Source organism: Bolinopsis microptera, chromosome 6 (genome assembly GCF_026151205.1).
Source record: "Bolinopsis microptera isolate Bmic1 chromosome 6, MBARI_Bmic_1.0, whole genome shotgun sequence".
In the NCBI taxonomy this organism is placed as follows: Eukaryota; Metazoa; Ctenophora; class Tentaculata; order Lobata; family Bolinopsidae; genus Bolinopsis; species Bolinopsis microptera.
Genome location: NC_087077.1, coordinates 11898067 through 11959014, shown reverse-complemented (window position 1 = coordinate 11959014; position 60948 = coordinate 11898067). Strand labels below are relative to the sequence as shown.

The following is a 60948-nucleotide window of genomic DNA, read 5'->3' as shown; positions in this document are numbered from 1 at the left end:
TCCGACGCTTTCAACATAAGAGCAACGATCTGGAAGGGTTGACATACAACATAGTCAATCAACAAGTAAGTTTAATATAAATGTGTTAGCTTCTTTAATTTTCCGAGTTTTGATCCCGAGCGCAGTTATTTCTATTTTATTTTCTCATTCACTATTGTGTTGACAGATGTTCATCGTTTAAATTTCTTCGAAGTAGCGCATGCTTGTATCACCCGTTAATAAAATATTTGTTCCGAATATTAAAACTGTATAGACACGCGCGCCTCGGTAGGTTTCATATAATAAAGTTTTACATACATATTTATTCTATTAAGTCAATTACCATGATAACTTTAATTAAAATTTTAACCAATAAACAATATAAATATATTGCAATGCATATAAAATATTTTATTGAAATTGTCAATCCTTTCAGATTTTTACTATGCAAAACGACAACGTCTTCCAAAAATTAAGTTAGGGTCAATCATTGCAACTATTTCTTTTGGTGACATTACAGTAAAATTGATTTATTATAATGTCACATGACATCATGCTGGCAAGTGAATTGCTTTATTCAGAGCCCTTGTGCTTGCAGTAGCGCGCGCCCACCTTCCCGAAACAAACGCGCCCGCAGCGGCGTGAAAGCACATGGTTAGGTGAAACAAGTGAGTCATGAGCGATACTATTTTTTAAAAATGTAATACAAATTGCACAAATTTGATTTCAACAAAATCTTTGACGGATGTTACTCGTCTAAATTTCTTCGAACGGCAAGTGCTACGAAGTAGCGCGCGCCGGGTCAGACCATTAACAATGGTCAACAAAATCTTAAAATAAATTATTCAATTGGGGTTTCAACAATTTGGGGTTTCAAACAAACAATTATTTCAATGTTCAAACAGTTCTTGACGGATGTTACTCGTCTAAATTTCTTCGAAGTAGCGCGCGCCGCTTTCAGCTTTCTTCTCGATGTTGTAGCGCGATGCGTTACTTTGCCGCGCCGCGCACTTAATAAGGCTTCTCACAGCGCCGATCTCCTGGCTAGATCGGCGAAATGCGCTACTGTGCCGCGCCGAGCTGCCATGAATTGACATCGTCAATTAATTCTCGATGGCAAGTGCTACGCCGGGCCAGACCATTAAAAATGGTCAAAAACAGTTCCCGAAACGAAAAAGCAGACATTTGATTTTTGTTTCGGCAACTGAATCGTCGATGCGCCGGCAAATATTTGTTGTCGAGTAGTGTTTAATACTCATATTAACATGATTATTGATTTAATTTAGGAATTGTATATAAATATCTTTGACTAAGTTTAATTGTCAATGAGAATGCACCCCAGCACTTGGTGCGCGTGACGGCTTTGATGTTAGCGGGTACAAGTTAGGCCGGCAACTGCCGAAAAGATGCCGCGCGCGTTCAGCTAACGGCTTTTCGTTTTGGATTTTACAAAGCAACTTTTAATGATTATTAATGGAATTATCGGATATTAATAATTCAATATGTATTGATTCTTCTGTGGAAAATAAAAATTGTATTTTATTTAAAATTGTATTTTACTTAATGATCCCACGACACAACTTAAAACATAACAATGAATAAGTCATAGTCAGTTGAAAGTCTGATAGCATATGTTCCGTTTGATTTGACCAAACTAATGCCTTTCATTGCTTTATAAACATATAACGGTCAAAATGTTTACATTTTAACATTTACAAATGATTTTAACTTAAATTATTTCAGCTTGAATGATTTGAAACTTTTACAAATAGTACATTATACAATACAGCAAAGAGAATTAAAAATATACGACATTATTATCATGAGGCATTTGTAGGGTAAAAGTTGTAGTCCATATTGTATAAATACTAAAAGCATGGTTAAGTGATACAAGTTCTGGGGGTATACGTATTACAAGTAATAGTTCTACTCCCAGACTCACTAACACCACCTCCATCTAAACTATAATGTGATGAGTTTTAAAAAATATAATTTGAATGCATTTCGATCGCGCTATTTATGTTATAATTAAATCAAAACTAGCTAATAATTTAAATAATTAATCATTGTCCCCTTCAAGTGGAAAATAAAATATTAAAATGTATACCTGCCTAATTGTTTGTATATGCACATGTGATGCTGTTTATTTACTGCTTTAGTTCATGCAGCGGCAGCATGAGCCTTGGTTTCTTGCCCGTTGCCACATTGCATCGGGAACTTCGAAAGTGCTGGAACAGTGGTAGTCTGCATTTCCTCCCTCCTTAAGATGATGCCATCCCCTTTCATATGTGTGCAAAATCCAGTTACTTCAATGTTTTCTTTGTAAGATGCTGGAATGCTGAATTCCAGCATCCTTCAATGTGGATTACTAAATGAGACCAGATAAACTTATTGAACTTCATTGGTATCTCAATTCTCTAGTTGGCCAAAGAAATTCAACCAGTGGCCCAGTGGCGTAACGAAAGGCCCTGCTGACCCCGCTGTGCAGGGGGGCGCCGTCTTAGGGGGGCGCCAAATCGTCGTTTGAATGTGGGACAATTTCGAAAACTTAACTAAAGTACTAGCAAAACTGCGCGTTTTGCTCTAGATACACACTTTTTTAGAGATTTTACCGGCGTATTCTTTAAAATCACCTAATTTGTTCAATTTTAGGGAGGGGCACCAAAAGGGGAGGGGGCGCCAACAGGGGGGCGCATTTTTCGGCAGGGGGGGCGCCAACAGCTCAGGCAACGTTACGCCACTGCAGTGGCCTGGACTTCGAGGCATTGTAGAAGTTCGTATCAAGGAGAATTTCCAAGGTTTTTTCATCATTGTTTTCACCCATGATCTTCCGGATGCCAGAAAAGAATTGTAAGCTGCTGTGAATTGAATCCATTATTCGGCTGTCTAGACCTTTACTTTTGTTGTGACCGAAGAGCAAGTTATTTTAGTGTAGGATCAGGCCACTGTTCTTCATCTCAGCGAATACAACAAGCACCTTAGTCTCATGGCTGCTACTAATTGTTTTAGAGAATATTTCTTTCGACATTATCAGATTATCAGATTTTCATCAGAATTATTGAAATTTAAATTTTTGATGCTTCATGCTTGCCATCAAAGGATTTGGTTTAAGAAACAAAGATTTTCCTACAGGAGATTTTTCTGGCGATATTTGTTGAATTAGATTTTCCCATACTAATTTTTAAGATTTTACAAATTATTTCATTGCGGTCACTCAAGATAGGTTTATTTCAGGACAATTGTGTACTGTATAGATTTTTTTTATGATTGTTGTTTTCCTGACGTAATTCCTGTAAGACTTGATTGCACTCTTCTCCCAGTGAAAAGATTCTTTCTTCTCCCTTATGTAGAGGTTTCTTTGATTTTGCTTAGTTTAATGTGGTTGTTAAGTTTTTCTCAGCTTTTCGTAAATGATTTCGCCAAAATGTACCTTCAACTTCTTTCTTTACGTTCCAATTAATTCCATTTCGATCAAGCCAGTAATTCTGTCAGTTTTCTTACTTGAAGTGGTTGAAGTGGTTGGTATTTCCTAAGAATAGTGGCGAATTTCTGTCCAAATTGCAGGAGATTCAAGAGAGCTAGATTTCGTTAAAAGCTCAACTTAGATTAATTCCACAAAAAAACATAAAAATGCTCTATACATGCTGAGAAAATGATCTTCAGATAAGTAAACATCAATCAATTCACTTCACCTGCTTACCGACTGTCCTGATGTACAAGCAGATAAAAGGAACAAAATGAGTGAGCTTCTTGAAAGACACCCTTTCCACAACATCAAAAACCAAGGCTATGGTGGGAACTCAATGTTGATATCATGGAGCAGACTTCGTGAGTTCTTTGATCTAGCACTGGAAATAACAAAGGATGCAGAAGAATTCCTTCGAATAGAGATAAAACTTTAAACAGTTGATTATATTCCAACTACCATAACTACACCATCCCTATGATTAGTGAGCCGGGTTCAATGTTAGACCGGACGAAGCATATATTTCATGAGCCGGGGTCAATGTTAGACCGGACGAAGATATGGCTACATCTCAACAGTGGATAACACAGCAGAGGTTCTATTACAGTTAAATTCTGTTACCTGAACTCAACTTAACAGTTCTAATATTATAGCATATACTATAATATTATGAAGATATTTTGTGTCAAAATGAGGCTGTTTAATCATTCTTACACACCAAAGGTTGTTGTGTGTTTTTTAATTAATTTATTATTGTTTAAAAGTTTATATTGAGAATTTTATACAGTAGTCTATAGACCAATTAAATTATTTACTGGTCACATATATGTGGTTTTAGAATTATATAATGACATTGAACGAACTTATTTATTGCGAATTTAAAGGATTGCTAGTATTTTATTTATTTGTTTTCACTTCTGCACGTTTAGGCAGTTGCTCTTGTGACCAGAGTTTTAGAGTTATATATATATATATATAATCAAGCCACTTTCTAGACAATTCACCTACTCAAGCAACCCAATGTGATAGATGCCCAAAATTTGATCTCACTCCTATGGAAAACCTGTTTGCATTTTGCAAAGTTAAACTTGAAAACTAAAGAAATGTTTATTCTAACCTGAGCTGAGGCTGAACTGAGAAAATATGAATTCCCATGAGTCAAGCTCCACAGTACCCTAAAAGAATGCTGTGAAAGAAGAGAGAACATCGCTAGAGCTGCACATTTTCTTTTTGGACAAATAGATTGACTCAGTATAATCTGCTCTATCAATAGACGGACATAGGAATGCATTAAATATAATCATAGAATACATTTACCAGTGTTGTTGATACTTACCAGTGTTGTCTGATACTTCCTAAAAATGTCTTTTAGATTTCTGAACCAAAATGTAAACTGCACAGAAGTGGAAACATCAAAGTTTTTAAAACTCGCTCTGCAGGATCTTTCTGATGGCTTGCCCAGTTTGGGATAAGAGTCCCAGCTATCAAATAGTTAAGATTTTTACCTGCATTAAAAATCCTTTTTATTCATCTACATGTATAAAGAAGAGATTTCGGCTGAACCATACCGTTCAGTCGAATATATTATATCTGCTCCATTTCTACAGATATAATTTAAAACAGCAGCTCAACCTGTACCTTATTAGTTAAGGTGCAAAAGTATCCATTGTGAAATAGTTGTACCCAAACGTTTCGAACCAATGTTTTTATATTGCTGTCTCAGCTATTTCACCAACTATCTCCAATTTTACTGTGTTGCTTTGTGCCAAGTAAAAGCACTTACAGAACATAACTCTGCACCCATGTCAATAATATGTTCATTATATGCAAGCCTCTTGATTTATAAGAAGGAAATAACAGAAATATCAGAATAATATGCCTTGTGGCCCACTTAAAGGCTTCAACTTAGAAAGGTCGATCATCACGGCTTACAAAGGTAAGTCGGTATCCTGCTGTTAGAAAAGCTAGTCGAGCACCTTAGTTAACGTATCTACACCTTACTTTAATACTGTCAACTATAATCTTTGATCGAGATTTACCATACACTCCGATCTACCTCACTATTTCCTTCATGGTTTTGCCATACAAGGTCTAGGGCCGAGTGAAGATAAAGGGGACCAAGGAAAGGCCAAATTTGAAGAATATATTTGTGAAAATTACCTTAGTAACTGATTTCAGATTGAACAACTTGTCGTTTCAATCCACTTTTATAACTACCTGCACTGCACTGGAATCATGACAAGTGCAAGTGCTTGTATTATTTGGCAGCATTTGTAATCAAATATTAAAGACACCTAATAGCTATTATAATTACATAATTAACAATAATTTCATTTTTGTACATAACAGAATGTATCAAATTATGATTTCTTAACCCACTGAGATATACCTAAAATGATACATTGATATACTTAAAATGATAGTGCCAGGTATTTATACTAATCGTATCCCATTATTATAGGAAGCGGGGCTCTATGCCAGAGTTGAGGCCGGGGAAACAGTTTCTATACAGATTAATTGTCAGGTAGTTACTCTTATTTAAATAAACATGATATTATAACTAAAATTAAGTGAACTTTTTATCATGAATTTTTAATTGTTTCTTATTGCCTTCAAAGTTAACGTAATATAAACGGATAACATTTTTTAAATTTATTGGCTTTTTAAAGGCCCCTGATTCTAAGATGCTTTATCTTGTGTAGATTGTACATGCAGATTATACCGACTGAAATAATAATTTTATAACGGTTGTGACTCTTAAATTGGAGAAATTACCTCTATCTATTTCTGACCTTTTCGTGATTTTGCCATGATTTTAGATTCCTGCTCAAATTAGATGAATCGTGTGGAAAATACTGTGGGCTGTGTTCTATTTAGTTTTACTCAGTATCCTACATTGTGTAGTCTCTACTCTGAACAATATGTCCTGTAAACATCTCTTAGTAGAGATTGCATTATCTGTGCTGTGATGTGATGTGTATATATACAATGCATTTAGTGTTATAATCTGGGAACTTAAAAGTTTGGTCAAGCCCCGAGACTTGTGTTCTCAATGATCTTGCTTTGAAACAGAAATGTAAATGAGCTCATGGACACTGTACGACGCATGTATACCGCTCTCAGGTCTTTTTATTTGTTGCCATGAGCAATATATTTTTGAATATTGATCAGATGATCTGATGATCTGATCTAGTAAATATACTTTAAAATACGAGGTATTCTGCAAAATATGAGATGCTGCAATTCTTAGTCGACTGAAAATAAGTTTTGACGACTTGATTTATACCGCAAAACACCAGCTCAGTTTGATAAGAATTTGTGGTCATCAAAGTAAAATAATGCAATAAAACGCCAAAATAATTTCCAAGCGTTTGTTTGTTAGCACCTCTGAACGTCGAACAGTTTTAACGGGTGAATTGTAATCGTAACGTTAATATGGTTATCTTCGGGGATTTGTCGATAAGGCATTAATTTAACTTATTCATACGGGTCATTTTTATTTGCAAACAGATCCTCCCAGCCGCTTATCGCACCATTTTTGTGGGCCCTGTTAAAAATTTGTCAAAGTGTCAAATGATAGAGATAAAGGGGCAGCGGTCACAAGATCCGGAACAAAGCATGCACCACTGTACCACCGCTTTCAATCTTAGGTTACACAATATAACCGGACCAAATGCTCCGGGATGGTTCGTACATGACTTCTAAGTCTTAGGTAAAGAGATAGGAGACGTTTAGGTCGGGGTATTCGGTCCAGTGTACGCTGTAAAATAGGGCTATTTTAGTGTAGCAAATATTGCCTTCAGTCCGGACCTACCCTAAGCATTTGAGAGCATTATGTAATTGAAGTTCAGTGGATCGCCCTAGACTATCCAGTTACCTTGACAACAGCAGTAGATTATTACCGTCCTCGTAAACACTTCCTGCTGAGTATTTGATCCAGTGAGGAGGTGGACGAATCACGTGATTGTCAGCGCTCTGCAGGTCACGTTACCAGGGTAACGAGTCACGTGGTCTCATAACCATCCCCACGTGTTCGTACCTGGATCCCCTGTAATGTGGGTAATGAGCAGAGCAGTGCAACCACTGGCTGATACCGCAACCCTACAGCCTGAGATAGAGGGCTCGGTAATGACCAGTTACAGGGTCATGTGACCAGTTACCTGGGTCACATGATCAGTTACAAGTCTCACGTGGGCAAATGCAGAGTCCTTGCCATTACGCGACCCTATCTCCAGGATTGGTGAGTAATCAGAGAGCAGTAAACACTTCTTCTCTTAGACCAATATCTGCTCGCTATGGCCTTCGTACCAAACAATGAGAAAGTAGTTATTTACCACACGTGCCGAGTTAGCGATATCTGAATATTCCTTGTTGAGAGGACCATTAAAACTGTGGTTTAAACGCTGGTAGTTCCGCTTCCCCTAATCACGTGAGATTTAAGGAGCCAATACCAAGCAAGTTCAGTCACGTGATGGAAACTTTTGCGGTAGATCTGATAACACGATAATACTATAAACTGTTTGTTTTTCGAGATAGACAGCGCCCTGAGTGTCGAGTGAAAAAGGATTGGAAACTCTAAAACAGCAGGCCACTTAGTACCGACCAGCAAATCGAGCTGTAACTCATCCTGGTGACCGTGTGTGGTGGTTTGTAGAGCACAGCTCTCTGACTAGCACGGGTCCAAACTAATTTCAGTCCGTCCGACTGCTGTCAAGTCAAGACCTAGCTCAGTTAGTGCGGGTAATGAACCCTGAATTGACAATTATCATGTATCTCCACTAAATCATCGTCAGTGCTGCAGAGGACAGTGAAAATGTTCAGTGTGTTCCAAATAGTTCTCAGGACACAAAACCAGATGTCCCGAGTACGTCAAGTCATAGCTGCTGGTGAGCGGGAGGCCGTATGAGTATTCGGCACCTTTCTAGCTGTACTAAAGAGCTAAGCTAGCTGAGGGAGGGAGAGAGAGAGAGAGCTATGTTGGGGAGGTAGCATTGTTAGATACCGGGATTGTTCAGGAGTGAGGGTGGCTACTACTAGTGGTGAGATAGCAGCTGCACCGCTCTGTGTACACTCCATCCCCCGCTAACAGAGTACTGGCGGTTGTGTATATTTGAAATACGTGTGTTGACGTGCCCGGCCAGTTGATGAAATGCTTACAGGTTGCTGGGGTTGTGTCACGTGACAGTGCTTCTCCCCGCCCATTGGACCGCACCGTGCTGACAGACATGCCCTATAATAAAGAGAGCTTAGAAAATGGGAAACGAGCTGGGGCGTTGACTGGGGAACGCTGCCGGCTGATTGGTTCCTCCACCTCACGTGAGCCTGGTTCCTGCCCCTGATTGGAGCGTTGAGCGGAGTCTGTGTGCGGTTGCGCTCTAACAGCTGAGCAGTGCCGTCCCCGATCTAATTCTCTGGAAACAGGAGGGTGTCACTTAGTAAAGCTCACATTTAATTGCCTAACTTTACCCACCGCGACTCACACACCAACCCCTCTCTGATAAGACTCTGATAAACTCTCAACTCACAGGTGGGTTCCTCTCTCAGAATACAGGGTAGTTGGAACTGACTTCGGCTCTCTCTCTTTCTCTCTCTCAGAGCTAACATCACCAGTCCTGTGTCCCACGCCATTTTAAACAACATCTTTATATTGTGCACCTCGCACCCAGCCTCGCACGGTACACCCAGCACTGCACCCCCGCCTCATTAACTAATACTCCTTTTAAAATGCAGTGGGAAGGCACAGAGATGGGCTGCTCTTCTGGTTGAGATGTACAATTTAATGAGTGCTGATGGATACGCTCTGGTCTCTACCACCTACCTGTTCAATAACAGGAAGAGTTAGCATTAAACCCTTTTTTGTCATGGATGAGTCTTCCGCAGAGTTATGTTATTAACTGGAAACCCATTTTTAAACCAACATGCCGGACGGGGTGGTCACAAAAAATTGCATTTTAATTTCTACATGACCTGAAAAAGTGTTCAGGGGTCGGACATGATCAAGGCTTCAAAAGGTCGACGATTTTTTATGAAAAATGAGCTCTTTACGTAGATTTCTTGGAATTTCGGGGCCAGATTCCACTGGACCCCCTCGTTCCCAGTTACACAGTGCAGTTATCTAGAACTAGTTCAGGCATCTCTAGCTCTTGCTCTGATGGTGGGATACGGTCACATGACGCATCTGAAAAGCTGCCTCGCTCCTTATTTAGAGCAGTGAGATGGTGCTTTTACTGCTAACTCAGTGGACAGAGCCCCAGTAAAACCACTAAATAGTTTAATAGTTCCAGTCTAGACAGCGCAACCCACCAGCACAGCTCCCCATCAAGATACGTATTTTGATGTATGATATTTATGATGTCGAGGCCACACTGTTGATGATCCCCGAGCATGCAGGCAGAGAGAGAGAGAGAGCGGGAGAGAGATCACTGGCTGATTTGTTTTTAGGTCTTTAATCTTTATCAAACTGTAACAGGGTAACTTGACAGATGCGCCCGGTGGGGTAAACCAGCGGTCAGCAAGCAGATGTCAAATTAGAGGACTCGACTTCAGTTTACGGCTGCTAGATCGGAAGCAATTATGTTTAGATATTTCAACTTATATAACACCAACAGTACACGGTTCTCGGACATAAAATAAATAACAATATGTTTATAGTAAAGGATTTCTAAGTTGATATGACTACAGGTAAGACATCCTGAGCTGGCGATTGAACGGGTTATCTTGTCGCTTATACTCCATCAATCTTTCTAACCGTGCGAATTGAAGCAGTGACTTTAAATTCTCTTAACTGACAAGTTGAATTTCCCCTCAGTGATGGTACCACAGTTATATAATAATGAAATGGAAAGCTATTACCCAGGAGTAAATCAGACAATTTTCTGCTGATTCTCTAGATATATCTTAGGTACATCTGCTTAACTTCTTAGCTCTTGTTCAAGTTGGAATATTCAATCTAGAGCAGGGACAGCTTTCGCTAAGTCGTTAAAAAATGGATGATGTCTTGATAAAATTGGCAGGGTTTTTCCAAGTCTCAGCAGTAAGTAATAGTGCTGGCTATGTCCTATTAGACCGGGTTCTCTAGTTAGATCATTACAAGGTATAGATATTAAATGATATCAACTAAGTAACATTGCCTTCCGACAACTACTTATCAGCTTCAGTTCCCGTTATTTGTAACGTATGAAGATATTGTCATAATATAACAAGATTTTAGAGGATGCCGTGAAACGGATATTTTAGAGGCTGCCGTGAAACGAATCCCGAAGTGTGCAACTTGAACGCTAGCGTTGTGTATTTTATTTTAAGGTTTTATCCCATCGAATATATTATGTAAGGATAATTAATGTGGTGTGTTTCTATCAAATTTAATATTAAAATTGTTTGCCTGTTTCAAATCTTTAATCTACGGTCGTCTACTCCGGTATGCCACAATGTGTAGTCATACAAGGGTGCAGTAAAAATTATCGTAAAACTTATCTTTGAGTAGAATCTGATTAGTGAGACCACTGACCAGTCGAGAATTTTCGATCTGTGACTAATCTCAACACCACTAATGTGTCCCAGCTGCTTTTTTTGGCAATAGGCACGCTAAAATTTCAGTTCATTATGGGGATAAATCCAAAGGGACGATCCGATCAGTTTTAAAAAATGCCTTAATTGCAATGCGAAATGTCTAATCTCTGACTTACAGTTTGTCTTCTAGATCTTATTAAATAATGTTGCTGAACAGGCTACATGCTTGCTGGGCTGTATGGTGCTATCTTGTCCAGGTTGGGGTACAATACTCTAGTCCTCCCCGACCTGCTAGAGCACGGTGTTTTAGTGCTCCGGTAGGTGATGACACTCAGGCCTGCCCACTCCGCGACCCTACTTGAACGGAGAAAACCCTGTTGAAATCATCTTATTATATCCCAATTTTCAGGATCTCAACTCATGCACCTTTAGTCTGTTTTTCTAGGTGTGAAGTGTCACATCACGAACTCTCATTGGCCGGGACACCCGTGTCACGTTACCATGGCAACCCACACGTGTCGGGTGCTCACGTGACCACCACGTCATCATTTTTCTCAATTCTGATTGGGTGAATATTTTCAGCCAGCTGCAGAAGGACGGGTTCGTTAACGTAGCTACCTCCCTGAGCATAGCAACGATCGGCCAGACCAAGATTATACCATCAGGTAGGGTAGCACTAGCGTCTCCATGGTAACACCTCACACCGTCACCATGGTACAGAGACTGTCGTCAAAACAATAGGTGTAGTCATACCGGCAACTATCATATAGCCTTATAGCTCATCCAGCACCCTGAAAATAACGGTACATGATAGATGCAGACTAGCGCTGCTATTTCATAGTCACCACCCGGGAGCGGTTCACTGATAACGGAGAGCAAACCTTGCACTCGCGGCTCCCTCAACACCGCATGACCATTTTGTAAAGGCATGCTTAGGCTATCTATATTTCTACACCTTTAAAAATCTCACCTAGCATTGATATAATATAATTTACTAGGTTGCAATTTTTTATTTTCTCAGTGATCTAAATTTTGACTGCTTATCTCGTGATCAAAAACGGAGTAAAAAACCAAAATTTAAACCGGGTGTTTACGGTGGAATACTGTCATTTAGACGGGGAATAGGCGTTTTGAGCACGTTGCATGTCTGGATTTGACAGTCAAGAAATATTCCAACAACTCCTTTTTTCCCCTCCTTCTCTGACAGTCGAGAATTTCCGGTGTTGCAGCCTTGCTTGCTGTTGGCTTGTAAGTCCGTATAATAAGTCTTCTTCTTCTTCACTGGCTAAATTGCAACTACCAATCAGAGACGGTCCAGATTCTCAAGAATCATGCTGACTCTGCCAGCAGGGTATTTAAAAATAGGTAAATGGGTACGATTGCTTTCTGAAGTTAATGTGACGCATAAAATCCGGGGCAAAGTTATAAATCCAGTGACGTAAAGCCAGAAGAAGTAGGACAGCTGGGCTGTCATTATCTCAGACATGCATTTTAATCTGCTTATCTCACGTCTAGCTCGAAACATTCCTCCAACATTCCTCACATACATAAACTAACCACCGTTCAAACACACCTCACTCAAATACATTTCAACTGCTATATTGTGCCGTCCGGTTATTATTAGGACAATTATGAGTTAATTTTCAAGTGAAAATAAAGTTGAAATTATCACTCACCATTATAATAAGTGTAGTAGTTTTTATAATAACATGGAAAGATTATCGGTCCTTACAAAAGTCGATTAGTGATAGTTGCTATGACTACAAAAGTCGATTAGTGATAGTTGCCATGGCTACTCTGATGACTCCTATATTTGGTGATGACACTCGCCTCCCCACAGATAGACTACACAACTTGATATCACTGTGCGCACAAGTGGTGCGGGACACTGACGCGGAGGTCGTTGTTGACGAGAAGGAAAACTCCCACTCGGCGGAGCTTAACGGTAATTTTACACACCTTTTTCTGAAATTTATCATGATCCACTATGGTACATTTTCTTTATCCAGTGCATTTAATTCAAATCTAATGCATCTAGTGCATCATATAAATAACATTAGAACTAAGAACACTAATCCCCACAAAAAGTCTGCCGTCAAGGAAACCTTCGCTGAGGTAAACGGTAATTTTCTAGTTTTCAACAAGCGTTTACAAGGCAGAGTCCGTCCAACTTTATCTTCATTACACGTTCCGTTCATCTCAGATGTAGATGAGTATTGAGTAACTGTTCACTTTAAGACTTCTGATACTACTTTCAAGATCATTTGTCTTACGTTTTAAGATGTGGTCTAATGGGTCACAATTTAACATGGCATTTTGAATCATGAAGTAGACATAATTATACTGTACTATATAACACTATACCTTCTGGAGGTGTGAAGCATTTACGGAAGACTTGTGGCAACATTTTTCAAGTCTATTGTATAAGTGTCTTGAAGCGAGTAACTACTTTTAAAACATGATGTTAAATAACAGTAACCATAATCATTAAAAGTCTCCTGACAATGTATCTAATATATCTGTTCATTCAGAATTTACTAAATTCCAAATTTAGAGTTCATGATATAATGCGTTACTCAGCTGCTTGAATGACGTGTGTATTAACTAGTGAACTGCAAGTTTTCAAGTACTAATATGAGTTGAGATGAAACAGATAGTTTTTGTTACGTCAGATGTTTTGTAAATCACAGCGTAAGTAAATCTAACTCTAGTAGACTACTGCTATTTTCTAGTTTTCTGAGTTTCGTAAACATTCCGTTGGTTGTTCTCAGTTCTAATGCCCAATTAAAACATTAATACATAACACGTTTTTCATGAGCTATAAAGCTTATTCTCTCTAAATGGTCGTCTCAAGATTCTAATTGATTATAATAATCCTAGGAAGTATGCTTGTTGCTTAGCTCGCCTACCATCAACGCTTTTGACAGCAGTGTTACTGGATATACATTACACAGTACTTATTTAAGTTGTTGATTGAAGCCACTGATGTTCTTTTAGGAGTAACTACATCTTAAAGTCTTGCGTTTCCTTGTAGTAACATAAACTTATTGAAATAAAAAAGCAGTAAAAACTGGTAAAAATAGATTTCAACGTTGGTAGAATGGATTTGAAGTGTTTCGAAAATTACAAAAATATTTCAAGGGAGACAGATTACTAAAATATTATCATAATATAGGCCTAACATTGTATGTTTCTCTTCGTAGTAACAGAAACTTATTGAAATAAAAAAGCAGTAAAAAACTGGTAAAAATAGATTTCAACGTTGGTAGAATGGATTTGAAGTGTCTCGAAAATTACAAAAATATTTCAAGGGAGACAGATTACTAAAATATTATCATAATATAGGCCTAACATTATGTGATTCCCTTCATGTCCAAATGCAATATACTAAAATATATGGGAGACAGCTGAAAATTAATTGACTTATAAAATATTTAGGTTAAACATTTAGAGTGGCTTTAAATGATTTGAAAAAAAAGATCAAATACAAAAAATCATCTGTTTAGCTGTTTGAGGACACCTTCGCTGCCCTTTTATGCTGCCCTTTTAGCTTAGCTTCTAAAGAAATGGTAAGTGACAAGCTGTGGGCTCTGTGGCTAACCCATGAATTGCCGAGTATACGATAAGTGGAGCAAACTTGGGAGCACAATCAGTCGTCATAGTCAACTTTGAAACAACTGGTCATCCAACAGGTATCAGTCTGCAACAATCGCACATAGCAGACTGTCTTAGATAAAATCATTTGCACCTTTAATTGCCCCTCATGAACTTTCATTTATTAAGCTTATTTTCTTATCATGTCTATTGTCTTCCCTTAAAATATTTATATACAAGGGGTATTCTCGAAAGCCACGAGATATGGAGATTAGACAGATTTCATCTAGAGTGGTCTTATTTACGAGTCTCTGTTAAAAGGTCGACCCATTTTCACCCTACCACAAAACATAGCTTGAGGATTAATACCAATCTTAAGGGCGACCTCCAGGCTGCTGTTCAGAGCTGCCAGGCTCGCTGATAGGTCTACAACCTGACCTCTAACCATCGGTTCAATCATTACACTCTGCTTTCTCTAACTGACGCCTCATAGTTTTCTACCCTCTGTCAATATTTAGCTACGCACTTAATTACCAAGGTATAAGAAGATGATGATGATGACTGATGAGGATCGCACTGATCTTGTCAGTTTGTCTGATGATTTATATAGGTGGACCTACTGACTACCCTCTGCTCTATAGCAGCTCTGTTATCCGATTGTTGATTGTGGTAATTGAAGAGCAAGTCTATGTCTGGGTCGCAGTGTTATCTGAACTCTCATCACTCCATGACACTCGCAGATCACACTTAATATTAGCAATCTGTCACTTATCGGAGGAGCACTGTAAAAACTTCCCTCCTCTCTCTCTCTCTCTCTCTCTCTCTCTCTCTCTCTCTCACCCGCTCTCTCAGTCTTCTTCTCTCATCTCCCTCCCTCTCTCTCTCATTTTCAGTTGGAGACCAGTCAAATGCAATCGAACCAATGAGTGAGCGTGTCACAAGCTGGGCTGTTGTTGTCATGGTGATGAATGTCGGGCTACACACGCCCAGCACTCTGATAATATCGATCACGTGACCTGTCAGGACACTGTCACGTGACATAACAGCCCGGGTCCAATGACGGGCTGGCCGCACCACACTAGTTTAATGGTAATTACCCGACTGCATTAACCGCTGCGTATTGAACTGCTCCTCTCTCTCCCCTCCTCACTTTCGCACTTCCCCCTTCTTCTCGTATTCAGTCCCCATTGCTGGCCCACACTCCGCAAAGTTATTTATTTGCCATAACCCCTCGTGTTGTGATCTAATATCTCGTGCTCCCGTCTTCACGCACGCTGTACCTCACGTCGCTTCGTTTCCGTCTCGCACTTACCCCAGCTGATACCTTACTTTCGCAACTCTCTGAGTTCTGAACTCCCTATATGTAAGTGTCGAGCTGTGCAGTTTTGTCGTTTCACTCTCGATTGTGTTGGGCTGTTAGTTAGTTGTATGGCACACATGTCGTCCGCTCGTGCCACCTCCTCCGCAAAGTTATTATTATGACATTTACAGTTTGAGTAGTAAGTTGTGTCTTCGTTCGTTTTACTTAATTGCATAAGTTGTTAAAGTGTAGAGTTGTAAAAAAGCCTTTGCTTTTTTAACTATTCGCGGTTGTGGCACTGGGATTTTATTTTGTGCTTCAGTGTCACAATGTTACTAAAATGATGAATCCGTAATTTTTTATGAATCCATTCGCATTCCCATTTTACTTGAATCCCATTTCATTTCGTCTTGGTTAGCTTTTAACGTTTCTTACAACCTTGTATTTTTGCAAAACAATAATCGACTATGTTCAGTCCTCTTTCCTTTTTTTCGTTTTATCACTGAGAAATTAATATGACACCCAGCGATTAACTGCTGTTCCATCCAACAACCACCAAGTTATCTTTCAACGTTAATCGTATGTCGCCTGTTCCAAAGTTATCTTACGGCTTAACGTTACCAGTTCCGTTTTCTCCGCTGCAAAGTTATCTGTTTCGCCACTGCAAAGTTATCTGTTTCGCCACTGCAAAGTTATCTGTTTCGCCGCTGCAAAGTTACCATGACGTTTAACGTACACTCCCTGCTGTTGTCACGTCTGCGCTTGTTTTGGTGAGAGAATGAGATCAGGAAGCGGGCCGGATAGTTGCTTGATCGGATAGTTTGCTGGATTACCCTGTCATTTGTCTTTGAGAGGTTGGCCGCGCTGCTCGGTGAGTTGTGAGCGTGTCAGTGTGTGTGGCTCTTGTTACGAAACCTTGTCGAGTGCCTCCTCTCGACCTGAAATACCGCCGGCAGGCCTGTATCTTACCCGGCCTCTCGTTGTAAGGCTGTAGTCGGCAGGTCGTTAAATGTGTCGTAAATTGCAGTGGAAATTTGTTTCCGACGTTTGTTTCTGTGGGTGTAGCGTTTTAAGAATTATTTGATTGTAGATGCGTATAACAGGTATGTGGAGATGTTTGCTTGTACTCCTCGTGCTGGCTTGTGTATGCTTGTAGTGCCCCGTTCTGATTTTACCCTGCCAGGTTTACAGGCCTTAATACACTCTGCTAATTACTTCAAATACTCGCTTGTACTCCAATCTTGAGCATCTACCCAACGTGACTTAGTACTTGCCTGTGATTGGCTGAAACAGTCCCTGCTTCCCCCCATTGGGCGATGTGCTCTAAGTATGCCCACTCTTCATCAGGTTCGGGTTGTTGTTCTGTAGTTCCGCCCTGGATTTTCCGGCCCCTAATTCTCTCAACCCGCAAAACTTGTGACCCAGAGTGATAAATCTACTGATAAATCAGTGGTTTTCAGCCGATTCCTGACACTCATGACACTCCAAATGAACGGCAGCTGCCCTGATGACATGAACCTTGGCGAAAGTGAGTCTCATTAATCCTTATAATGGTAGGTTGTAGCATCCAGGATCCTCTCTTCCTATTTCATTGGCTAAACTTGGCTACTACAGGAGCTCTTTAACTTATCATACACGAGTCATAGAAGTATTAAATAGGGTAGAGCGGGTTTTATAAATATGTTATTCATATTTCTCCCTAATTATGGTGAGAGTTGGTGCGAATTTATTTTTAGTTCTAGACAACAGTTTAGGTGGTTAGTGAGGGGACTCCAGTGCCAAAGATATCTACCCCATATTCAATTAGAGCTGTTTATATTGCCTCAGCTCAGATTCCACTCCGGTTCAGTTGTTCCTCCGTAGGTTTTGCTAGAAAGTGCGTCTGTCAACGGTATCTCATGAGCAACCCTCTCTCGCCAAGATTTGACATCTCTTTAAATCGATCAGAACTATTAACGGTTATACGACCAACTTTAAATTACCGAAACACTCTCTCTTGGTGCAATGGCTGTATCACTTATTCTTACGAACTTTGTCTTCATCACAGTGAAGCTTTTGGTGATCTTGTATTTCATTTAGAGAGATCTCGCTTTATATTAATTCAATTTCCCTCCGCAAGATATCTATATCAAGTTGTTTTCTGCGAAAATAGCAGTTCGTTTATACTGACTCCTCCGCAAAGTTATCACCAAGTGTACTACAAACGCAGCACGTGCACGAGATTCAAGCGTAACAGTGGCAGGGCCGGTGAAGGGGAAGCCGTTATCCACTTACCCAGGGGAACGGGCGCACAGGGCACCACTTGGCGCAGGATTGTTAGACAGAGTGTAATGGCGAGACTACGTCACCGTGCCCACTACCGATCCACTTCCTGGTAGGGATCGGAGCTGTCTACTCTCTGACCTCTCACTCCCTTTAAGTTAGATACTGTGCTCTCATCTGGTTCTCTTTGGTGAGCTTTCCGATTGTTTAACCTCTGTGACGGTTAATAGTCGTTATTTGCGGTAACCTTTTCTTTTATAGACATGGTATTTATGATGAGAGAGCAATTTAACCGATATCCGGTACAGTTAACTTTCAATGTTGAGCTCTTGATACAACCATGACTGGCAGGTTTATACCGTACATATTGTTTGGTTTTTAGATGAGGCCTACATTCTACAAATAGGTTACCATATTATGTTGGTTGTTTCGCAGCAGATATCATTATTTAACATAACCAGCCTTTCTGAAACGCTCAACATGTAAAAGCTCTACCACACCCAATTTAACCCTATATTTTGGTGCAGTCCCGAATCATCCATTCCAAGAAAAATTTATTCACGAAGGACAAAATCTCCAGAAAGGAGCGCAATATTTAAACCGCTGGTTAGAACACTCTCTGATTATATTGAAATTTCCTTACTGCGGCATTTCTGGGTGTCCGGGTTGACCCCGCTCCAATTTAAAAGACTTAACCACCTTATAAGTTAAACCATCAACTAAACCACCTTAACCATTTTTCAGCCGCGAAATCATACCCACCCTAACTTAAACCCCCGCCGTCCCAGCTATACCGCAGCTATCATATTTGATAAGTCAGCACGGTATGAACTACATATTTCAGCTCTTGCCAGCCGTGAGAGAACAGAACCATTCCCAATTACTATAGATGTGATAAAATGACCGCTGACCTCGACCACAGCATCTTCTCTTAAACACTTTTTTTCTAGCCCACTAATTCAGATCCCTCCGTCATCCCTCCCAGCCTTTCAACAAATTGAGATCTTAGTTAGACCTGCTGCACTTTGTCAAGACGAGTTATCGCACCTACTTTTCACAACCATTTTTTGAGAGGAGTCCGATTTAAAACAATTTCTCAGAGCTGTACAGCTGTTAAACGCGAGATGAGTTATCCCTTTATACTGTAGTCAACCAATCACAGCGGTCCATTTTTGACTTGAATCCGTTCACTCTAAAACATTGGTCTCATCTATATTTAACCATCCAGGCTCTCGCACGCTTAAGTACTTATTCACTGGCAGATTTAACTTTTTAGCGGGCATAGGTTAAACTTATTGCTCTTAAAATCCCATTAACTAGCTGAAAATCGTATTTAAGATTTCCATTTCATGCCTGCGGCACAGTGCACCTTATCATTTACCTTTACCTTTACCTAATTCCTGCTTCCCTTTGTATCAGAGTTTATTTTATCTTATATTCCCAGCTTGACGGTTTAGCGTCACATCGCACCAATCACAACCTTAGTTAACATTATCTCGAATAACCGGACTAGCTGGACTGTTTTACCACAGGGGGATTTATAAAGCACTCACCAGTTCAATTTAATGCGTTATGGAAGCCATCACCATGCACCGACTACCCCAAAAATCTTTATGAATCCCAGAGTCGATTTACGCACCTCGTTTCAGACCCATTCACTTAAATCTATTTCTTTGCCGATTAAGGGTATTAATATTGCACCATCGCCAAAATGGTGAAACTTTACCATCTTTCTAATGCCCACCTTTATTTCGTTTTGTAAAAAGCACAGCTGATCTTGTAATACAGTATTCTATCTCTCGTCAGTCTCTGGAACTTTATCCTACTTCAGTCCAGTCCTTTAAGACATAACTAGTCAAGAAATGAAATTTCTTATTCTGCTTATCACTGCTGGATATCTTAAGCACGTATGCATGATGCATATCCGAACAATATTACTACATTGACCTTAGAAGTAGCTAGGAAATAGGAGCTTGTTACAGTGAGTCCACTTCAGGGAATTGTGGATTCTGTTGATTACAAACCCAATCTCCCCTTAGTCTCACTGCAGCTAGGCCTTGAAACTGGACGGTATTTTAACTGGCTGTATTTGTATGGTGTAACACGGCCTCCCCACACCGGGGTGCACACTTTGTGAGGTTACTGTAGATAGTAACGGCGCTAGTATACGAAGGTGTAGAAGATAAGTTACCCCCCTCACAGTGACCACTAGTGATGAGAACTTATCTCCCGGCATGCAATTCATCAGAGTATCACCATCGTTGTCATGGTGATCGGGGTCACATGACCTCTGCTCCACAGGGCAGCTTATCTCACAGATATATCTATACCTGACTGTGAATATCGTACAGACCCAGTTACACAGGCAGATATTATAATGTCAATATTCAGCATGACATTATAGTTGAGATCTTGTAAGACAGTGAGATTTATGAAATGCAATTCTAATGCTTACTTCTAAGTGCTTCCCTTCCTTCTCATGGTACAATATCCTGGAAACTAGGCGATTAGGTATATTGGACACGTTCAGAGGCCTTATGATGTCGGTAACGAGGCCGTATCTTGACTTCGTGCTATCACCAGTTGCAGTTTTGCCCTTTAAAGGAACAGAATTTACCCTTAGTTATAGCGGACCCATTTTCCGGGAGCTACTTGATAATATCTCCATTTTTCGGTAAAATCTCCTTAAAAAGGCTTAAAACTTATTCAACTTCAAAAACAGCACAAGCACCAACATGTTACAAAATTTTGCTCCAGTCCACCACCAAAATCATTGTATATATCTCAGGGTATATATTTAAAAGTGTTGTGGTGTATAATGGAGTGATAGATCAGGATGTGGGGGTTTGGTGACACACCTAGTATAGACTATTGCCAGTTTAACGAGATTTAACTTTGTTTGGTTTCACCAACTCGTGTGTTGTCATCGCGATCTCAGTTCCACACGTGTCTACTTCTAGCTCTTTCCATTGGTCACCTTCGTGTCACGTGAGGGAAATCAAGCTCCCTGATTGGTGACTGGGAGGGTGATTGAGAGGGAGTCCCCAGCTCTGTGGGTTGCCCCATTTTTAATTTTCTGCCTGAGTGTGGTAGGCAGGGTAGTTGGAACTGGACTACTGACTGAGCGTAATTTGCTCGTTCAGTGTTCTTTGTCCCTCCGTTACAGTGTAACACCGTTTCTTTCGCTGCTCGCTGACTGCTCCTGTAATCAGTGCCACCTTTACAGTTTTACATTTAGACGGTGACCTATTATTCTATTTCCCGTGACTTTGCCTCTGACTTTTCCGGTTGCCGGTGACAATATCATCCGACCGGTTGTTTACGCGTTATTTGCTAAGATTTGTCCCTAAGACGACGGTTTATTTTACAGATCATCCCGTACAAATGTAGTCCACTTGTTAGCGTACAGCACACAGCCTAACAGCTGTACGGTCCGGCTCTTAATGATAAGATTGCTCAAGTGTAATAATATGTGTTATCCTTACCGTACCTCACACAGCATACACATATTGCTTGATAAGTCGCCGCCCCACGGGGTCGTGGCCACGTGACCAGCTATTCAAGCTCCGGTTGGTCACTATTCCTGTGATTGTTTCTAGACAACCTACCGTACTGTCACCGCATGTACAGGAGCTCGAGTTTTGGTATTCAAGTTTTTCGGTATAATCTACAAAATGATGGCAGTGGTCACGTGATTACTTTAGGGTTAAGAGGTCGAAAAGAGTCCCGTCCACTTTCTTTGTGAGAAATGGTTCTTTTATTTGAAATAGTTATTAGCTAGACGCTACCTCTTAGAAAAACGTTGACCGTCACTGCTTGCTGGAGCTCCTTTACTGCATTCACTTTGTCCATACAATGTCGGTCCTTTAAGTCCCTGAGTTGGGCGCGAGCTCTTTTTAAGCACTTAAAAGTTTATCGTCCTGATGTAGACTGATAGACCCAGTGATAAGCTTATCGTTTAATCTACGCGCTAAGTGTTTGTATCAATGAAAACAAATGGGGTTAGCCGTTTTTGTTGTTTTTTAAGAGATAAAATTGCTACGTAAGGTTAAGCTGTATAAATAGGGTAATAAAATAGAAACAAGCCCAAGTTTATATCTATAAGTATTATCCTGTCATACAACTAAAGCTTAATCAGGTCAGGCAGTATAATATGGTGTTGTTCATAGCTGCGTTCAGGTTTCACGATGTACGTGACTCTTTGTCTGTACGTGTGGGGATTAGCTATAGATAAGTAATAAGTATATATAATATATATATAATAAATATTTATATATTGAGACCTTCAGATTTTGAGACCTTATACAGTATTATCTGAACGTTTATCTGCTGAATTTCTAATTTTAATGCAACTTTAGGGGAAGGAGAGAGAGTGCCAGAGAACAGCCTCGAACTCAGGAAGGAAATTTCCAGAACATTAGATAATAATAACCGACCGCAAGAAAATAACCAGAATCTTACCGGTGAAATGGGCGCCCAACAAAGTGCTTTTCATCCAGCACTATCACAGATAATACAGAATCAGGTTTGTTTGTGTGCTTATGTCTATTAAACTGATATTATTCCTAAAATCTAAACTTAAATATTCTATATAATTCAAATTGGCCCGATTCATGCAACCCAATAAGGAACTAGTACGCCTTAACTAATAACTTAAACTAATATCCTTACCAGGCCCTGATTACTTAGCCTGAGTTAACGGCACGGGGTGGTTAGCTTAGAATTTAGATCATCCACCATTCAATTATTGGTTACTGGCCCTGTTGAGCAAGTGATTATCTAGATATTATAAATCCTAGTAATTAACTCCAGGGAGGAGCGGTAAAGGAAGACGAACTGGAAAATAAGAATCTACTAAATAAAGGAGGAGAAGACATGTCAGCAGCAGCCCTTAAATCCCTCCACCACCTTCAAATGCTGAAGGTGTTCTCTAACATGACGGAGGCTACACGACAAGCCTACTTACAGAGCCAGGCTTTACAGAAGAAGCCTTATTACATGAGTCCTCCTCCTGCTGGTGGATTTTCAAAGGAGCAGGGCAGTTTCAACAAAGAGCCCATCAGACCCTACCCACTCTCAACTCCTGATATTAAGACTCCTCGGGTTAGTTTTAAATTATGCTACTTTTTCATTTCTCAAATATTTCTTTTATAAATTATACCCAATTTTATAATTATGGTTGTCTCGTAGTCGTTCCTTATTTATATACTTAAAGGTCCCTTTTTATCCGATTCGACTAAATAGTTAATGGATATTATATAACCGGCGCGGCTCTAGAGCGCGAGCGGCGGTATTTATTTTACCTATTAGCCAGAATTTTATATTTTTCCGTTTTTAAAATACCCAAACTAAATTCAGTGCCGTTCAACTCTACTGCCCTTCACCGGTGCCTCTCAAGACCAAGGCCACAACTTTTCCTACAACGGGGATCAGGTAAAGATTAAACTGTGCCATTTAGCAACCCAGGGAGTCCAACCTCGGGCACTGGGCGGTTATAACTTCTAAAGTAGGTATACGTCAAAACAGAGAGACGTTTATTGGTTGTTTAATACAGGGAGCTTATTGGGGAGACATTGGGAGACCATTTATCTATTTATAAGGAATATTAAATCCCACATTAAATTAAATTATCTTATCGTGTTGCGTTGAGATAAAAAGCCGTTAAAGCCAGACATGCACCATTATATTAAACCACTAAATAAGCTTAATGTTAAACTTGTAAAAGTGTTCGAGCTTGAAAAAAGGTGACTAAACTCCGCCCTGCAATCAGGAGGTAAAGATAGAAAACTCGCACAATATAAACGCGATGGAGGATATAATAAAGCTAACAGAGGACCGGTCCGGATTACCAGCTACCACCACCACCTCCATAACCTCCGGGAGTGGAACTAACAACCTCCCTATCAGCTTCCTACAGACCGACTCTGCTATCCAGGTTTGTAAAGTTTTCTACTCCAGTGAGGAGGCAGGGTTGTGTAGATTAGTGGGGAGGCGTTGCGAATAGGGGGGTAACTTTGTAGGAAGCAGGATGGAGACAAGTATTACATAATTGCAAAGTTGTCTTACGTTAATCGTTTTTAGTTACGTTGTATCGTATCACTAAGTTGAATTTGTTCAGTTTACAACTAATAGTGTTGCAAGTGATGAGAGCTTAAATTGAGAATAAGTTTGGAGAAAACTTCTAAAAGTTTGAATTTGCTGCAGGAATTGATTGTGCAAAGACAGCTAAAACAGAGGCGTTTCAAGGATCTTGACTGCTCTTTTGTCAACAAACTGATCCAGCAGCCCAACCTGGTCAACAACCTCGTGAACAGGTTTGTCATTAAAAAGAATCTTCTAGATAGTTGAATGTTGATGTTATCATATTGACGTCATGAAAGGCAGTGATACAATAATACAAGAAAATATTACAGCAAAAATGACACAGCAAAAATGACACAGCAAAAATTGGCGACTAATTGCAAATACAATGACTGAATAATCCATCATTTCAGTGTTCCAGACCATAACAAGCCCAAGATAGACTTCAATTCGGTCCTGTCTCGTCTCTCTTCCTCTAACTCAGAGTCGGAAGTAAAGATGGGGACCTCCCCTCCTCCCTCCAACATTCCTCCACCACTTCCTCAACTGCCCTCTCCCAAACTGGTGAGTTTAGTTCCATTTTCACTCCTGCTAACCACCTCCTCTCCACTCCTCTCTACCCAATATTTATCCGCTCTACCTCCTTCTACCCCACTTCCCGCCCACTACTTACCCCGCCCCTGCCTTGAATTTCCATTACCTCACGTGACAGCGTGTGTTGGCAACATTATGATATATTGTAGGATCCAAGATTGACCCTTTTTAGGATTTCATTTCTCTACAATGCTGCCTGTCACAGTATGGAGACTGTAATCCGGCCTGAGTCGGTCGGGACATGTCTCCGTGGTTGTGTACCACACTATTTACCATACTCTCTCTCTCTAACGTACTCCCTGACTCTCTGTATATTAAGATACTTACTGCAGTTTAAACCAGTTACAACCCCTTCTTAAAGTACATCCCGACTGTTTGTAATCCTGGTAGAGTCTCCAATCCTCCGATTCGTCCCCTAGACCATTTCTTGCTGTCGTTGCCATGGTGCCCATGTGTCATTATTGTTGGTGGTTATCTTTGTTGTCATCCAATAGTCCCCCATTTCCTGGTAGCCGTGTCCCCGAGATCTCGGTCATCATGTGTGGATGATTATTGTGTCACGTGGTGTCCCTGGATTACCACGACGACCGGGATCAGTGGGCACGTGGTCAGTGTGTTTGGTACGAGTTGTGTCTTGTCTCTCTCTCTCTCTGGGATCCGGTGTGTAATGAGCACCCAGATCTACGTTTATAATTCCCGGTCGCTAATGGTGCGTGTATTGCATTAATTAACATTAGTGAGCAACCACCTCCCCCAATCCCACGCGACCACCCCCCTCACGTGTTGTCATGGTTACAGGCACGTGACCAGATTGGGCCAATCACCGCGCTGTAGTCATGGTTACTGTCCAGTAATGGAGCTGTGCTGTTTAACCATGGATTTCTCTCATTTCCGGAACCATTATGAGGGAGATTTGGGTCACGTGGCCCGTAACCATTGCAACACGTGCCCATATAATGCTCGCCTTATACCAAGGACTGGCATCTCCGCTGTGAGATGGGCCGAGTGGGAGAGAGTTGTCTTGGCAACTTAGTGTCTGTAAGTCAGGTGACAGGGAAGACACTGCAGTTACTCAACTGATTTGGAGTACTACAGTCATAAACTGTGGACTTCTTCAAATACAAGGAATGCAGATAAACCTACATTGTCCCGAAAATTAGTACCGATGTTATTAGTACGCAGTCAATTGCACAGGTCGAATGGATTTACAGAAATAAAATGCAGTGGATTCGGTATTCAATGACATCTAGAGCGAATACTGACTTTGAACAATTGAAACACAGAAGTCCTGAGAAGTCCCGTTTAATTTTAAAATATTTCAAAAACGTTCATTTTACTATTCATTTCTATGGTATAATAACAAATTGGCAAGTCATCCTACGTGGGCCATACTGGTCCAACCGGGGGGGGGGGGGGGGGGGGGGGGGGGGGTTGGGGGATCATATGGTCAGAATCGTACGTGACGTTGGGTGGGTGGGTCATATTTTCTTCCAAAACGCAGTTAGTACTCTTGTACTAAATGGTGGGTCTGCTGTTCATTTCCCAGAAAAACAGTTAGTACATGGTACTAAGGGGTTCATTTTTTGGGTGTCCAACCCCCAAAAAACCCATTTTACCTCAAATTTCAATTTTGGGAATGGGTTTTGAGGTTTTTTTTGAGTTTTTTTGGGTTTTTTGAAATTTTTGAAATTTGTTTGTAACTTTTTATCTAATTCGACTACCGTACATTGAAAACAAAACCCCTACTAAATAGTGGGTATAATTTGCCCATTTCCAATGTTTAATGAGCTGTTTAAAGCAATTTATGGGCGGGTATCTTATTTTATATACCCAGACTCAGTTACTCAGTTAGTACCGTGATTTCTCAACAGTTAGTACCACAAAAGCCGGCAAAAGGGGGTGGGTGTCCTAAATATTAATATTATCCGAAACAGCAGTTAGTACCGTGAAGGGGGTGGGTGGGTCCTTTTTGTAAAGTCCAAAACTGCACTTAGTCGACGTCACGTACGGCACTTTTTAAATGTTTTAGCTTAATACGTTAAAAAACGGTTAAAATGGCTTATTGCTAATAAAATGGTTGTATAAGCATAATGTAATATACACTAGATGATATTATCTACTACATCATAGACTCTAGGACGCAATCCCATGCAAGCAAATTGCGTGCGAATTCTACTGCTTTGTAAACCCTTTGTAAACTAACATAATTTTAAAGTAGATTGCACTTAGCCTCATTGGCAATTGATGTGTTTTCAAAATAAAGAATCATAGTAATGTAAGTTCCTTATCTAATCAAATTTCCAATGACCGAATAATGTACGATATTTACACGTTATAGGTTCGCCAGGTTGAAATGGTAATTTTATGGTCAAAATGATATATTCCAGACTATGCTCACTCAACAGGCGAATATCCTCTTTTCCGCAGAAAAAAAGTATAGACAGAAGTATGATTCTTAGTCTGATTTGAGGTAATCATTAACCAGCTGACCATATAACTAAATGAGTGTAGGATAAGGGCGGTATGCGCGGTTAACTGCGCTGAGGCGCGTGTACGTGCGGGCTTTGGTACTCCGCACTACTTGCCACCTCACTCCACACCTCTCACTGCCACACTAATTGGAACACAAAGCTACCCCAGCTGAAGTGCACAATGCCGGGCTCTGGGGTACGACACTCCTGCGATACCCACGTGCTCCAGCATTACCCTAGGACAAGTACACTCCGAATTAACGGCAACAATAGAACGGTCAACAGGGTGGATTGTTTTCTCTAATTAGATTTAAAGAGATTCGTGTAGACCTGACTACCTGAGATCTATCGACCCAGGCGTCACAGCCCAGCCGCGTGTCCAGGGAGTCTCAGTCTCACCCGGCTCAATACAATGCACCTGTCACGTGACCTTGTCATAACAAGATGCGCGGTTGCCATGACAATGGCGCATTGTTTTAAGTTACCAGTGACGGGGGTGGGTGGAGTTTTCAATATCCTAGTGTGTTGTGTCACGTGGTTTGGTGATTTATAGAGTAGAAGAGCGGACAGGGTTACTGGGGTCACGTGATCAGAACAAATATAGCTACATTGTTTCTCAGCGCTGGGGTTACACTTGCAACCACCCTGAGTCACTACAGCCGACTGTTGCTATGGTTACACATTCCTTATCAGCATATCATGGAAATATGGTTATGAAAACACTTTCCGACTTTCCTTACACCCCAAAAACATCTGCAGTTATCTTGTTGTGAAATATCTTCACAAAAATCGTGCAATATTTTCAAAAAGAAGCAATACTGAAGAAATATTGGAAAGCTTAAGGTCTGATATGGCATCTAATTTATTATTCAGCGCTTCTTTTTCATCTGAACACCTGACCCCCTGACCCCATACCTTTCTTCCAGAGGAATGAAGAAAATTCGAGACACTTGTTACAAAACAGCCCTTAAATAGACGTGCAGAGATACTTCGTATCTGAGCGGGGAGTAACTCCCATACCTCGTAAATATCTCACACAGGGGTGATCTCATAGTTCACATATTAATACACATGTGTATAGTCGTACCAAGTACCACCACGTGTCTTTGTGGTGGCATTACCATGGGAACTGTGCGGTACGGACAATACAACGTCTCTCTAGATAAACACCCCTGATAAAAACACAAACACGTTTAGTATATTTGTGTGTGTGTGTCTCCCAGCTCCGAGATATTACCACAAAAATACACTGGTATCACGTGATGCTTACTGTGCTTACGTTGGAGAGAGAGAGAGAGAGAGAGAGAGAGAGAGAGAGGGGGGGTTGATAGGTGTTGATATTGAGGTGCTGAGCTACAGTGTTTTAGATGTGCTGTGCAGTAGACGTGATTTGGGGGTACAGTCTCGCACCTCCCTCTTACCTTGTAGCTAAGGAACCTGGGAACAGTTACAACCTCGCTCTGGTTACTTAGTAACACGTAACTCCTCCTGGTTACTTAGGAATACCCTGGTATGTATCTTGGTTTAATCGTAGAATACCGCAACAAGAATGGCTATTGAAAAATGTAGACTTATAAAATGGTGCTTCTAATGTCTTGCACGATGCTTCCTATAAGAATCCTGTTTTATTGACGGACACATGTAAAAACTTCACCCTGGTAACTTGGTAACCTAGGAACCTGTAACCACTCTTCCCTGGCAAAATAAAAACCTTACAACCTAACTACAAATGACCAGAGTTACCAGGGTGGAATAACTAACTAAATAGTTACTATCGAGTAACTTAGTAACTCAGTGACACGTGACCAGTTACCCATAACAACTACACATAACACCTCCCTGTGGTCCTGAGTGCCCTCCTAGATCACACTCCAACACTTGACACATGTTATCAAGAAGGGAGAGACGTATCCCCCGTCCGATAAATACGTGTTAACACTATTATGGGTTACAAAATTACAGCTCACATCCCCTCTCCTTGGCTAAAGGCAGCACCGAGGGGACTTTGTTTTTTCCTGGCTTTGTGCACGATAATATCTGGGGAGATAAGATGGGCGGGTGAAGAGAAGCCCCGGTCCCCCTAGAGATGGTGAGATGGTCACGTGGGGATCGTTCCTGAGTATCGGAGCACGTGGGGTAATGTTTTCAAAATACAGTGTTAAAATATCCCGGCCTCTTAATAAGTAATCACTTGACCGTATGGTACAAGCTGTGGCGCCGTCTCGTAGCAACCAATCAGATACCTGAAAGCGCTCACGTGACGAGGTGTAACCAATCACAGTTCTGAGAAGTTGCATCTTTTGTGAGTTTATGTAGAGAACTGGTGAACACTGAACATTGAGTGGGGACCCACTACTTAGAATTAAGGTGGCGGATAATAAAAACTTAATACTCCTCCCTGAAATATATGTACAAATATTGGCAGTACCGAAATTCCTGAATGAGTTACCTTATGTTGCAATGCTGTGTGGTAATTATTCAAATGATGTAGTAGCCGAACTGAAATAATAAAACGTCGCGGTATACTTGAACATTTTAACGTAGACAATAATATGTTGTCACATAATTCAACTTAAAATTTTACTAAAACTCAGCCTCAATATTTGGATATAATTGTAATTTGTAACGATGACTTTTTGACATAATTAATTCTCACCGAACTGAATTTCACCACAAATCACTCTCAGTTTTTCCAGGCAACATAGTGGAAGAGCTGCTGAACAACTCTGCAGCCGCAGTTGGGACGAGCGCATCCTCCTCTGGGGACCAAGCGCGGTATGAGTGTCCACGGTGCGCACGCGTCTTCGCGTACGAGTACGTACTGCAGACACACATGCGACAAGTGTGTCCTGACAGAAGCAACTACAAGCACCCCTGTACCGTCTGCAAGAAGCGATTCCAGAATCAGAGCTCCTTGGTAAGAACCTAATTATTGGCTTCATTCTAATTTACTGCAATCAATAATTGTCATTGACAGATCTAATTGTATGTAACTATGATGTAGTAGTTCTCTACGACTTCTTTCAAAAGCAAGGAGAAAAAAATAATTTCTGTCACTTATAAGATAATTTGAAAGTCCCATGACAATTCAAAATTTACAATAGTCTCGTAAGTTACGACCCTCCTTTTCTCAGAAACGACACATGATCGTGCATACGGGGGAGAGGAAGTACGAGTGTGAGGTTTGCCACAAGAGGTTTGGTAGAAGCCACCACCTCAAACGACACGTTAAAATCCACGAGATGGAGGCAGCTAACTACACCCAGCATCATGGTGCTGGAGGTGGGGTTGATGGCCAGCAACCTGGCACTATCCCTGAAGAGACGCTACAGCTGATACTCCAACTTGGTGCTATGAGTACGTTTAAATAATATTTTAGTGGTATCTGAGGGTAGGGGTGAAGGGAGGGGGTAGTGTAGTGGTTATGTCACTTGACTCCAAAGCAGTCGAGCAGGGGTCGGTTCAACTCTGTTGAGAAATCTGGGAGTTGCTAGTCCTATGTGACAATTGTGTGGTGATAAGGATGTTTTAAAACTCCCGTTGTCATCACTACTTAAAATGCAATTTAATCGGAAATAATGTGAATGGAATTAATATGGAAATTGCCAAAACCGTACAAAGTTTTGTAAAACTTTTAAACTATTTTGCCTTTTCCAATCCGATAAATTGTTCGTATGGTGATGCCCGTAATTTCCAAATTTCTCCTTACAAAATGTCGTAATTTTCCACAGATTTCCACACTATTACAGTAGAGATTATTCCGATTCTAACAGATACTATCTTCTTCAGATAAGTTTCCGTTGTCCCCTGCCTCGCTGATAGACAGTGCAATAGCTGAAGACATGATGAGCAACTGTGACAGTATAGAAGACGGAGATTCTCAGGGAGACATTGACATGGAAGACCCTATTTCAGGTAATTAATTAATTAATTGATGTGAAATTGATTTATTTCTCCAATTTTATGTACAGTGCAGTATTGTGTGTAGTGTTTTTAATAAGGATTAAATGCATTTCTAAAATACATTTCTCATAAGCATTTCGTAGGAAACAACGTTAAATGGTTCACTTTTGTCGATTGGTTTTCGTAGGAGTTGCTAAATGATTGTCTGCGTCTTAAAGACTTGATTTTGTGTTTTGATCACTTTTACTTCGATTAAAATAGAATGGGCCCGGTCTTGAATTAAGCCGTGTCTGTTAAATCATAATATGCCCACCCACACAGACGATGTCCATTGGCCATTAATCCTGATCGTTTCCATTATTTTCGAATAAATATGTCCAATAAATCAGTGCGTGAGCGTTAAATCAGAATGTTTTCAATTTATCAGCCTAGCTGAAGGCCTGTGTCCGATAAATGAGTCCGAGAAATTGTTGAGACACTGACACTGTGTCAAAGGGTCCTCGTTGTCAGTGGTAAGTACGACGTGTTGTCAGGGTAAGCTCAGAGTGCCATGGTAACAAGCCAACTCATTAGACGCACCCCTTTACTGTATTGCTGAGTCGACTTTGCGGGGGGATCACGTGACTGCCAATCACGTGACATTGAGCAGGGTTTGTGGTTAGCGGGAGTAGCACCCAACACTTCCACCGCTCACTCTCTCTCGCGCACACACTGGTTTACTACATCTCCACATCGTTACACTGTGTAACCGTTAATGAGATTTGACAGGGCCGTTTAATAGGTCTGGTAACTGATCGCGCTGGGAGTACTTGTAATGCTTCTGCTGGCCGGGCCAGGCTCCTAACTAACCGATAGCCAATAGACGATAGGTAGCGGGATAGTGGTCACGTGATGTCCTGGTAACCAGTAGCGACGTGATGCACTTGTACGAGAGGTGGGACTGCAGGACACGGGTTCCAATGCTGGGTAGTTTGACCGGCTTCTCCAGCATTATCACATTATCTCTTTCCAGCTATTTTAATGTATCAATATATAGCTGGACTCCCTCACATCAGCTCACTAACGGGCATGCTTGTGATACTCATGAACTTACACACAACACACAAACACGCGCACACGTACAAACTTACACTACACTCGGTAGTATCCAGATAAGAGATATAAGATACTATCTCCCCTCAACATCCGTATTACCTCGATCCCCTAAGTGCCAGTAGTGCACTTGTGGTCTATCACATTATGAACCGTACCCGGCACCCTGCGACGCGGCACGAGAGGGTGCGGGTGCGTGGACCGGACGCAAGTTCACTGGTGGCAGTGCCAGTAGGAGGGACTAAGCGCGTGCTCCTTCACCGCTCCGGGTGCTGGGGACATGAAGCGCGCGTAGTGAACACCTAACATCATCACACAGATGTAGTGATTCCCCACGTTAAGTGAAGCCCTGACAATCTTTTTAAAAGGGTGGGGGTTCTGGGCTATAATCGGCCACACAGCGTCTGAACTCGTCTGTATATATAGTGGTGTGTGGGTGTGTGTAGTACAGTAAGTTTGGGAGATTACAGTTGGTGGTTCTGTTGGGTCATTGTCTGCTGAATTGTAAGTCTGTTTGTCCTAAATGAAACAAAGTCTGGAATGTAAAGAGGGAAGAATTTATGTGAACAGACACATGTCTGCTCGGACGTCTGTCTGTTTGTCTGTGTATCAGTCAGTGTATTTGTACATGATCTAGTTTTAAAAGTAATTTTATTTCAGACACTGGTGAGGTGTCAGTAGATAACAGTGCAGACGAGGAGAGAGTTAAACAGAACAACATCCCACTGACTATTCTACCTCAACCCTCTCTACCTCCACAAACCTCCACTATTTTACCACCTGTACAAAGTACCACCTTAATCCCCACCATCAACTCCCCACAGCAGTTACCTATCTTTACCACCAGCAACGCTCTGTCCATCCAGAACATTCTGAATTCAACAAACACTTCACTTTTCTTTAACTCTGAAGTAAAGAAGCCTGTAGTTACCCTAATCCCAACATCCCCCACCACTCAACTGAGCCAAGAGGTTGACGTTATCACCCCATCGTGTGACATCATTACATCATCACCACGTGATGTTACTTCTCCAATGGGCCTTCCTAAGATATGCCTATCGCCAGAGACTGCTCAACCCACCCTGTGAAGGTCAGTAAAAATAACCTTTGTTGAACTGCATGTTGTTGCCAAGTTTGAGGCCCGTCTAAGTCGGTCGAAGTCCTACATATTATGTATCCAATGAAATTAAGTCATGAATCGAAAATTGTTTACATAATTTAGAGCGATTTATTTTCAAAACTCAGAACTGCGCCAAGCTCGATGATGCTCAAATAAATTTCAAATCACTGCCCCTAATAGCTTCACTTATTGACTGAAAGTTTATCATTATGCAATCGGCAAATCGGGGCCTATTTTGATGGGAAATCATAAACTATGCGTATTATTTTAGATCGACACTTGTTGAATCATGCATTGCATGGGAGATATAGATAGAAATGATACAACTATGTATAGCTAGTGAGACACCAACAGCAATATCACTAAATTTACGTGGCGCGCGATAGCATATTTTGTGATCAAACTTTATAACGCGCTTGTCCACTTTGACAGAAGGAGCGCCGCGCAAACATGCTTTAGCGAACGTACTAATATTATTGTATATAATAAACGTAATCATTTCAGTTTATCGAGCTGAAGACATCAAGAAAATACAATATTATTTTCGAAGAAGCTACAAGAATATTGAAGAACACAACTCAGAAACGGATCGCCACGACAGAGCAGATCTCCAAAGTTGGAGCTATTAGAAGTGCGGTCGGAAATGAAGATGAGTAATGTCAATGATAACACCGTCGCGGAATGTCCGCTTCAAATTTTTGTCTATTTTCTCATAGACTTTTATGAACTTTGCTATTTGCTGTATTATCTTAATGTATGGCAATAAGTTTATTAGGTACTCTGAAATCTTAAGAAATGTTATGCGATTATTTAAAAGAATGTTTTGATACGGTAAACTAAACTCTAAAGATTAAAATTTAAGTGATGAGTATTCCTAAAATCTTATTTGTTAAGGAAAATATATTGTACAGTTCGTGTATCTAAAGTGTTTTAACTTTCTTTATAACTTCAAAACCTTATATTTAGTTTGCTTAATATATTTAGAAAGATTCGAGGAAAACTTAAAGCCGTTAGAGTTATATAATTGGAATTTGAAGTAATCTATAAATTTGCTCTTGTTTTGTATTATTTGTGCTATAATATATTTGTAGAATGATGTACAAAAACAAATCACAACATTTAAGTTGCCTTTAGCAAGTGTTATACCGTTAAATAAGCTGTTAAAACGGGTGTATCGACATGCCCCTACTAGAAGTGCACTTATAAGTGCACTCGTCATGAAACGGTAATTGCACCTTGAATGCTGTGATTTCTAAATCCGTATAATAATTTCTGCAATTTCTGTTTGTTGCTAACATTTTCATGATTTAGGAAATTCCTATGAAGCCCTGATTGAAGCAGATCAGTTCACGAAAAAAAATCCGATTTTCAAATTACTCTGCCGAACTATTTTTACCTCACGAGACCGTTAGCACTTAGTAAAGTTTTGTCCTGAAAGCGAGGTTTCAAAAGTTCGGTTTTATCTGTATTTTGTGAACTGATCTGGTGTTCCATGTTGTAACGGTAGACGTGGTTGTACTTTATAAAATCCTACGATTTTATCGTGCCCCTATCTTCCGCGTGCAGGAAGATGAAAATTAGAAAAAGATAAATGTCCGAGTTTTGTTGTATAGACTGTATTTTGTGGTTTTCTCAAAAAATCAAACGCGTTTTATTTTATTTTAAATTGTACCTTATGTTACGAAATCTATATTTCAACATAAAATGTAGCCCCTTCAGCGCTTCTCGAATTACTACAAACATTACACGTTTTAAAAGTTCAAAGTCCACTGAGGTCATCGTGCACAATGTTCGACAAATTTTCCAAAAAACTCCCATAACTTTTGCTCCTCTTCAAACCCCCGGCCGGCCTCGCATTCGAACTACGATTGGAACTTGCACCTCTATCTTTACTCTTTTTGGCGAAAATCTCTTCGTCATCACTGGAACTAAGATCTAAACTTTCTTCTTCATCTTCATTCTCATTCACGAAACTTTTACTCCTCCTCAAACCTCCGGCCGACCTCACATTTGAACTGCGGTCTGAACTTTCACTCTCATCTTTATTTCCATCCGCCAAACTCTCCTCGTTATCATTCTTCTGTTCAGAAAACAGGGACCGAATACTCATACCTTTGTTTGATCTTTTCCCCGGACCCTTGTAATCGCCAAATTTCTCCCGATACTTGCAGATAAGGTTACCAATCTGAGCTGTGGGAGGCAGAACCAGAGTAACAAGCGCTTCACAGAGTACTTCACCGCACTCCGACTCTATTACCTAGGGATAGTAATACTGGTTATCGTCCGGCCATATATGAGGCTGGAGGAGAGCGGGAGCTCTTTCTATTCTCGATAACCGGTCTTGTATTGACTATTAGTGTCTGTCATTTCCTGGAGCCCGATGAAATTCATAAGTTTACTCGAGTTAGAATGCTCCGTAGAACAGCCTGATAAACGTTCGTACTAGACGAAATATAGTCAAGGAACAGAACATGTTTATTGTTTATATGTAAAAGGCTGGGAAGTTATCAGAGAAGTAATGAGTTTGTTCCACCAAAGAGAAGATGTACCAGGTATCAATCAGATAAATGAGACACATCATTTATCTGTTTTAAAGACTTGATATAAAACTAAACTGCTCAACACTGATTTAAGGCATTTTTCAGCTGAGAATCCCCCTACAATTTTGTGGGGTGCTCTTGAAAGAGGATGCATCGGAATTTCTTCAATTAAATGTATTGCCGGCTAAAAACAATTACCACAACTTACGTCAAAGCTCCCTCCGATTCACGCACATCATTACAAAATCCTTTAAAAGTTAAACACTCCAATTTAATTAGTTAAAAACATGACGTTTTGAAATTTGACAGCTTGAAATACCCATCAAAGAGGTGCTACTTACTTGTTTAATTGGCACGTATCTAGCGTGCAGTTTCTCGTAGTCGGGAGAGTAAATGGTCTTTACAAAGTATTTCTGTAACAACGTGGGTCTTTTTCTCCACGTTACCTAATATAGAGGTATAATTGAAGGACTGTTGATAGTAATATGGAAGCACAATTTGGCATAGATTAATACCTAACATGGGAGTTCATTTTGGTATGAATTGATGCCTAAAATGGGGTTACCATTTGGCATACAATGATATTGATACTTGATATGACGGTAAAATTTAGCAAAGAGTGAGCTAAAACCTGTGAAAGTTACCAGCTCAAAGGATTTGTCATATCTATTTTAGAAATAATGATTGTAAGGAACAAATGTGATGGTTCCCTCAGTGCATGGTACAATCTTTAGTGGAAACCTATTATTTCTCAGATAAATGGTTGGGAGCCCCGCAGATCTTGATATCTCTGTTTTGAAGGACAAGTGAAACAAGGCTAATCACTGCAGGTTACAGTGTTTAGGGTTTAATATAGCCGACATTTTGGCGCTTGTTGGTCTGCTACGTCGAATCAGTCATTAGCCTCAGTGCCTCGATCACTAGTCCTTGAAAACAGAGATGTCGAGAATTGTGATGATATCCATATCTCAAGCTCACGCTCGGCCTTACACGACTTGTATCTTCCCTCAAGTGGCAAGTACGATATTTTCGGTGTAGACCTAAATAACCTCAATTTATTGTGGTGACCGGCGCCAATAATAATATGATATTTAAATTTTGGTAAATCAACCACGTCCACCAACGGTAGTATGTACGGTATGTACGGTATGTACGGTATGTACGGTATGTACGGTATGTACGGTATGTACGGTATGTACGGTATGTACGGTATGTACGGTATGTACGGTATGTACGGTATGTACCAACGGTAGTATGTACCTGAGAACTTGCCACCACCCAGAGACTAGTGCCAGTTTCCCAACACACAAGGATAAGTCCAGTCCCGTAAAGTGCTCTGTTCCGGGCTAGTTCCAGGATCATTGCTCCAGCTTGGTCTGTTAGCCTCAAGAAGTGGTCCACCTCGTAGGGGAATATTCGCGACTCAAACACGTCCTCCTGAAACAGAGCTTTAGAACCACAAGAAAATGTGGAGTTAGACAAACAGGAATAAAATTCAGCGGGTTGCACTAGTGGACAGCGGTACCAGGATATTTTTCTAAATTTCTAGTTTTTGAGTGTGTAAAGTAGTGTTTAAATACCTCGTTTAAGTCATGTTCTTTGATGTAGGAAGGGAACTTTGGGTTGAAAAACCTGACTGCAGCGTTATACAAGGGTCTGGAACGCAGTAGTACCTAAGTATTTGAAGTACCTTATCGGACCTTATTTGGACGGACATTACATGAACGGACATAATTATGAACGGACATTAATATGAACGCTCGAAGGCATTCAAAACCATCAAAAATCCGAATTTTTTCAATTTTTTTGACGTTTTTCTAATTTCAGCAAATGATTTTTAAATCCATTTTTATACAGTAAGTAAAAAAAGCAGTCATTGAGCAGTAAAAATGTTAAAATATGTGTATATGATCAGTTTTTAATATCACATATCATCTTCATCAAATGGGTTTTCGTGCATGAAATAGTCCATGCTTAAAGCATCAGTGATTTCTAGCTTTATGGAAACCTTTTTTATCAAACTACCCCGGTCCTGCATTTCAGTGTTAACTTTTACAAGCCATTCGGCGTGAAGTGGTTTTATCTTAGACAACTTAAGGTTAACCTTAACATCACGTGGAGCTTTCCTAGCACTGTTTCATTACCGCCCCTGAGTAATATGAGCTATAACAACGTCGGACAATGTCCTTGGCAATACTAGTAGAGTTTTCTGTGCCTCCGGCAGACCACGGAGAACCTTTCCGTCGTTAACTTACGGCACAATAAAGTTCTCAAAGTTGTCATATTCTGGACAAAAAGTTCGAAATGGAAAATTAAAAAAAAAATTCCAACGGACTTTAACTTGGACGGACATTAATTGAACGGACTTTATTTGAACGGACATTAAGATGAACGCTAGGGCCTCCAGCGTTCAAGTAATGTCCTTCCAAATAAGGTCCGATAAGGTATTTGAAGTATTAAGCCTGGCAAAGCTCTTGGGGATCTTTCAAATAGGACATAAGCCAGATTTAGGCTAACCCAGACCCTCCATCTCTCCGGAAGCCACTTTGACTGAAGACATAACTAATCTGTTGAAATTGCACTAGCGTAAGCTGGCTTACGTAATAAGTGAACGAATTGCACCTGCCTGATCACGGCTTAGCAAGGAGGTATTTCATCATGGCTTTGAGTTGTTTAAAATTAAACCGGACTATATGTAAAGTTAATTATTATAATTATATTATGACGTTACAGTGACAAAGTCACTGAATCGAATCAAACGCCCATGTTTTTAGCCGTGAGTCAACTGTCAAACCCATTTTACCATCCGGTACTAAAACTTTCTTCCAAACTCCACGGTAAACCTATCACTAAAATAAGGAAATTTCTTCACCAAGATACCATTACCACGCGGTAGGCTGCAGCCCTTGGGGATTGTAATTGTAAGGGTAATTGTTTCAGCAGAAATACTGTACGTTTCCTTAATCCTTAACTGATCCTAATTGAACGTAGCAATGAACTTTCCTGCAGTTATGATCAGACACGACGACTTCTCCAGAAGTATCGATACAGCTACTTAGCCACTAACAGTCCACTATCAGTAACAGTAAACTCACAGACTGTATCATCTGTATCGTTTTATATCGCTAATTGTTCTGACTGTCCCTGGTAAGTAGCTGGAACAAAAGATGTGCTTTAAACCACTCTGTTTCAGTATAACTATGCTAACTTACTAAGGATCAAATATTCAAGTTTCAGGAAACTGGCAGACTTTACCAACAACCAATGCTACATGATGTAGCTACAATAGTTACAATACTACATGATGTAGCTACAATGCTACATGAAGTAGCTACAATAGCTATAATGCTACATGATGTAGCTACAATAGTTACAATGCTGCATGATGTAGCTACAATAGCTACATTGCTACATGATGTAGCTACAATAGCTACATTGCTACATGATGTAGCTACAATGCTACATGAAGTAGGTACAATGCTACATTATGTAGCTACAATAGTTACAATGCTACATGATGTAGCTACAATAGTTACAATGCTACATGATGTAGCTACAATAGTTACAATGCTACATGAAGTAGCTACAATGCTACATGAAGTAGCTACAATGCTACATGATGTAGCTACAATGCTACATGATGTAGCTACAATAGTTACAATGCTGCATGATGTAGCTACAATAGCTACATTGCTACATGATGTAGCTACAATAGCTACATTGCTACATAATGTAGCTACAATAGCTATAATGCTACATGATGTAGCTACAATAGTTACAATGCTACATAATGTAGCTACAAAAGTTACAATGCTACATGATGTAGCTACAATAGTTACAATGCTACATGAAGTAGCTACAATGCTACATGAAGTAGCTACAATGCTACATGATGTAGCTATAATGCTACATGATGTAGCTACAATAGTTACAATGCTGCATGATGTAGCTACAATAGTTACAATGCTGCATGATGTAGCTACAATAGCTACATTGCTACATGATGTAGCTACAATAGTTACAATGCTACATGATGTAGCTACAATAGCTACATTGCTACATAATGTAGCTACAATAGCTACATTGCTACATGATGTAGCTACAATAGCTATAATGCTACATGATGTAGCTACAATAGTTACAATGCTACATAATGTAGCTACAAAAGTTACAATGCTACATGAAGTAGCTACAATAGCTATAATAGTACATGGTGTAGCACATCAAATTCATAGGATCATCCTTGTTCATCGAGCATAACTCAGTAAAGATAATGATGTTCCGAAAATGGTAAGGTTAGTGGTCGAAGTAGCCACAAAGAAAGAAAAAATGTAAAACATTTTCATCAAACTTGACTCATTAGATAACTTGGTAGTTAACCCTAAACCTGGTTGTAATGTGTTAGCATTGAGGTAATGAAACAAACTGACTAACAAACTTACTCACCTCAATTGCTACCCAAATATGCCGTAAGAAGTAGACAACATCGAAGAGGCTGAAGGCAGTCAGCGCACAGGTCCACAGTACAGGACTGTACTCATGAAAACATTCCATCGCCAATTAATGCTTTGAAAATTTTTTTAAAATCCGATTCTATCAAAGCTAAAATCATATAAAGTAGCAATGTTGAATCTTATACAGTTCTCAGGGCAGAGACAAGCGAGATGCAGTGTCAAAATTGTATAAAGGTTTATTGTTGTGCCTCTTGAATACCTACACAACACAACTAAACACAATACAGCTGTGTGTGAGATATTGGTTGATTAGGTCCGGCAATACAATCACACGTGGAGCTTTTGTTCTTACCATTCAGCTAAAATCATTTGTCTTGCAATTAACTCTCACTAGTCAACATTTCCTTTATACGGTTGTTGGGTTGAAGGTTGTACTTATTAAACAGACCAAATTAGATTAAAAACACCTAATTAATTTGAACCAATATAGGGCTCACATACATCGATAAGAGCTTGCAAAAGGAAACAATCATAGTCATTTTATTTTATTATACTTTTACTATTTTACTATACGTCGTGTAAGTCTTAGTGTTCAGTCGAATTGGTAGTACTAGTAAAAAAGCGCCTCGTAGAAGGAGGTAATAACTCATAACAAAACGCCGATTTGTGTTTTAGCATCGTTAAATCGGTCTATTAAGGGGTCGTTCACATATTACCAAATCATTATTTTAGCAATTTTTACCCCCCTCCCCCCTCCGTAATCAACCGTAATCAAGACCCAACCCCCCCCCCCCCCTGACAGCAATATAACGTAATCATGGCCTGACCCCCCCCCCCCCCCCCCCCCCCCCCCTTTGACTTTTTCTTTAAGTTTCATGCTACCCTGATCATGATGAGCCGATATCATTGTTATGATATCATTGTTATAATATAATTGTTATGATATCTGGCCTAGCACCTTTCAAACTACTCACTAATACTATTAATAAAACTCACTAATATTATTAATAAAATTTAGAAATTGATCGGATATTCGACTTATAACTATAATAGTCGAATATCCGATCAATTTCTAAATTTTATCACTATCAGAATGAAATTGAGTGGAGTTTGAATTAAAATATTGTCCAATTGTTATTATTCTAGAGGGTAAAAAAGAGAGTTTTGATCAGGTAATCAACGACCAAACCCCCCCCCCCCCCCGCGTAATCAACCGTAAGCATTTGGAAACCCCCCCTCCTCGGCTGATTACGTAGTATGTGAACGACCTCTAAGAGAAATCCGTTAAATCTGTTTAAATTGATATGCTCAACCTTATTAAGATAAAGTAATGTTTTATTATTCTGCTTTGACAAAGCGTTTGTAATTGGTTTAAAATTTCTAAGAATTTGTAGATTAAATTAATCTATTAATTGACCTAAGATAGGTTTTTGAGTCGGTGGGATGATCTTCTAAGAGTATTAATGATAATGATAGATGGTAAAATTTTAAATTTATTGTATTCTGTTTTATGAATAATTGAGGAAACTCCTTTACGAAAATATATAAAATCTAACAAAAAATTTATTCATAATCATTTGTTGATATTGAATTAAACGGTAGATCAAAAATATCTGTCCAGAAATCAAATAGCTGAAAGATCAATAAAAAGAGCCCGTAATATCTTCTACCCGACGCTTAACCTCTCCAAAAGTAGACAAACAAGTATTCTCCGTGTAGGCGAGCTCCCAATCATAGTCCCATTTCCGATCAAGCTGAACTTGAAGCCCTATTAGCCACTATTCTGAAAACAGTTTGATTCAAATATTTTTGAGATCACTTGAAGTTAAATACAAAAAAAATCTTAAATTGAACTTGAATCATCCATTAAATTATAACACCTTTAGTTCGATTTTCCTAAATCGCTCTAAAAAATTAAAAAATAGAATCTTTCATAACGTTGGATCCTTTTGAAGAATTTTATGAAAGATATTGTCAAAAATTGGAAATCGAATCAGAATCTCTTCAATTAAAATACTGAAAATATCCTCAGCAGGCAGCATTACTGTGACCTTGCGTGAGAAACACACTAAGAAACTCCTTTTTACTTATTCGACCGTCCATATTTCGGTCCAGTTCGCCCATCAAATTCTCAAACTCATCCTCACTGCACCTTTGACCCACGCTGAACAGAGACTTTTTGAATTCCTCCCGACTCAATTGACCGTTACCGTCGGAGTCAAACGCTCGGAAAACTGCCTCAAACTGAGCTTTGGGGGTGACAAAAGGTTTGTGCTTGTTTGACATGAGTCTGATGAATTCGCAGAGGGAGAGGACCCCGTTATCGTCTATATCTACACTTTCTATCATTTCCATTACTTCCTCATCTGATGGCTTTAAACCTGAAAGAGAGCAACCACTAAAAAACAGATTGGATAACTAAATGCTAATGGACAGTAAAGTGAAAATTCAACGGGTTTGCAGTTTGGAATTGATCAGAAATCAGAATAGCACAATACCTGATATTAAAATTATTTTCAACCAGAAACAACTATAATACTGTAAAATGCACTTTATCATCCATAATGAGTCATTGAAGCATTAAGACGATAAAATTGTAAGGAACCAACCGACAGTGTGGAGAAGAGTTTTAAACTCGAGCACAGAAATAACACCGTCTCCGTTGATATCGTACATCCTGAACGCGGACTCATATTCCATCACTTGGTCTAAAGTCAAGGTAACAGGTATCAGAGGGCTGTCACGCTTGAAGATAGTCTGAAGTTTGCTGGCACGAGGGTTTGCGGAGGGGGTGCTGGAGCGCGTGCAGGGGGTGCTGTTGTGGGACCTGATCAATTGGTTCCTGATTGGGGGTCCCTTTCTGGCGGGATTTTTCTGCTGAAAGACAATTCAGGTCAGCTACAAAGTTGGGAAACACAAAAACCATCAATGCAATTTAAATGATAAAACATTGTTCAACAAATACTATATAAATCTCGGCTTTATTGTTAAAGAAAGTTATTAGATAAGCCTAAGGTGTATCATCAATACTTCTACTTCTACTATTATTACTATAGTTGTTAATTTAAACATTCTTCAATAGCTAGGGTTATTAAGCTACATCAACATGATTATGAAATCTATGATACCATTTTCACGGTCCTTGATGGTCGGCCGCCAGAGAGAAAATCTGTTTCGGTAAAATTAGAGGAAATATTAAGGTGTTCGCTTTCGATTCTGAAACTGTTGACCCAAATTTATTTCTACTCAATATACAAAACCACGTCAGAAATGTAGCTTTTAATAGCTTTCAATAGTTTGTAAACCGTGTAAAAACCGTTTGAAATGGCGTAAATGTTTACCTGGAACATGTACGAATCCTCTGATAGAGGTAGCGAAAATATGTCCTGGTCTGAGAAGATGTCCCTGTCCGAGGCAAAGTCCGACTCAAGGCCGTACATGACCATTACATCCTTCTCGTATCACCCAACACACAGCCAACTAAATACGTGAGATTTACTGCAACTTTGGCATAATATACTACTACCCGAGTACTGTGAAGGATCTTATTTAAGATGTTTACAATTACATGATGATAATATAGTTATACGGCTCATTATAGCCCTTGACCCGGAGGAGGGATGTGCGGTATTATAGTCGAGTTGAAATTGCCTGGCAGCTGTTGTATAATATGTTCGTCTGTGCGTTAAGTTATGTGTTTATATATGTATATTATATCTATATATATATATATATATATAGCTAACGCTGTTTCCTTGACGACAGTGCAGCAGGATGCTGGCTCTGTCAGTGAACCATGGTGACGTCATGGTGACGTCACCATCAATAAACGCATTACTTTCAAAATTACATATGTGACGTAGACAAATCTAAACATCAGGTTAAATCTATGACATGATCACCATGTTAGTTTAACTGAAGCCTAGCAGCAACGCAACTGAATCTGGAAAAGAACCCTAAACCATATTGGAGGAGGTTATTGAAACATCTTAGTGTTCGAACATTTTGTTCCTTCCAGAAGCTTTCAAATGACTTGTGTTGATCGTATTCAGCCAAAACCATGGATTCATTTACAGTCCAGTATTCTAGAAACACCAAACAACTTTTACCATCCAAACTGTTTAGGGGGAAATTTATGGGCATAAAAATATAGAATTAAACTTCAACTGTAGATATATGGGCCTCCATATAGAACACAAGACTCAAGAAGCGGTATAAGCAATGACCACAATCGTAAAATCTGGCAGACCTTCAGACTATCGGGAATCGAGCTGCATTTAAGTTTTGTCTGAGGGAATTGCAAAAACGCCTTTTTTTTTCGGACACCAGATAAAAAACAATTTACCTCGGAGGAGAGAGAGGCTGGAGAGATAGGCTGGCTCCAATGATCCGGAAAGAAAAACCGAAATTGACACATGCACATTTATGCATGGGTTATGAGAAATATCAAATATGTGCCATTAAATGCTAACATCTACTATTGGCGGGAAAAATGCTCAACAAAATTTGAAAATTCCAATGTCATACCTAGGGTCCCATTCTTTTAAATAAATACAATCATAGACATAAATCTCAATTGCCTAAGTGACTCTGACGCACATAATTGTAATCAAAAATTAATGTGGACGCTAATTTTGATTTGTGCTCTCTAAATAGATAAATATAGAGCCGCCCGGAGTTGCAAAAGTAAAACAATGAACTTCTTAATTTATAATTTTAATCTCTAATCGAAAGTTTCAGATCATTTCTACCATTGGATTATTCCTTAAAAAGTCAGGCTCTTCTCAAGTATTTGTCTCCACATATTTTACTTCTAAAGCGAAACTTTTAAACTCAAATTTACCGGGCTAAACTATTTAGAGCCATCAAGCCGAGACAGGAAGTGCAACCCTAACACTAATAAAAGTCACTATGTCTATTCACAACCAAACTAAACCATACCCATCCACCCACCAAAATTGATTGATTTTATTTTTAATTCTCTACCTGACTCAATGACATTGAAAAAGACGTTCTAAATAACTTTGAGTATGAAGAAATTGGTATTTACAATTTCATCATCGAGACCTTAATGATGTGTTTTTTTTTGTAAGTTTGTAGTTGTCAAATTTCTGTTACAAAGCAACTGACCATATATTTTGATAATATTAATAATAAAGCCAGAAATTTATTTTTGAAGTTACGCCTCCCCCATATTGTCAAGATGTTTACACATAGCTATGGTGTGAGGCTAACACAAGCGTCAGCATCTCCTGGCCCTAGTACGTGGTCTTGGTGATGAATTAGTTGAATGGCTAGAATATATTGTCAAATGTTCTTTAAAGCAATATGTCTCGATCAAATCGATTTGGAAAGGAAATAAAGCACAGAATCAATCTATATGATAAGGACTATGGCATACCGATAAGAGATACTATGCAGTTAAGGAGCCCGTTTGTTGGCCTGCCTAAGACTAAGTCGTAAGTTGTGACTGGCTGAGCAAAGTATCCACAGTAGCAAATATAAGTAATAACTATCTGCAGCTAATACAGCTGTAATAGTTACAGCTAGATATTATAGCTCGTATAACAAATTTCGTCTAAAAGTAAAAGAGCGCCATTCTTTTGAACGATTGAAACTGATGTGCACTGTGTATGCCAATCTCCAATCTTGTTGTCTCACTAATGCAATTCCAAAAATCCATAAAATAAGAAAAATCTATAACAATCATCGATGACACTGACAGTTGCTGAAAACATGTCTGGTTGCAGAAGTAACCGCAAGATAAGGCATTTAATGGGTTATCAAGGACAGTGGCTCAAGCAAATGACCGTAAAATACTCCGCAAACAGTTCAGATCCTTTCTCTAAGAGACAAGCCAATCACTTATGTAAATAGATCAGTGAGAGGAATCCTACACAGCGTGCCTATATGCAAATGGTAGCATGGCCAGTTCAATCGATTAGGCATTTAAAACGGCCTCGATAATAAGATGGCTATTATAGAGATACAGAGCTGAAACAGTCCTCGTGGTCACGCAGGAGCCTTCTATTTTTACGCGAGACATAATATGTGTAATTATGTTGATACATGTAGTGCAGGGACTGTCGCAGGGTCGATGTCATATGCATGAACATCCCATTGAAAACTTTTCATTGTTCGAAATCTGACTGAGAGGCCCGTAAAGCTAATTTAACAGTAATATGATCTCAGCACTATATTATAGCTCCAGAACCTTGCGCCAATTAAAATAAAATTAGCCTTACTATACTGGAGTAAGACGCAACGATTAATGTATTTTAAACCCCAATCCTTATCGTACTGAAAGGTGCAGTGTATTCCTAAATTGAGACTAGAAAGGATTGATTGCTACTGTATAAGTAGGAAGAAACTTGAAAGTTATCATCGTTAACATGTAATTGCAATTAACCTCAACCAAAATCCCGGGATATACAACTTGGTTGCAGCAGTATCTGCTACATAATCGACATACCGTGACTAATAATTCATACCGACTACTAATTAAGACCACTAAGTTTTTACAGCTAAATGAGTCACGTTACACGTACAATATTATAAATAAACGCTTGCATGAGTCATGATCCACTTTATAAATCAGAGCAGCATGCTGCCACGACGAAATTTCAGTAAAAACCGCGAAATTTCGGTCAAGGGGACTGCAGAAATGTTTCTTTTCAAAAATATTCCAAAATCTCTTTTTATATTCTGATGATTTTCCGTTTATCAAAGCTTTCTTTGGGAATAAAACTTTGAGTTATTGATTAGAGGACTTCGCCGCTTCGACGCACCGCGCAAACTAGCATTCTTGCTTCGCATCGACAAGATCGACAAGATCGACAAGATCGACAAGATCGACAAGATCGACAAGATCGACAAGATCGACAAGATCGACAAGATCGACGAGATCGACAAGATCGACAAGATCGACAAGATCGACAAGATCGACAAGATCGACAAGATCGACAAGCAGAGCAACGATCTGGAAGGGTAGACATCGTCAATCAAAGTTATTGAGTACCTCAATCGTGTCTTGTGCCATCTAATCCTCATTCCTCAGTGTCCTTGTAATATGGTCATTGAAGCATGAAGAAAAATTCAGTCGAAACAGTGAAATTTGGGTTTAAATTTGTCACTGCTCAAGAATATCTTGTGCACATTGCACTAATTGTCGTGAGACTACCTCAGGTAATTTGCTAGTAGTAGAACTGTTGGCTAGAGTAGGCCCCTTACTTTTATAGTTCTATGGAGCTCTCTGGCCAATTGCTCAGTCAGTGACTGATGCATATTATATTAAATTTGCAGAATGGTGCATTTTCAGTGATTTTGAATTTTAGTTGTAGTGAACGGTGGATTTTGACGTATTGAACGCACGTTCCACTCATTTTGTAGTGAACGTTATTGAACGTTAGTGAACGTCAGTGATTATCAAAAACAAAAATTCATGAAAATAAACTTTTTGAAGTAAACGAGCTTGTTATCTATTCGTTTGTTTGTTTTCCACTTGTCTCATGCTGTTCAATTATTTGTGAATGTAATCTCTATGATCCATATCTATGAACATTTAATTGTCCTCATACTCATAAGTCAATTGTTAGTTAGCAGAATTGTAGACTTAGCGGAGAGATAAAAGACTAACGTAGTAACTCTTACTCCGTTTTATAGATCTAGATTGTAGAGTACGCTATATAAATATCTACCACATACCACACTTTATATTATCACAAACGACTAGTAACCGCGAGTACCGGTTTAGAGATTTGGCTGCTGAATCGAAAATAGTCGGATATCAATCTATTTTCCTGTTAGCTATACCAGAACTGAGTGGAAAACAGGAGAATTAAAACTACCTTAGTTCCCAAAAATTTGTGTGCCATTATATTGAGCACAATTTATTTGAGCCCGAAAAATTTGGGCAGAAAATTTGAACTCATTTGGGCGACCGAAAATTTGGGCACAAATTCTTCGAAAAATGAACGATTTTCCACTAAAATTTCAGTTAGATATTTGCCTTAGTTCATTATTATTCCTTATTATTCCAGTCATTTTGCTTTCAATTTTAAGCATGTAGGTGGTAGTTTGAGTTGTTTCACATTGTGAAATTTACGATCTGCTCAGTAACTACTAAAAAATACAGTGATGATGGCACAGTACAAAATGAAATTGTCATACGTTGTATGACCCGAGGCCCCCCCTTGTATCGTCGTAACATAGTGAAACGACCGTGGGGGTCGCAACGTGATACAAGATAAATATACAATAGTGATATTTAGTCTCTCAATCAGATAGTTTAGTCTATTTACACTCAGCATATCTTATCATACCCCTTTCACATACAATTATCATTATGACGCCTCACCAGATGGTCGAAAGGTTTGGAAGAAAATTAGAAGGTTTACATCATTACATGATCTATCAAACTAATCTATCAAACTAATCTATCAATGGACTGGCTAAGAAATTCATGCGCAATAAGTACGAAGATTGGTACGCGAAAAACACAGTGTGTTAGCTCAATGGAGGAGTTTCATCAGACAATGTGAAAATTGATACCCGCTTGACAGTGATCCGTGAAGTACACGCTCGTTGGATCAACGAACTTTTTGTATATTTAAAAGGGAGGCCAGATGACATAAGGAAAGGCTTTGGGAAGTCGGGTATAACTGATGCTTGTAGATCAGACTTTACGGTGGATGATAATCCATTTGCAGATCTTGTTTACATCTCTAGACTCTATCCGTACCTCTAGCCATTTGTTTTATTAGTAGATGTTAGCTATTCCAGTTATTTCTATTCATTTAAAATATAAGCCTTTTTACATGGTCAAGCCATGAATGACAGATTAGAAAACTAAAATTTCAAATATTATTTCACTTGGATATGAAGAAAAAGCCATCTTTCTAGATAGATTTCAGGGCCACAGGCCAAATGCCAAAAGTTTGGTTAGCAAAAAATTTAGCAGACGGAAAAGATTTATGCAATTAATTTGGTCTGCAAAAAATTTGGGCGAGAGGCCCGCTCAAATTTTTTGTCGCCCAAATTTTTGGGAATTAAGGTTTACTGAAAGTGAAAGGTTCTGGAATTTCTAACCGCTCATGCACATACGTACAAAGTTGGATACCACTATATATACTACCACTACCAGATCAAAATCATGCAAATACGTTTTTCGATTTGTGGAGATATAATAGTGTGCCCCATTTAGATCACCAAAAAGTCATATATTATTAGACAATAGTGAATAGACATATTTACCAATTTAAACAAGCTTGTTATCTATGTCATATATTTTACTCATAGTTTATTTGAAATAAAAACTAAAAAACCAATCATGCAAACAGTTTACTTTTATAAATTATTTCATTTTTTCAATTCTATGAAGGGCATCGTAGTGAAAATTCACTTAACACTTTTAACATAACCTCATTACACTTTGAGGGTCACGGTAAACACTGATATAAAAAATTACTATACAAGGCAGCATACAAAAGGACAGTTCCTTTTTGAAAATGCATTTACAATGTACGAATACGATTGTACGTTGGTTATATCAGATATATATAAATATTGTTATGCCGTTATGTATATGGTTCGGAATTTAGATTAGTTAACAATAACAGTTAAGATTCATGATCTGTTCACAGTTTGCTGATATGAACGACTAGCACGTTTTCAACCAGGGAGTCCAAACTCCTCCAAATTGAGCAGGATCGGAGGCAGGGTCTCTAACACAATTTCTTGGAGGAATTGTCTGAAAAAAATTGGATTACAGAATGAAATGCTTTAGTGTCATATTGTGGCGGCAAACACTAATCATTGCTACTATACAAATGATAATGATTAACTGATAGTCAAGAATTATTTCCAATTGTCACTGTATGTTAATCATTATCATTAACATAGTATCAATCTAGGTAAACTATAGGTAAAAATATAATATTAATCATAAGCTAAAATGTACTAATCTTTGTATTCTAAATGGGGAAAAGAAGAAACATTGTCAGTCAGTCGAGAAAATTGTCAGTCAGGCTATATGGCAGCTTTGTAGATGTTGTGACAATGCTAGTAGTGGTCCCAGGCTTGCGACTGGAATTGCGGTGTTAAATCGATTTAACGGTATACCAACGGTATACCAACCAAGACTGTATGATAATTGATAATATTCATTATTCATCATACTGTATTTAGATAATCTGCGCGAACACTTACCCGGCTTTCATAGTAGACTAGTCTTTCTAGCATTGTGTTCACAACGTCGGGATTGTCGTTTGATACTTCATTTGTTTCTGCTGGGTCTGCTTCAACGTCAAACAACATGATCTGAATATTCGAATAGGAAGGCTTTCGTACAAAAATATGTCATCCACATATCAACTATAAGTATAATGGTCATTTGAAGTCACTCGAGGATGGATGAATACTTCGAAATACCTATGTCCCTATGAGCACTAAAAAACCGCTTCTTTTGATAAGTTCTCATCTGTTTATCAAATAAAACTCAGTTACTATAGTAACCATATACGGATATAACTCACCGTGTCTGGATTATAGATACCCTCAGAGAAAACATACTCCTGGTCAGTTTCGAACTTGTTCCTGTCCCTCAGTCCATGTGTAAACTGCTGGTTGTAGCGATGTTCGTTTACGCTGGGTGGTGGTACCCAGTCACCTTTACCGGGGTTACCTATGATAAAGGAGTTACGAGACACGGTAATATTAGCTTGTATATTATGTATTAGATAGTAGATTATGTGACGAGGAGAATTAGTCACAAACTTTTTACTACATCTGGATTAAAAGTTGCGATGAAATTCGTAAAGCGTAAATTGTGCTTTAATTATCGAATGTAATCATACTTATAATTCGAAAGACTATGTTTGTCTGTCTGTTTAATGTATAATGTATGTACGACCGCCCACGTGCAAATAAGGTAAAAAGAACGAAGGTTGTTACACGCACGTGCACGTGCAAAGATTGTTAGAACGGCATTTTTATCGGTTTTGTTGATATTACGTTGCACTTGTGTTTAGTGCCAGCAACATTTTAATCGGCTGTATCTTCGGTTGTGTAGGATATTTTTTGATGCAATAAAAACTGACTACCAAAGAATACTATTAGTATTAGCTTCCTCCCTGTACTGTGACCACGGGTTTGCTAATTACTTTATAAAACACTACAGACCATGGTAAAGCTTCCAGGGTCCCCATCTTAGAGCAGAGTTCTTAGCCTTTGGGTCGATGTTAACAAGAAACTCTGTCCGGTTACTCTTTCCCGCCCCAACTATAGCGTTCCACTGGTTAACTCCATCAATGTCTCCCATATCGGGCCCTGAAAGTGGAGGTGCTGGTATGGTGTTCCGTGATTCCCAAGTTTTAATTACTATCGATACAAGTTACATAATCTCGGCCAATATAAACACTAGATACAAAATCTTGTTAACAGTTTTCACCAAACTTAACTAACCTGTACATTGATCGTTGGGTTCAACACCACAAGCTGCCAAGTGCCCAAGAGTGGGTAACCAATCCGTTACATGGAGCAGCTCTTGGTTAATCACTCCACCTGAGCACATTAAAAAGTTTAGGTATTTTAGGGAGATTGTACATTTCTGACACTGGAAATAGATGAAATTCCGGACCCCGTAGAAGTAAGGTTCGAATAGATTTCACGGCATACAGCTCTATCTGTGGTATACAAGTGGTATACAAGTGGTATACACTATACAGGTGGTATACAGGTGGTATACAAGTGGTATACAAGTGGTATACAAGTGGTATACAAGTGGTATACAGGTGGTATACAAGTGGTATACAGGTATACAGGTGGTATACAAGTGGTATACAGGTGGTATACAAGTGGTATACAGGTGGTATACAAGTGGTATACAAGTGGTATACAAGTGGTATACAAGTGGTATACAGGTGGTATACAAGTGGTATACAGGTGGTATACAGGTGATATACAGGTGGTATACACTATACAGGTGGTATACACTATACAGGTGGTATACAAGTGGTATACAGGTGGTATACAAGTGGTATACAAGTGGTATACAAGTGGTATACAGGTGGTATACAGGTGATATACAGGCGGTATACAAGTGGTATACAGGTGGTATACACTATACAGGTGGTATACACTATACAGGTGGTATACAAGTGGTATACAGGTGGTATACAGGTGGTATACAGGTGGTATACAGATAAACGAGCTGTATATATTAATTACCTGGTAGCATGGGAGAGTGGATGAAGGAGCTAGATCTGATTCCACCTTCCCAGTACGAATATTTACCTCCCCTTAGTGGGTAGTTTACCTGAATTAATTTTATTGTCATGTTACAAGCTTCTCAAGTTGTTGCTCATGATTTTAGCTGTATAGCACAAATTTACCAAAAAGTTTTATATTTATATGTTTATATCGTCAACCATAATCTGTGATTGGGGCCTCTTGTAAACGGATCAATTATTATTCTACCATCTTCGATCTTCGATCAGGACTACATTATTTTTAATTTCCTACAAACACATAATATCTTCTTCGTCCAGAAATATTGTACTGTCAAGCTCAACACCCAACGACTGATGGTCCCAGCCCATCAGGCACGTAGCCAAGGGAGGGGGGGCCAGGTAACTGGGCTGTGTTTATGACTGCAGTCTGTACTGTTGAAACGGTAGGCAATTGACTTCAAAATCGTCAAAATCTTCAAAATCGTCAAATTATCAAGACAATGAGGCCTGAGTAAGTCGTAAATTCTGATTGGAGAATGCAGATTGCTCTTGTGAAGTTACCAAATTTACGTGAGTACTTGATTCTTTTCAGTCCCAGTTTATTGCTGTCCTACAAAATTCTTTAATGCCAAATGTAGTCTAAAACACCCTATATAAAATTTTATTTATACCCACAATTATTTGATATTTAGTTTAAGTATTTTAAGTCAAAATCACAATTTCACAGAAGTGGTTTTATTATAATAAAATAATTTGTGATAATATGTGTACAAGTGATAAATTAATAAATTAATTTACACACAAAAATGTACAAAAAATACACAATTTTTACTTTGCAACACTGGTTCAGCGCGAGGCTGATCAAAAAAGTTTGTTTTACATTTACCAACTACATAACAGTGAACAGCGTACACAAAGATAAATCCTGGCTACGTGCCTGTCCCCCATTTGTTATACATTATACATTATACATTATACATTTCTTATTTTATAGGTTAACTACTAACCTGGCCATTTCCTATTCCCTCGAGTGGTCCTCCGTTGTCGCTGAAGAAGATAAAGACAGTATTTTCCCACATTCCAGACTGTTTTAGAGCCGTTACTACTACCTGCAAAGTTAAAGTTTATTAAATAATTTCAGCAAATAACCATATCATTTTCATAGTTTTCTGATCACATATTACAAAATTTAGTAAACAAATTAACTTACTTTCAAAATAAGCATTTTAATTTAAGAACATAAAAATTCACCTCAGCAGCATCATCCATAGCAGTCACCATTGCGAGCAGTGTTCTCCTTTTCTCGTTCTCCACTATCCCCTCGTACATCTGCAACATTATTTCATGTATTTGATGACAGTTTTAATTCTATAATTCGCTGTATTTGTTTTAAAAACTTATAAGTGTTAAATTGATTATGTATTTCACATGCCATGTTCGACCTACGATGCGATAATCATGTGATGGCTCTGGGAGGCCAGCCGTGCGATTAAATACCTTCAAAACCATTTTTATTTCAATTTTTAATCACATTCATTTTCCATACAGGTATATTTATAATCTAAGATTCATTAAATTTTAAAAAGCAAGAACAGGACAAATATGTATTGAATGGTCCATGATACGTCCATCCAGAAGAATTAGGGCCAGAAGAATTAGGGCCAATAAATAACTTCAAAAAACTGACATCAAATATCACTTGTCATTCAACTTTAAACAGTCGCCTTATCCACTGTAACTACGTCTACAGCAAGGGAAAGAATCATGCCAAGCATATGCGAAAGCTAAAAGTGGGGGAACCTGAACAGCGCAGTTTGAAGAAAAGTCTGTTTGAAGGCTACCTACCATTCGAGGAGTGGGCGTCACTCGATCATTCGCTACAATTACCACAATTACCACAATAACACAGTACTGACAAATTACCAATTACAAATTACCAATTACAAATTACCAATTACAAATTACAGCACAAATTCCAATAGACGAGCTGATAACATGTGACATGTGACATGTTGACCATGCAGAAACCTGGTAATAACTATCAGGCACTTCGTTTGGGTTGTGGACACTTTGAAATGGTAGGTACATGAACAGAGGCTTGCTCTGATCGTGTTTCTCTATAACCTGCAAGTGCAATATTATCTGAGTTTTGGGAATTTTCAATGCAATTTGAGGGATTATTGCTTACCTTAAGGTACTTTTCAGGGACCTCGTTGGGGAAATGGACGCTTTGCATGGGATAATACAGAAACAGAGGTTGGGATGGATTGTGATATTTGATTATCTGTAAGAGTAGAGTTATTGTGTAATGACTACAATTTATCATCAGATATCATACAGATATTGTTGTATATTTAAAATATATGTTATTCAAGTCAATGTTGAAATGAAAAGTTTTAAAACTTGGATATTTTAAAACATTAAATATTTTATGTTTTTAATCAGTTTTCATTTAAACCTGCGCAGCTCGGTCAGCGTAAAGCTCGGTAGAGTAAGTGCCATTAGCCTTCCAGACAACTTCACTGTTTACGGATCCGTCATCTGCTTGAGTGTCCAACCTGGGAGGAATATTGATTGAGTGTACCGCTCGGGTGTCCAACCTGGGAGGAAATAAGACGTTCTAGAAGCCTTGATCACAGCTATATCATAAACTTGGAATTGGAAATATGCGTTATATCTTGATCAAATGATGTAGACCACACAACATCGGGATTAAATCGGGGAATCATCACAACGAACACTTTCGTTTAATGCGTGCTAAAGATGCTATTCGTCGAAAACCTGATATATATCAACAAATCAACAACGGTATATTACCTCAACGTTAAACTCACCTGAAATCAAAGAACTTGTGAGTGACTTTAGTATAGTAAGTTTCGTGTCCGTTGTAGTAGCCGTAAAACGAATCGAACCCTCTCTTAGCAGGAGTCAAGTCCCAGGAACAGTAACCCAGATGCCACTTTCCCACTGCGTGAGTAGAGTATCCTAACTCGCTCATGTAGTTGGAGATTATTGTCTCGTTCACCATCAGACCGTACGGTTCTCCCTGAAATTTTAAATATTATCTAAAAGTAATCATTTTTTTACAAAAAACGGTTCCTTGGACTCCTTTTCCCCGGTTTCGGCCTAGTTTTGTTTGTAGAACATCCTCTGTGCTGCTATATCTCCCTTAACTCACGGCGTTGATGGTATCATGGTTAAGTCCCAGTCTGCTGGGATATTTCCCTGTCATGAGCGCAGATCTTGTAGGTGAGCAGATGGGCTGAACATAGTGCCTGTCCAGTATTATCCCTGTATCTGCCAGTGAGGACAGGGTCGGGGCAATCGTAAGAGCATCGTGCCATGGCACATCCGCCCAGCCTGGGGGTGACAGTTACTTTAAATAAAGCGATTGTAATATCAATGTGTACTTAAAGTTAAAAGCATCCGTATATATTATTGGAAAATTTTGATAAGGTGTGAGTTAGTTCTAAAGTTGTTGTGAATATAAACTATAATGTGTATACTATTTATATTTGTTCAACGAACCTAGATCATCAGCGACCATCATGACAATGTTGGGTTGGGTGACAGAGTCAACTTGTAGAACTAGTAGAGTCAGTAACCATGGTAACCACGTTAACATCAGCTTCTGCATTGCTGCTGTTCGAATAAGATTTAGCTTCAACCCCAAAAATTGTTTCCATCATATTTAATTACCTTCTTCCGATGGAAAAAAATGCAATGGGTAATTAGGTGGTTCAAGATTGGTGTGAGTCACGCAAACTGACAATTGCAGTGGTTGTAACGAGTTTTGTTTAAGGTCGGCAAAACTGTTTCTTGACTTGAAAACGCATCTTCAATCTTCATGTTATTGATATCAATTTTTTGCAAAATTTTTCCATGAAACTACCTCAACCTGTACAGTGTACGTGACAAATCTGTACTATCACTGATCAGTGATCAGCAGATAAAATTAAACATGGATCAGAACGCATAATCGGGACGAATCGAATTTTCGTCAAATTCAAATAAGCCATAATTATAGGTTCACAAAGTTACCAGACCCGAAAAAAAAGAATTTAACCTACATAAATGATAAATGTATAAGTTTAATTAGGTAAGATGAGCAGCCAAATTATAAATGGTTCGGCAGCAATACAAGGAACATACGAGTACAAGGAAAACACGAGTACAAGGAACACACGAGTACGAGGAATACAAGTTAAGTAGACCGAGCACTGAGGGGGCGCTAACACCATCGTCTGGAACAACGCCAAACAAATCCGCAAGATAATAAATTGTATATTTTAAAGGCATAACCCTTACACTAATAACATTAACGTAAAATTGGATAAATAGTAGATGATATGAATATGATGATGCACCTCATTGTAACATAACACTATGTAACTATATCATCATAATACAGTTATACACTTTACACTTTAACAGTCACACTAACATTTCCACACTGCATGGAAAAGTGTCTTGTATATTCTCAATCAATATTCCAACTTATCTTGGCCTTGGCAAGAGCCCAGGTTCATATTCATAATAGTTTCACAATCATAGTTAATAACTTTCACGGTTTCCGATTATGGTTAGAATCTTCGTCTTGTGATTCCTATCACGTATAAAAAGCATTCAATACAATACTAACACGCCTCTAGAACAGTGAAGAATCATTGTCGTGCTCACGGAAACCATGACTCATAGTTACCATGGTTACTGACTCATAGTTACCATGGTTACTAACTCATAGTTACCATGGTTACTGACTCATATGTAAATTATGCTAAAAGACTCTAGTTTAAGGCCTTGTAAAGTTATAAGGTAAAATTCTCAACTATTACTTATTTTAAGTGACAGTCGATTTTATTCTCAACAATAAAGAAGTTGAAAAGGTTTATTTTGAGTTTGGAATATATTGAAATTCATTGCATTACACATAATAATCAGCGCGAGAATTGCATAAAATCGTTTAGGTAAAAAGAACATGTAACAATTAACAAATGAGTTGGAGGTCCTCTTCAGAGCCTCTAAAGACTTAACGTTGGCCAATGGCCAAATCGACTGAAAACAGAGTTTCAAGTAAAAGAGATACCAGTTTTATTATTTGTATAAATTGTTAAGTTGTCCGACTTAAGTTGACTTAAGCCATCACTAAAACAGATGGCATTGATCACACAACACTATGACCGAGAGACGACGGGACTGCCCCACCTCTCTCAGAAGAAAGATACGCTAGAACCTAGAACATTCGTCACACTTATTGTAACAAGTCCTATACTACTTACTACTATATCATACAAATAGGAAATAATTAAAACTGTGGCATTTTAAAGTTTTAGATATGACGTGTCTACAAATCATCTAGACTTGGCATCAGAACAATTGCTTCAGTTAACAGTTTAAACATACTACCACAACGGTGGAACTCGAGACAAAAATATTAGGAACGTAAATCTCCTGAGTTCAAAATCCAAACTTAAATGGAGCTGTTTCTTCTGAGAAATTCGTCACCATGCCCTCCTCCTGGATTACGACGTTCTTGAAGTACAAATCACATGACATTTCCCCTGTACAGTTTATCTCATCTTTATACCAAGACAACTGTACCTCTCCCTTACCACCACTGCAGTATACGTGCTCCTGTATGGGTAATTAATGTGGCAATGTGGTATTGTAGCCTCTTAATTAATCGAACAAGGTTTAAACAAACTAGTAACTGTAAAACGAACCCAAGCTTACCGTAATTGTAAAGACAGCTTACAGTTACTGTCAAGAGAAGGAGTTGTAAAACCAGAAATATCACTATCAGATCAGAGATGAATTTTTTATTGAATCCAAAGTCATTCATGATGAAGTATAAACATGCAGAGACAAAACTCTAGCAATTAAGAACGCAGTGCAAAAATGTAAAAGTTATACCATATAATTCTAGCCTAGATCACAATGTATAAATTCTGTATAAACGTGATTTCGTACGTTGAGTAGCTCACTATTGGTGTTGGAGGAATGCTGCGGAATAGTGAATCCCTAGCTTGTTATTCAGCCACATTGGGTAATGAGATGTATCAAAATGTCAAGTGTTGTAACAAGACAATTATAAATGATTCATTCTTTAAACCGTCGAAGGTCAAATGCTTAAACATTACAGTTAAACAAAAAAGGGCATTTTTCCAACGACATTAAAACAGAAACTTTCAATGTACTATCAACTCAAATGAAAAAGATCTGCTCTCCTCAGTCAATCATCGAGGGATTCAAATTCAAGAAAGTATTACAGAATTTGATAACGAATGGAAGTTCTTCAAAGCCATTATGCAAAAGCGAACGACCGTTTTTATTTTCGGTGTCATTTGGAACGATAATTTTACACGACTTTTATACATGCATAATAATAGTTAGAAAAACAGATTTTTGAAACAAGTGCAAATTAAAATAACCTACAGTAATTCTACAACGAGACGTGATAATCAAATTACACTTCCTTAAAATTAAATATTAAATGAAGGTTCTTTAATTTCAATAGCAATACAATAATAATAAATTCGACACATGTTGACATAATGTGATAAAGAGTTTTTTAGCAACTGCTCCTTCAAAATATTTTGTATCATTATTCAAAAAAGTCACACTTTCTGTGTGATACGTATAAATTTGTACACACTACAGATCTGCTTTTAAACTGAATAAGTATAATCCTTATATTTAATTGCTATCTTGAATTTAGAATGGATAATGAAGTACTGATAGCCAGGTTAAGAGCTGAAGGGATAGCCATTGTGTCCCCCTATCTTACGATAACGTTACCATTATCTGTCAAATTATCACCACCAAGATATTTTGGTTTTTACAAACATAAAAACTTCTAAGTTCAAACTGGAAACAGCGGTTCAAAATATCAATCAAGCAGAAAACGATATTTGTAAAACATAGGGAAACAAAAACGGCTGATATTGATAAACACGCTGCACAATGCACATGACGCAGGTAATTGCAGCTTGTGCAGATAGTCGATGTAACTTGAGAGCCTCGAGACTGATAAGCCTAAGGTTTTCAGGATTTTTTCACTGGTTGGTTCAGTTATATATGGTATTGGTAGCGAATCACTGGTAACACTAAGTCGAATATTATTGATTAGCGCTGAGCGTTAGTAGTTATTATACTCATACATATTTTCATAATTTGAAGTTGTATAATAACATAAATAGCTTGATTGGGATAAATTAATCATGCATGTATTTTTTGTTTGTTGGGGACCGGCCCGAAGTACCAGCCAATGTTTACTCAAAAAATAATATATATAATAAGTGTTATCGATTCAAACTCAAAACTCACACAAGATTCTTAGTTTAGATCTCATTGAAACGATTAAAATGTATATAATGGAGCTTGTCGAACAAAACATAGCTGAGCACATAAAAAGTTGCCTTTAGTTAAAATCATCATATTAATGCGCTTTTAGAGTTGTTAGAGTGGAAACAGGCGCATAGCTATACTATGGCTAGCTAGCTATTCCAAAATTTTAAAAATTTAACGACTGTTATCACTATCAGTCGCACAGCGTCATGCCGTTTTTGCTGGCGAATTGATGGCAGTGTAACTGAGATGGTATGCAGTGAAATTGATTCTGTGATGGCTTGCTTATGAGACAGAGTTATTATTAGCATTACGGTTGATGTTGCGCTCTGATTTCCTTAGTCCCGTTATATATTGTATAACATAAAGTTAGGCCATTCGTCTGCAATGCCCTCGTTTTGTTGATCAATGAGCATGTTTTTTATGCACCTTTTGTAGATGTTAAGGTTGAATAGACTTGGCAAGGAAGTTGCTGCGACACTATATCTGTTTATTGCTAATAGTGGACCTTTGTAGAATACTGAATTATTGTAAGGGTGTTTACCGTATTCATCTGACCATGAAGTTGTAAGACTCGAATCCGGATCGGCGACGTTAAATATTGGTGCACTGTTAAGTATTGTTTTCTTTATGGAAGGAGGCACTAGACTTGGGAAGTTTTTCAGCTTATGTATAAAAACTAATGCGTTCTTTACGATGATACTATGAACTGTCAATATTTTGTGTACATAGAAACCAGACTTGGTACTTGCTGGTGGTGTACCATCTTTGTACCAGTAATTAACAAAATCTGGTAGTATTGCTCTAAGACCCTCTCTCTCTCTCTGTTTTGGTCAACGGTTTCTGGCCTCCTAGTGAAGAGGGAGGCCTTCTCGCCGTGCCCACAGAGTGTGACTCCTGCTAGCCACACTCCAGGACTCCCTAAGTATATACAAAAACATAGAATAATAGATATCAACGCAACAGACCTCTAGAGTCTCGAAGCTGTTACTACCTTGCTCAGAGCAAA

General features: G+C 39.0%; 4 protein-coding genes across 6 annotated transcripts; 1 reads left to right on the top strand and 3 right to left on the bottom strand.

Moving 5' to 3' along the window:
* Positions 1–5896: 5896 nt before the first annotated feature.
* On the top strand, positions 5897–35005 carry LOC134817059 (uncharacterized). Its single transcript, XM_063826149.1, has 14 exons — positions 5897–5969; positions 11537–11619; positions 12795–12899; positions 22469–22635; positions 22923–23213; positions 23469–23543; positions 23881–24045; positions 24315–24424; positions 24605–24755; positions 29953–30173; positions 30391–30613; positions 31046–31171; positions 32912–33341; positions 33876–35005. Exons 1-10 carry the CDS (start codon positions 5920–5922, stop codon positions 29959–29961), a joined length of 1206 nt encoding a protein of 401 aa, XP_063682219.1. The 5' UTR covers positions 5897–5919; the 3' UTR covers positions 29962–30173; positions 30391–30613; positions 31046–31171; positions 32912–33341; positions 33876–35005.
* Positions 35006–35034: 29 nt separating this feature from the next.
* Positions 35035–40639, bottom strand: LOC134817198 (uncharacterized). Its single transcript, XM_063826338.1, has 5 exons — positions 40358–40639; positions 37492–37584; positions 37172–37348; positions 36253–36357; positions 35035–35628 (listed from the first exon to the last, which is right to left on the bottom strand). Exons 1-5 carry the CDS (start codon positions 40463–40465, stop codon positions 35131–35133), a joined length of 981 nt encoding a protein of 326 aa, XP_063682408.1. The 5' UTR covers positions 40466–40639; the 3' UTR covers positions 35035–35130.
* Positions 40640–41971: 1332 nt separating this feature from the next.
* Positions 41972–43844, bottom strand: LOC134817290 (uncharacterized). 2 transcript variants are annotated; one of them, XM_063826424.1, is made up of 4 exons: positions 43707–43844; positions 42975–43242; positions 42417–42746; positions 41972–42148 (listed from the first exon to the last, which is right to left on the bottom strand). In XM_063826424.1, exons 1-4 carry the CDS (start codon positions 43809–43811, stop codon positions 42144–42146), a joined length of 708 nt encoding a protein of 235 aa, XP_063682494.1. In that variant the 5' UTR covers positions 43812–43844; the 3' UTR covers positions 41972–42143. The 2 variants fall into 2 exon arrangements, with proteins under 2 accessions (XP_063682494.1, XP_063682492.1); XM_063826422.1 differs by having other exon boundaries at positions 41972–42143.
* Positions 43845–49532: 5688 nt separating this feature from the next.
* LOC134816752 (arylsulfatase B-like) lies at positions 49533–56230 on the bottom strand. 2 transcript variants are annotated; one of them, XM_063825745.1, is made up of 13 exons: positions 56121–56230; positions 55771–55952; positions 55427–55638; positions 55051–55150; positions 54781–54876; positions 53844–53921; positions 53600–53701; positions 52591–52678; positions 51826–51924; positions 51544–51690; positions 50898–51046; positions 50572–50682; positions 49533–50113 (listed from the first exon to the last, which is right to left on the bottom strand). In XM_063825745.1, the coding sequence occupies exons 1-13, from the start codon at positions 56227–56229 to the stop codon at positions 50024–50026; spliced, it is 1563 nt and encodes a 520-aa protein (XP_063681815.1). In that variant the 5' UTR covers position 56230; the 3' UTR covers positions 49533–50023. The 2 variants fall into 2 exon arrangements, with proteins under 2 accessions (XP_063681815.1, XP_063681814.1); XM_063825744.1 differs by lacking the exon at positions 54781–54876 and adding an exon at positions 54621–54716 and having other exon boundaries at positions 49637–50113.
* Between the last annotated feature and the right edge of the window lie 4718 nt (positions 56231–60948).

Coding starts and splice junctions, on each gene's coding strand:
- LOC134817059 (XM_063826149.1), top strand. CDS start 5,920: ATGCCAGAGTTGAGGCCGGGGAAACAGTTTCTATACAGATTAATTGTC. Junction 12,900..22,468: donor CCACTCGGCGGAGCTTAACG/GTAATTTTACAC, acceptor ATGCAACTTTAG/GGGAAGGAGAGAGAGTGCCA. Junction 24,046..24,314: donor AGACCGACTCTGCTATCCAG/GTTTGTAAAGTT, acceptor AATTTGCTGCAG/GAATTGATTGTGCAAAGACA.
- LOC134817198 (XM_063826338.1), bottom strand. CDS start 40,465: ATGGAATGTTTTCATGAGTACAGTCCTGTACTGTGGACCTGTGCGCTG. Junction 37,349..37,491: donor AAGAACATGACTTAAACGAG/GTATTTAAACAC, acceptor GCTCTGTTTCAG/GAGGACGTGTTTGAGTCGCG. Junction 35,629..36,252: donor GATACGTGCCAATTAAACAA/GTAAGTAGCACC, acceptor TACTATCCCTAG/GTAATAGAGTCGGAGTGCGG.
- LOC134817290 (XM_063826422.1), bottom strand. CDS start 43,811: ATGGTCATGTACGGCCTTGAGTCGGACTTTGCCTCGGACAGGGACATC. Junction 42,747..42,974: donor AACTCTTCTCCACACTGTCG/GTTGGTTCCTTA, acceptor GCTCTCTTTCAG/GTTTAAAGCCATCAGATGAG. Junction 42,144..42,416: donor TAGTGTGTTTCTCACGCAAG/GTCACAGTAATG, acceptor TTTTCAGAATAG/TGGCTAATAGGGCTTCAAGT.
- LOC134816752 (XM_063825745.1), bottom strand. CDS start 56,229: ATGCAGAAGCTGATGTTAACGTGGTTACCATGGTTACTGACTCTACTA. Junction 55,953..56,120: donor GATGGTCGCTGATGATCTAG/GTTCGTTGAACA, acceptor TGTCACCCCCAG/GCTGGGCGGATGTGCCATGG. Junction 55,151..55,426: donor CACAAGTTCTTTGATTTCAG/GTGAGTTTAACG, acceptor TATTCCTCCCAG/GTTGGACACTCAAGCAGATG.